Genomic DNA, 72089 nt, shown 5'->3' on the forward strand with positions numbered 1-72089 from the left:
GGATGGAAAATAAACATTACGGTGGGCCTTTTAAAAGTTTCAACCTGAGAATCATAAAAATTAGACGGATAGTGTTGATAAATTCCATACATCTCGGTGGCCACAGGAATCTCCGCCCATTACGGGAGACGAAATCGGTTTGCGTTACTCGTTATGCTCTAATCGCAGTGAGTAAACTCTGTTGGACCCATTGTAAATGCATAAGGTTTATCCATGCAGTCCATTTGTTTTTCCATATCATTTTAAGGGGTTTAATCCAAAATTTATACACATAAAAAACTCAAGTGTACCATGTCACGAGAAAAAGTGGAAGTAATGATTTCCACCATTGAAAACTTTCTACGACCCTAGTGATGTTTATTTATCATCTAACTTGTTCATAAGATCAGATAGACATAGGTGAAGGGAAAACACAAATATCAGCTTAATCTAAAACTTCGATTGCTCCCAAGAATTTTTCAACAATACATGTTCAATTCACACTGTTTCCGGTGGTGTGGTCCACTTGAGGTTTCTATATGCTCCATTTTTTCGTATAAAGCCGTGAAGTTATGTGGTAAAAGATATGGACGGAGTGGATACAATGCATGAATGGCGTTGGGGCCCACAGAGTTTACTCAATACGCAATCTGCTTCCGTGGGAGACGGCGGGGGTGGGCCCACAGACTTTACTCCGTATGCAATCTGCGTTCAAATTAGGGGTGCACATCGAACCGTTGGATCAGTCCGGTTTGGTCCGATTCTAGGATACTAAGGGTCTAGTTCCGGTTCCCAAATTTCTAAAACCGTTGATTATGGATCGGTTCTAGTTTAGGGCCCTGTAGAACCGAACCGAACCGAACCGTTGAACCAAACCGTAGATCCGAACTGTAGATCCGAACCGTGGATCCGAGCATTCGTTTAAAAATAAAAAATAAAAAACCCTAAAGTTCCTCTACATTTTAGCTTTCAAAAAGTGGTGAGATCTATCTCCTCTCTCTCCTCCCTTTGACTCTCTCTGTTCTAAGAAAACCCAAAATGAAGAAGAAGATATAGAAGAAAGAGAATCTCTTTCAATCAAAGCTCTCTCTCTCTCTCTCTCTCTCTCTCTCTCTCTCTCTCTCTCTCTCTCTCTCTCTCTCTCTCTCTCTCTCTCTCGTTGTATAGGAATTTTAGCATGTTGATGTTGTTCAATTGGGTCCCACTTTTTGGTTGATCGAGACCGTTGATCTTAAGGGATCCATCTTAGAATGGGGCTGACCGGAACTATTCACGATGAGGAGATTCTGTCCATTAACATTTGGACCATTATTTTGGGCCGTTGATTTTTTCTTTTTTTTCTTTACCGTCTAATTTTAGGGGAATGATTGAAGCGTTAGGAATTCTTAATTATGGGTAATGTTGGAGGAGTATTCCATTCACAACAGGGCTCGTAATATCAACGGTTTGGATCTTCAGACATGGACCCCACTTATATGAAATAGGTGCTGATGCATTAGGACTTCTAATTCCTTTTTTTAGTTGTTGTTTTGGTTATGTTATTTTTTACATTTTGGATCAACAACAAAATTAGCGCCCCTGCCTCTCGCCCTGCAAAAAAGAAAAACACCCTGGTTTTTAAAAGCCTAGAACCGTGGAACCGGTCCGGAACCAAACCGTTTTTCACGGTCTGGTTCTGGTTCGGTTCTATGGTGCTAACGGTCCGGTTCTGGTTCCAAAAATTGTGGAATCGTTAAGAACGATTCAGTTCCGATTTCACCCCAGAACCGGACCAAACCGACCTGTGTGCACCCTTAGTTCAAATAAATACAGGGACTGTGGTGAGCAAAAGTAATGATTATTTACTTTATTTTTTTGGGGTTTGATGTCGACAGGTACAATGGCATGAGGCCTCTACGCACGAAGATTAGGTACTACCCTTGCCTGTTCGAAGCTCAGGATAGGTGGAGGCTCCGAGCACCATTGAGGGGCCACTGTGATGTATTAAGTTTATCCACACCGTCCATCCATTTTTTGATATTATTTTAAATTATTAGCTGAAAAATAGATAATAAAAAAATCTCGAATGGACCACACGGTGGTGATTAAATTTATACCGTTGAAAACTTAATAGAGACTAGAGAAGATTTAGATCAAGATTATGTTTGTTTTTTCACTTCATCCCGGTTTATATGACCATATTAATGGGTTAGATGAAAAATAAACAACATCGTAAGCAGTAAAAAGATTTCAACGGTGGGCGTCCTTAACACCATTGCTTCCTATGGTGTGGTCGACTCGAGCTTATCCATTACTCTAGCATGATATGAAAAAAAAAAAGATAGTATGGATAAGATTCATAAATCACAGTGGACCATCAATGGCCCTTGGAGCCTCTGCCTGGAAGTACCTAATCCGCCCCGACCTGCACGTGGCAAATATTTGTAGGCCCCATCATGTGTAAGGGATTGTCCCGTTATCATGGGATAAGCTTAATTCCATACTATGTTTGTAATAGGGTGGTACATTGAATGAATATATCCACCTTCATTTGAAATTATTGAGAATAACACATGTTTTAAGTCCAAGCCGTTCATCCATTTTGTAACCTCATTTTATGACATGGGCCTAAAAATAAGGCAGATCCAAAACTTGTGTGGTCCCAAAGAAGTTTTCAACGGTAGGTATTCAATCCCCGTTGCTTTCTATGGTGGGATCCACTTGAGCTTTAGATCTGCCTGATTTTTTGGCCCATGCTCTAAAATGATCTCGAAAAATGGGTAGACGGTGTGGATATAGCCCACACATCATGGTATGACCTGCACAACTTGCTAACATTGAGTAGAATTGGCACAGGACATATGCAATTCCATCTAATCTAATTCCAAGCTTTTCCATTTTACCCAAACATTGTCCCCCTAAGTGTTTTACGCACGCCGACCATTCAATTTTACGGATCGTTTTAATACATGAGCCCAAAAATGGAGCAATAGAGCATATCCAAATCCCAAGTAGACTACACCACAAGAAACATTGGGAAAAAGATGGTTACTGTTGAATCCATTGGTTTATAGTGTGGGGTCTACTTGAGCTTTGGATCTATCTTAGTTTTTCTAGCTCCTTCCTAAAATGATTTGAAGAAAAAAAAACAAAGAAAAAAGAATGGTTTGGATATAAGACATATTTCATTGCGGGCCTCACATAATTTTACTGTTGTAGATGATAGGAGGGAGGAGACAATTTTCGAGTTGTTTTTAGCGGAGGAGACGTCCACGCATCCTGCAGCGAGGACCACAAGAATGATGGGGCCCACTGAAACATTGGCCGTGGGCGCTGATTGACCACTAAAACTGCCAGTAGCGAGGTGGGACGCGGATTGCGTCCTACCCCCGCCGGTCTCTAGCCCTGAACGGGCAGTTCTGTATGCTGGCCCACCGTGATGTATCTGTACATCCAATTCGTCCATCCCTTTTCTAATGTCATTTTAGGGCATGAACCAAAAAATAAAGTGGATCCAACGCTCAAGAGGACCATACCAAATAATAATCTTGGTTGCATTAAATGCAAAAAGTATTAAACGCCTGTTGCATTGAATGCAAGAGTGGTTTGGTCCATTTAAGCGTTGGATCTGCCTCATTTTTGTGATCATTCATTAGAATGACACGATTAAAGAGATGGACAGCTTGGATGTACAGATACATCACAGTGGGCCCACCCACAGAACTGCCCAACCGGGGCTTGAGACGGGCTGGGTAGGACGGGACGCGGATTTCCTGCGAAAGCCTTTCGCAGGGAGTTCTTGCGCTGAAACCCAGGTGGGACCCACTGTCATGTTTGTGAGAAATCCTCCACATCCATCCATTTTGTGCGTTACTTTTAGAGTATGAGGCCAAAAATGAACCATATCCAATGCTCAAGTGGGCCTAAAAAGTGATAATTGAATGTCTACAGTTGAAATATTTGTGGGGCTACAGAAGTTTTGAATCATACTAATATTTATGTTTTCAGTTCATCCCAGTAGGAATGATGTTATTAACGGTATGGATTGCATGTAAGCATCATTTTAGAACCTAGGTAGGTTTCAATGTTAGAAATTTTTCTAACCACCTTTTCCTTTAGTATGGTCTACTTAAGTCTTGGATCCTTCTCTGTTTTCATATACTCTCCTAAAATGAACTGAAAAAACGGATGGACGAAATGGATTCATGAAAAACATCACGGTGAACCCCAACTGAGTTTTCAGAGCAGGAACTTCCTGCCAAAGGCTTTCGCAGGAAATCCGCTTCCGATAGGACACAATCTACTAGACAGTGCTCTATGGCCGCACTAACATATATATATATATATATATATATATATATATATAGACACCATTCAAATTTTTTAAAAAAATTATTTTAGGACATGAGCTCAAAAATGTATTGTGGTTCACCGGATATTTGAATCTATCTCATTTTCTTAATCACGCCCAAAAATGAGCTGGAAATGTGGATTAACAAGGAGAATAAAACAAATACATCTTGATAGGCCCACAGTGCTTTTGTAGCGCTGACTAACAACGGTATGTATTCTATAAAAAGAAACAGATCCAATTCTCAGGTGGACCATACCATAAGAAACAGTGGTAATTGGTCATTAATGAACCATTAAATTTTTGGATCAAGCTGATATTTGTTTTTCCCTTTCATCAAGATTCATGTGACCTTATCAAATGTTTGGATGACAAATAAACATTAAAGAAATATTACTGTGGGCCATATGGAAATTTAATGATAGGTTGGTCAAAATCGAGGTGGGCCCACGGTAATGGCCACTGCACCGCCTTGGGTGAGGCCTGCGCTCCCTGTGATGGGCCAGGGCATTTTTATCAATTGAAAAAGTAAGAAACCCACGGGCCCACAATGAACCGTGGTTCATGTAACCAGGATCGAGGGACTGGATTAGAATCCTCTCCACCATGTCTTTGTGGCCCACCACGTTGCATGCCTAAAATTCAATCCATTCATCAAGTTTTATCTCTATTTTCATGCATTTACTCCTGTCGAGAACACACCTTTAATGCCATCGACCTCCATTTACTCCCATTTCCTCTCTTTAACCTTCATTTACTCCTATCAGCATGGCTTGTGCTTCCAATTGCAATCTTTATTTAAGATAGGTGTTCCATCTAGTTGACTGTTCATTTATAAATCATTTGCCTCGTGGGTAGAGAAATGGTTCGAGAAATTGTCCTTCAACATTTATGTTGGTGCTAATTCAATCAAACTAGGACACTCATGTGATCGAGAGTCTAAATTCATTGTTCATATGAGTGCCAGAGTTTGCTTGACTCAGAGGTTTTGATTGAATCGTTGGTATCTCCTGTACCAAAATGGATCAATTGAAGACTAGACTAAGATTATGTTATCCTCTCGATTATCGATTTGCGATCCGTTCAGGTAATTTGTGAAATGGTAGGGGTTAGCTCATCCAAATAAGTAGTTTTTTTTTTTTTTAATAATAATAATAATAGACATAAGTCTACGGCATTGAGGACTTTCTCTTTCATTAGTCTTTAGGTTTGTATGCCTTTCAGATGAATAAAAAAAACGTACAAATAAATAAAATAAAACTAAATAAATGTAAACTTTATTGATATTGAAATATATACATTGCAATCGATAAAATAATTATCAGCTAAATAAATAAACAAAAGCAAAACTAAACTAGGACAAATACATGATTCGCCTATTGAAACAGACGATCAAGGCATGTAGTCAGTAGGATGTGATCAAGTTGGTATGAATAATTGAATCAGAACTCAATTGAAAATGATTTTACAATTTAAGGTTAATGATATTTACTCATACTCTTAAGGTACTGTAGTGGGAGCCTCTATGCACTAGCTACCTATGCTAAACTAAACTAAGTAAAGATAAATGAAAGGTAGATAAATGTGTTTGGCATGGTGCCATGAGCTCTTCTTTGTGTGCTCCTTTTATAGCTTGTCGAGGTGGTAAAACTCCTCGATAAACTTCAATTTTACTTCTGAATCCTTCACGCTTACGTCACATTTCAGAATAGAAAAATCTCCTTAATTGCTTCGGAATTGGCTACTTGGATTGAGAAAAAGGACTCTAGCTAGATCTAAACTCGTTGGCTTATCAGATCTTCTTCCCATATCTAATCTACCACGAAAATGTTCATATCCTGCTAAAGACTAAGTTTGGAATTGCTAAAATTTCTTGTATGAAAACAACTAAACCAAGATCCGCGAACCTCAAGAGTTAAATCTGAACCAATCGCAGCGAATTAACATCTCCATTGATGGCCTACCTTGTTGACTTCAATATGTTGGACAGTCTATATCAAACTACCATGCATTAAACTATCCCATAGGTGATGGTTTGGAGCGACGTGAGGTTTGACGCCTGATACTAATCTATTATTGGATTAAGTTAGATCTAGTTTTCCAATTCTCTTAATTTCGATTAATGTACGAAGTGGGAAACCTAACCGAATTGATGTGTCTCTCTCCCGACTTAAGATTGAACAACAATTGGATTAGTTTGGACATAAGTTTAATCTCTTGGCATATAGAACATTTTCAATCGTTACTGCTTCTCTGAACATTTTTAAGAAGATCTCTCATTTTGAAAGGACTCTGAGAGACAGTATAACCGAGAATATCATCCCTAGATTTGCTATACATTTGTTATCCTGACGAGTTTATATACATATATATAAATGTGCCTGATATGTTGCCTCATAAATGAACACCTCGATTGAAATCATGTGACACGTGATGATTCATCCCCCAATGACATGTGTAAGGATTTGTGTCATGTGTAACACCGAAGGAGGATCAATTAAAGATCTCATCGAATGCGAGTATGTTTCTTGCATGTGCCAAACGTACACTGTCACCAAGAGGCAATTTTCTGGTGGACCACCTCAGGGCGCCGAAAATGGATATAGATACTTTATATGATATATTTGCATTTTCAATGGTGGATGTCACCATGGCTACTGTTTCTTATTATATGGTCCACTTGAGCTTTGGATATACTTCAATTTTGGGCTAACGCCTTAAAATGAGCTGGGAAAATGGATGGATGGCGTAGATAAAACATTTAGATCATGATGGGCCCACAAAATCGATGTGGTGTTGGGGTGACGACGCAATCCATTGAGATGCACTAGATTATTCCTGACTTCGTTGTAAGTGCGGAACATGTGACTTCCCTGTTCTTAATCGATCTGTACGTATGGGGCCCTGGGCATATGGCTAGTTTATCCAATCCATGGATCTGGTGGTCCCTACCACAAATGAATTATGCCGAAAAATTCTCTTCTTTTGGTCAAATCTAATCCTCCATTGTTGTCATGTAAATATCTGCCCAAGAAGAAATGCACCAAGAGTCCACATTCAACGGAGAAAATACAAAAGATTTGATGGTTAGGATATTACAATTTGAGATATTTTTCTGGTATAATCCAACCATGATGAAAGTCATCAGATTAACGGCTTAGATAAACCACCATGCACAAACATGGTGCAACAGATCTGGATAAATTCCCTATTTGTCGCAAACGAGAAAATCTTAAGCGTCAGATCGACATCTTATATATGATTCTAGACTGGTGTTATGTGTAGACCTTTCGAAAATACGCATGATGGGTCGTTTGAAAAATAAAGTGAATCTCTCGACCCCGTGGACCCTACCTCACCTTATCCTTTTGCAATCTCTCTCTCTCTCTCTCTCAAGATCTAGAGGCTTTGAAAAGTATACTTGATTTTCTATTCTCATAAGTGGGCCCATGGTAAGAAATCCAGATAATTGGTGGCATGCTGCAAGGAACGGGATGGACCATCCAATTGAAGATCACATACATCAATTTTAGGACCCTTTTCATTTAGGGCGTGTTTGGACAGGCGTCTTATGATGGAGTAGGATAGAGTAGGTGGGATAGGGTTCTCGAATCTCATCCCGTCCGTACGTAGGTTTGTTTGGGCGACGACAGATTGAAGACGGATGATAGAATTCGCTGAATTTGGGAGACTTTCTGCTGGATTGCGAAATGGACTATGTAAGTTTAATTTCTGGACTATGTACCTACATCCGTCCAGTGGCGCGATGAACGACATGGATGAGACAAATACATCACAGTAGGCCCCACTGTGGGCCCGTCCAGTGACAGTTACAACCGAATCTGCCCACCCTTGGCAGCCTTTGAATTCAATCCATGGGATTGCAATCCCATGCCGGTCCAAACACGCCCACTCGTTGCAATCCCAAGTTCAATTCACCCGGCCAAACATGCCACGTATTGGGCCATGGGACATACCAATCCCATGGGATTGGCACCAATCCACTGACGCAACCATTATTACCTTGAAACTGCCATCCACCCTAATACTGTCCAATCCCTTCCAATCCACCCGTCCAAACACGCCCTTAAGCATCGTCCATGCTTCATCTCTTCTTAACCATCTATTTGGTTAAGAAGGGCCAAGATTTTTCCATCAAGGAGACTTACTGGGCATTTTTCAGCTATGGTTTTGATGAGATGATGAATGGTTTGGATAAGAGAAATCTGAGCCCCAAATATCAGAAATCAAAACCCGTATGTACTTTGGAAGGCTAGGCTGAGAGTTTGTTATAATTCCCTCTTTGGACAAGTTGGGAAGGTTTAAGGAATCCAACCACACCTTTGCTTTTGAAAAGCATTAAGTGATGAGTTTTTAGTGGACCCCATGTGATTTGATGGGTTGAAATGATGATTTATATGATGTGGATCGTTATCTTTTCTTTATGCACAGTATACATGAATATTCAATTCAACAAGTGTGGTCTTTTCAGTACCATTGTGATGCACATGATATGGCAAGATAATATTTTATATTAGAATATTGTAAAAAATTTATATTGAAATATTGTAAAATTTTTATTAGATCCGCTGCTTACGATTGATTAGTGTGGTGTGATAATTTTGAAGGAGGAATATTTGTGATATGTTAAATTACTCCTACGTATAAAAAAATTATTTTCTTATCTATAGTTTTTAAAAGAGTATGTGTTCTAGATATGGAATGAAGATTACGTGGAGACACGTCTTCTAAGTAGAAGGCGGCATCTTTTGTAATCTTGTGTTTTGTGTTAGTGAATTTTAATTCTTTCAGGATTTTGGTACCTACCCTTTCTTTTCTTGTAAGTTTTATACAAGCTAGGGTCTCACAAGTGGAGAGAGATATTCTATTCTATTGTATTGTATTAATCTTTTAGGGTAATTCTTAGTGTAAGATTTTTTGTACGAGTAGAGAGAGGTAAATTTTGTATTTTTATTTATTTTATTTTATTATTTTTTATTGAAAAAGAAGGTTCTGTGTTGTTGTTTTATATAGAATAGGCATATTGTTAAATTATGCAAATCCATGTGCTTGTTATCTCTTGTTTTGGTTTGGCTCATTTGAATTTTTTGTTTACCTATATTTTTTTTATTTAAAAGCTTCACTTAATTATATTGATCACATACAAGTGTTTTTTCCACAACACTATAATGCAGAAAATTAAGGTTTATATTCTCTCGTCGGCAGTAGAAGTGAACGATATGTAATTTAAACCAAATGCGAATGACCTTCATGATTGACACATGAGATTAACTTTTATTTCATAATTTTTGATTTATTGAAATATGAGATGATTTCAAATATTGCAAAGGACTTTAATATGTGGTTGTTGTTGCATTTTCTTCTTAATATTTTATTTATAGGTGACCAATTAAAAAGTTGATATATCCCACAAGGCGTATTTTCAAAAAGTTGTTGTAATATATAACAAACCAATGTTTTGGCATATAACAAACCAATGGTATGTATTACCAAATCATGGTGGCATATGAGCTTTGTAGGACCATCATGATGAGTGTGTGCCATTCACTCCTTACATCATTTCCTTGAAATCGTATCAGCAAGTGAGCTAAAAGACATGCAATTTAAAAACGTTATGTGATTCACCATATGGTCGGGGTGAAAACACTCACACCTTCCTGCGGTTCACCATAATGTTTTCATGCCATCTAATGCATTCATAACATGTGTCCCACTGGAGTGGAAGTAAAGACCCAAATACTAACCCAAACAAAATTTCATTAGACCTTAAAAAAGGTTTTAATGGTAGATATGCACAACCCTAACCTTCTTATGTTGTACACCCTGATCCATAGCTCAAGTGGTAGTCTGAGTTAAAATACCCTCGTTTCAAAGGAAGTGGATTGCGCGGTGAGTAACTCAATAAGTTAAGCGTACTGAGTACACTCTGTGGGGCTCATTGTGATTTATATATTGTATCCACTCTTCCCATCCATTTTACTAGATAATTTTAGATCTTGAGCCCAAAAGTAAAGTGTATATAAAGCTCAAATAGACCACACCATGAGAATCAGTGTGAATTGCTGCTGATAAATTCTTGAGGGACACACAAGTTTTGGATCAAGCTTATATTTGTGTTTTCTCTTCATCCATGTTTTTTGGATCTTATGAACGGGTTGGATGACAAATAAACATCACTGTGGCACCTATCAAGGTTTCAACGTTGGAAATCATTATTCTCACTGTTTCCCATGACCTGGTCTACTTGAGGTTTGAATATGCTTCAATTTTGGTCTCAACCCCTTAAATAATTTGGAAAAATGGATGAACAGCATGGATAAACCAAATACATTCAAGGTGGGCCAACAGAGTTTACTCAGTATGATAAGAGCATACTGAGTTAACTCAGTACGAAGAGAGAGCATTGAGTAACTCAGTATGCAATCTGATTTCCATTTCAAGACTGAGGTCACGGTATTGATTCCCAAATGGGGGTGGCTAATGGTAGAGTGTGTACCTACAATGGGGTGTGTACTAACAAGCTAACCCCCAAAATAAAAACCTTCTTATGTTGTGGCTTGTTTGGTGGACGTCTGAAGATCTATCTTTTCCCTACGGTGGTCCACTTGAATTTTTTACTAGCTTATATTTTAATTTCTTTTTAATATAGACCGGCGAAAATGATAGATAAAATAACTATCTCATCTACACCGTTGGAAATCTTACTTAGCTTTTTCTTACATAGGTTCTACAGTAATTAATACTAGGTGGTCAGGAGTTCAGATTTTTCCTGCACGGTTCGACAATAATTGTAGTAAATTGGCAGCCTCTGTAGAATCTTATCAGGCTAGGAAAAAGGACTGTTTGACGGATGCAAAACTTTCATTGTCATTGAATTTAGTGCAATTCCATCATAATATTTGAAAACCATCGTGTCTCATTGCCAAAAATCCAATTCTAACGGCCAAAAGTCCATCCAAAGGCAATTATGACATCCAACATTAGGGCATCTGTGGCTAGAACTCGAGATGGACGGTTGGATTGTTTGGTGACTCGCATTTACCAATGTCCAAATGGCTTTATGTAACATCTGATATTAATATTTCAAAGAGAAAAACTTTGATACTCGGGTAGAGTGTGATGGGCGATACTAGGGGGCGTTTGGCGCATGGTATTAGATGGGCTTAGGTGGGATGGAATTGCATCAGGTCCTGTGCCCATTCCACTCCATGTTTGGGAAGAATGGAAAAGCTTGGAAGTAGATTAGACGGAATCGCGTTGGGTCCCATGTCAATTTCACTCAATGTTAGCAAGTTGTGTAGGTCTCACCATGATGTGTGGGCTATATCCACACCGTCCACCCATTTTTCAAGATCATTTTAGAGCATGGGCCAAAAATTAGTTAAATCTAAAGCTCAAGTGGACCCCACCATAGAAAGCAACGGGGATTGAATACCTAAAGTTGAAAACTTCTTTGGAGCCACATAAGTTTTGGATCTGCCTCATTTTTAGGCCCATGCATAAAATGAGGTTACAAAACAAATGAATGGTTTAGATATAACACGTGTGTTATTCTCAATAGTTTCAAATCATGGTTGGTATATCCATTCAATGTACCATCGTATTACAGACAAAGCATGGAATTAAGCTTATCCCATGGTTAAAGGGAACAATCCCTGCCATGGGTAATAATTATGTTTTTTGAATCCACCTAATCCTAGAGCTGGGCATCGGTCCGAATCGCCCTGGATTGGGTCCAACTCAACCAGATCTGAAAATTCAATGGCCTGACCCGAACTCGATCCGATCTGGAACCTAGTCCGGGTTATCTGACTTGGGCCGATCCGATACATGGTTAGCCTGACCCGAGTCCGACTCGGTCAGGGAGCCGAGTCGGATCGAGTTCGGTAGGATTCGGATGATAGGAATTTAATCCAACTGTTTCATGTAGTGTGGTCCACTTGAGCCTTTAATATATCTCATTTTTATGCTCAATGCCTAAAATGATATTTCAAAATGGATGAACCGCTTAGATAAAGCATATACATCAAGGTGGGCCCCACATGGCTCTAAAAAAACTATCCATTACCATATTCACGTTTTTACCGAACATATATATTAACGTGCACTACACGAAAGCACGATGAGTGGTGACTTTATTTATTTATTATTTTTTATACAGTGAGTGGGGACTCGCTGTAATGACCTTAGCAAGTTATGTGGGTCTCATCATGGGGTATGTGTTATATCTAAACCGTCCATCCATTTGGCAAGCTCGTTATAAGGCTTGAGATGAAAAATAAGACAGATCTAACCATCAAGTGGACCACACGAAATGTTTAATGGTGAAAATCATTCACTGCTACTACTTTTGGTGTGGTCCAAATGATCGTTGGATATTATTCATTTTTTAGATAATACTCTACGATGATCTCTAAAAACATATGAACGGTGTAGAGATAATAAATACATCACTGTGGGGTCCATATAACTTTAATCTCCTTTGAACCATTCGTACAACTCAGAGCTCGAGGAGTGTCAGTCTCGTCCTCGCACGGAAACGGATTGGCTACTCCCCCTGCCACGGTGCCACCAACCATTGGGCATTGGTCGGTGCTCTGTGGGCCCCACCATGATGTATATGTTTCATCCATGCATTCCATCTATTTTTATAGATCATTTTATGATATGAAAAAAAAAATAAAATGAGATATATCTCAATCTCAAGTGGATCACATTACAAGAAACAGTGTTGAATAAATGTTGACCATTAAAAATGTTTTGGGGGCTATAAAAGTTTTGGATCTAGCTGATATTTATTTTTTCCCTTCATCTAGATATTTATAACCTAATCAACAGATTAGATGTCAAATAAATAGTACAGTGGACCTTAGGAGGATTTTAATGGTGGATATCCAATCATTATTGTTTTCCTGTAGTGTGGTCCACCAAAGATTTATATACCTATCATTTTTTATTTTGTATTTTTATGAATCCATAAAATGATCTGTTAAAATGTATGAACAGAATGGATGAAACACAACATCATGGTGGGGCCCACAGAGCACCAACCAGGGGAGTAGCCAATCCTTCCCCTCGCACGGAACTAGCCAGCTAGCTTGAGGCTAGTGCAATAGCTGGCATGTGGTACTGATAGACCACGTGGTCCATGTCCGACTTATGAGAGGATGAGTTTCAGCCGGAACGGATTGGCTACTCCCTGTTTGGTGATCTGTGGCTCCACTGTGATGTAGGTATTTCATCGATGCCATTCATCCATTTTTATGGATAAATTTAAGACTTGATACAAATAAAAGTCTCAGGTGGACCACACCATAGGAAAACAATAATGATTGGATATCCTCTATTAAAATCCTCTTCAGGCTTCAGGTCGGGTCTGGTCGGTTCGAGCCGGATCTTTTCGATTTGGGTATCCGAGTCGGATTGGTCCAGACCGACCTCTATTCGGACCCGACCCGAAATACGATTGGATCTGGGTTGATAGACTCGATCAGGTCGATCTAAGCCATTGGTTCTGTTCGGAACGGTACCGAGTCGGGTCGGATTGGATCGAATCCACCGGATCGGGTCCAAAATGCCCACCTCTACCTAATCCTTTCCAATGCAATAGGCCAAACAGCTCCTCAGGAACTTAGAAATTGCTTGTGAGGTTTACACGTAATTCAAATGCAACTGTTGAAATTGGAAGCGGATTGGCTACTGTACCACACACCAGCTATATAGCTGCTATATGTATGTGTCGTGTGAAGACGAGCACCGACGCTCCTCGAGTTCCAAGTTGTACGAATGGTTCAAAGGAGATCAAAGTTACATGGGCCCATTGTGATGTATTTATTATATTTATCTATTTTTAGAGATCATTTTAGAGCATTATCCAAAGAGAAAAAAAAGAATTATATCCAAAGATCATCTGGACCACGTCAGAAATCGTAGCGGAGATAATGATTTTCATCGTTAAACAATTTATAAGGCCCACCATAACATTTATTTTCCATCCAATCTGTTTATAAGGTCACAAAGACCTTAATGAAGAGGAAAAACAAATTTCATATTGATTCAAAACTTGTGTGACCCCGTAAGGGTTTCAATGGCAGACGTTCAATCCCCTACTAGGTTTTGGGATGTGGTCTACTTGATAATTAAATCCATCTTTTTTTTTTTCATATAGATGGACAGTTTGGATACATACCTGGATCACACCCAGAGAACTTACGAACATCAGTACAACAGCTATATGTGAGGTACACCAGCCAATCCGCTTCCGTTGAAATTAGGCTGTCTTCCGCTTTCGAAGTGTGCTCGAGAAGGAGAGGAGTTCGTGGATGGCTCCTTAGCTAGTAACGTACAGAGGCCACGAGGTTCCATCGTTATATATGAGTTTTATTCACACCGTCCATGCATTTTTCCATATTATTTTACAGTACAACCCTCAAAATTAGGCAGATCGAAGGTTCAAGTGGACCACAAAGTGGGATTTAAATACTTACCGTTGAAAACTTTTTGGGGGGTCACAGAAGTTTTGGATCAACCTGATTTTGTGTTTTTCCTCCATTCACGCCTATGCGACCTTATGAGCAGGTTATATGGAAACTAACCATCACCATGGGCCCTAGGAATTTTCAACGGTGGCTGTCATTGTGACTGCTCCTTCCTGTGGTGTGGTCCACTTGAGCCTCAGATGTACAAATTTTTGGGCTTGTATCATAATATGATATCTAAAAATGGATGGACGGTGTGGATAAACGTCATACTTCACGGTGGCCCCTCAGAGCCCCTGTACGTTCCTGATCCGCGTGAGGAGAGGAACCGAAATCCAAGGAAGAGTTCGTATTCTCCGTTGTGAATCGTTGTAGTGTCCATCGCAGCTTTCCGGGTGCCAGGATGCTCCGACTTCTAATAATCCTAACCGTCCATTTAGCTGAAACTGTACTTAAGATATAACTTTAGGAAATTTATCTTGAAATGATTATATTACCATAACTATATGGTAATGAACTTAGAAGAAAACAAAAGAAACTTTTCATTTCCTCCCAATCAAATATAAAAATCAAAGGTGAGGATCATCTTAAAAAGAATTTATGGACGAATATGAACGGTTAAATCATGAGAACGACTTATCACGTGGGCCCAGTGAGCAGCGACACAGGTCCCGCTCTCTGTCGCGACGGAGGCAAAACGAACTAAAACCAGAAACGGAACATGGTGTAAACACTAGAAAGGAACCTTGACTTTCCCTGCAGTCTGCAGCACTTTCGTGGTTTTGCTTTGCCTCTCAGCCGCACAGAGCAGTATTCGAGTGCACATACTGTCCGTACAATTACATGCATCTAACTCAATCCACACCGTTCAAATTGTCCCTCGCAGGTATATTTATGGTCCATTTCAAAGGCTTCACCATAAATACATTCTTAACCATCCATTTCACATACATAATCAAAGGTTCAAATTTAGAAACAAAAATAATAAACATATTTTTTTATCTTTTATGATGGATGAAAAATATATTTCAAAATGTGAACAGTTTGGATTGAGTTATTTTTCTTCCAAATGGACATAAAATCTTTGCATGCGTATGATATATAGTCATCCGGCAGAGTACGTTATAACTCCATGGAAGATACCTCCCTCGCTCCCTCCCAGTTTGGGACAAGATTAGGTGTTACCCCGGTAACACCACCCTGACCGTGTGGGGCCTACATTGATGAATATTTTGTATATCCATACCGTCCATCCATTTTTCCAGTTCATTTTAGGCGTGATCCAAAAACTTAAGTAGACTCAAATCTCAGGTGTACTACACAACTGGAAACAGAAGTTAATGACCATTAAAAAATTTTGTGGGCTGCAAAAGTTTTTTATTAATCTGATCCTTCTAGCTTACCTTCAGACAGAAATTCTTGACCTTATCAACGGGTTGGATGGAAAATAAACATTACGGTGGGCTCTAGAAAATTTTAATGGTGGCCGTTCAATCATCGATGTTTCCTATAGTGTGGTCCAGCTGGGATTTGAATCTATTCAATTTTTCGGGTCATCTCGTAAATTGGATTGAAAAAATAGATGGACGGCGTGGATATAGAACAGATCATCAAGGTGAGCCCCACGGTAAGGGTAACACCTAATCCGCTCCCCTCTCAGTTGGGGGCCACCATCCAAGGGGTTTTAAAAAATCCCGAATATCTCTTTCAGTCGCCCCTTTTCAAACTCGTACTCTCCCTTCCGCTGCGATGGCGGATTCGTCTCGACCGTCGATTCTCGACCGCCATCTTTTCCTCTCCATCCGTCCGCCTTCCGGTCGACGCGATTGACTGAAGTCATCTCTCCATCTCTCCTTCGGATCTCTCACTCCTGCTTGAATTTCAGCTGATGAGACAGGGTTCTGCTGGCGGATGGCCGAGAACAGAAGTAATTTCCATCCTCCATTAGGTGAATTTCGTGTTTTCTTTGAATCTTTTGTTTGTTTGGAAGAATCTGGATTTGAATTCATCGAGGAAACCTCGTTTGGACGCTTGGAATTTGGGTTTCGTTGGAGCATTTGAATGGGTTTCATTTGGATTTGAATTCGTATATGAAACCGCGTTCCAACAAACTCCGTTTTCGTACTTTTAAAAATCAATTTTCATCTTGGATAACGGATATATTCACCCACTCCTATGGATTAGCAAACACCCATTTTCCATATTGTCACTGGAAAATAGTACACTTACAAGAGAAGTTCTCATACAACTTGTGTATGAGAAGTTCTTCCAACTAGTTTAGTTGTGTGTGGGGTCCACCTCATGATGGTTGCAATCTCTTCTGTTTCTGATCCAATCTCTTCTGTTGGTTGTTCGGTTGCTTCGCCCAAATGACATGGCAGACAAAAATACATTGGGGTGTGGAGGTACCTTGCCTTACATAAGATGGTCGAAGGATGCTATAGGGATGAATAGTGGATCGTGCAATCCTTTTTACATTAATCAAGCAGACACTTCAAATCTTATATCAACTGAGGGCCATCAAACAGATTATGGAGTCTCACAACCTGGTAATATGCTATGAATGATCCTTACCTACTTGTACTTTTATTCAAGCAATAATGTATTGGTTATTTATAAAGAAAATGTCATTTACTAAGATTTACAGCCTGCAATTCCTTTTTTTAAAAAAAAAAAAAAATTTATTTATACTTTTTTTTTCCCCCTACAATCTTCAAAATATATGAGGGGGCCTTATCTTTGCTGTTTTCCAGGTTTTTCTGAGTTCAAGAAACATCTCAATTCAGGGTTATGTTTCGGAGCTAGTTCTGGTCACCATGCTGGTTTCTTGATGCAGTCCGGAAGTCTTAGCTATAACGGAAATGTGAATAGCGTGTCCGAGCAGAAGATTTCCTTTAATGAGCCTAATGACACTGGTGTTATAACTAGAAAGTTGACAGGCTCTACATTAGGTCCTTATAATGTAGTCAGGGACAGCCTAGATGGTGGATATGGGACTTCTCCTAATGCACATCTGCAGGCATTTGCGATGGATGCTCATCAGGTGATTTTGTTTGTGTCATATTTTCTTCTCATTGAAAACTCTCTGATTTCCAATTTCAAGACATCCATGGAAAATTTTAAGTTCATATGTTCCTTTACTTTCAGTTTCATGGACCTTAATTGATGAATACTTGCCCATATTTCCTCATCTTCTTCATTTCAAGTTACTAACAGGTACATGTTTGAAAGCCCACATGTGAGTACAAGTCCGCAAATGCACACACAACCACATATGCCAGCATGGCACACAGGTGAAATATCCAAGCTATCCATCAGGTGGACCTCGCCATGGAAATGCTACTGCTAGAAGAGAAAAGGTGGTCCACTCAGTAGATGTGCCATGATATTAGAAACAAGCAGAATGGTTAGAAAACTTAGGGCAATATTTTCACAACCGTAAATTTATGCAGTTAATTGGGGTGGCCCACCTGACAGTGGACCAACCAGATTCTTGGGATGGGGAGCATGGTATTCAAAATCGGTTACATAATGGCTGTAACGGCCGTTACGTAACGGTAACAGTCATAACTGTTACGCGTTACGGGGTCGAAACGGCCGTTACAGAAAAACGGGTCGTAACTGCCCGTAACGGTCCAGGAAGAACATTTTTCAAAAAATAAAAAATGGCTGTAACGGCCGATACGGGGGCTGTAACGGCTGTTACGGTCCATATCATAACGGTAACAGTGGTGGCCGTTACAGCCACCGTTATCATTACGGAACACCTTGATGGGGAATGTACATAGTGGTGGCCTTATGATGGATGGCTTGGATATTTCACCCCTGCCATGCTGGCATATGTGGTGGCAGCATGCATTAACTTACTTCTTCATGCATGTGGGTTCAGCAAAGCTCCACAATATGTTATTTAGATAGTGAGCAAGATATTTGGGGCTTAAGTTTTTCAAAATTATCTTCCTGCAAATAGGTACTGCTGCATTGTACATAACTGACAATTAAGGGTTTTTTTTTTTTCTAATTATAAAATTCCAGCAGGACACATGGCTTTGATGTGGTGAACCACCATTCCTATGGGTGGACATTCTTGACTGCATAATTTGTAGTTTGAATTGCAGAATAGATGCACATGTATGATATATCCATATGCGGATGCATTATATGTACAAGAATACACATACACCTATGGATTAAAAAAGTATACTGTATACATACAACATGCATATGCATGCACACGTCTTGTACCTTCCTACGCACTCTCTACTTGTAGTAGCTATATAATGAGACTTTCTTATAGTCATCCTGTGCAAGAACTAAAGATTTAGCTCATATCATGCAGGTACCTCTGAAAGAGGTGAATGATAACCCTGTAGATAATTTTCCGATACACAATTACAAAGAAAATTATACAAATCACATAAATGAGGTGCCGCACATGCACAGATTTGATTTAGCGGCTCAATATGGGCCCCACATTAATGTTGCTGTAAATAACCAATCATTGGGATTTGAAAGTGAAGACTGCCCAACTTCAAAGAATGCTCTGGAGAGTAGCTTGCATGATGATGAAGTCAGGGAGCTGAAGAAACTTGACAGTTTTGGAAGATGGATGAATAAAGAAATTGGTGGGGACTGTAATGACCCACTGATGGCTTCAGAGTCCTGCAGTTACTGGAGTACCCTTGATACCAATAATGACAACAAAGAAGTCTCCAGCTTATTGCATCATATGCAGTTGGATGTCGGTTCAATGGGCCCTTCCCTTTCCCAAGATCAGCTATTTAGCATTCTTGATTTCTCACCAGATTGGGCTTATTCCGGCACTGAAACAAAGGTATGCACTCTGAATTGTTTCATGGAAACCCTACCAAAAAATAAAAAATAAAAAAAATTCTGAGCAAACATGTACATGGGCAATGCTTCAAGTCATTGATGAACTGAGAAACTGGTAGTTAAATTTAGGTATTTTTATTAAATGCCACCCAACTTTTGGTCTAATTAGATAGAACCACCCAAAAAAATTTTCATTAGATGTCGGCACCCCTAAATTTTCATTTAGGGGTCTCTTTATTTTACCACCTTATGTCATATCCAAGTCACTGCTGTTAGCCTATTCTGAAACGATGAAATACCCCTAAGAAGCGGTCATATCTTTGCATACATTGATGGAAAAATCGGTCCAGATCATTGTCTACCATCTTGGAATGGTCCATATCTCTGTTCACTACTTCACCTATTCTTGAATGGTCTATATCACCATCAACTGTCTTGGAATATTCCAAATCGCAGACCGCCTAGTGTTGGATGGATTAGATTGCTGTCCATGGTCTTGGAACAGTTTAGATCTTTGTCAATGGTACCACTTCTTAGGAATATTTTCATCATTTTCATAAGTAGGCCAATGGCCCTTTCTAGGATTTGATGGGAACTGGTAAAATAAAGAGACCCCTCAAAATATGGGTGCTGACATCTAAAGATTTTTTTTTTTTGGGTGGTTCTTTCTAATTAGGCCAAAAAATGGGTGGCATTTCATAAAACTCCCTTAAATTTATATTGAATCTTTATGCTGTTCACAATAAGTTAATGGTTGTTTTTATCAGGTTTTGATCTCAGGTACATTTTTGTCGGGCATCAAGCATCCTAGCAGCATCAAGTGGTGTTGTATGTTTGGTGAAGTAGAGGTTCCAGCTGAAGTTTTGATAACTAGTGTCCTTCGATGTCAAGCTCCTGTGCATGCCCCTGGACGGGTTCCGTTTTATATCACCTGCAGTGATAGGTTGGCCTGCAGTGAGGTCCGGGAGTTTGAATATCGTGAAAATCCTACGTTTTCTATAGCCACTAAAAGCAAACCTGAAGATGAAATGTGTCTTCAAATACGTCTTGCAAAGATGCTATTCCTTGGAGTGGAAAGGAAATGGTTGGATTGTTCTAAGGAGAAATGTGAGAAATGCAGCCTACATGATGATAGATCTTCAAAGAGAAATGATGATGAAAACGAGTGGGGCAGGATAGAGACGGCTTTGAAGGCCTTAGACAAAAATTGTGAGAATCCTAGAGATGCATTATTGCAGAAGTTTCTGAAAGACAGGTTGCATGAGTGGCTAGTTTGCAAAGCTCATGAAGAAGGGAAAGGACAAAATGTGTTAGATGATGAAGGCCAAGGAGTCATTCACTTGGCAGCTGCTCTTGGGTACGAATGGGCAATGTCTCCCATAGTTGCTGCTGGTGTCAGTCCCAGTTTCAGGGATGCTCGTGGCAGGACAGGGCTTCACTGGGCTGCATATTTTGGCAGGTTAGTATTTCCTTGTTTTAACATTTGTTTTTAGTGTCCACTTGTGGTAAGCAACCATTTCCTTTAGCACCACAGCAACGTGATTTAGGGTCAATTTGGATAAGAGATTTTTGTGGTAAATTAAATCAGAAGTGATATGATTACAATTCTCCTCTGTTTGGACTCCAATGACTTGGATTTCAGAAAAAAGGAATTCCAGAGATTTCGGAAAGGAAAATTTTAAGCATCACAGTTTTTTTTTTTTTTTTTTTAAACCATTAAATTCTCTTATCCAAACGGGCAACCAGATTGGATAAAGAGATTTCTGTAAGCAAATCAAATCATAAGTGATGTGATTACAATTCTCCTCCTTCTGGATTGCAACTGATATGCTGGATTCTAGGAAAAGGGAATCTGGGACATTTATTACATGGTGGAAAAAGAAATTGTAATCATTGCAGAATCTATTTCTTTTACTATGGAATTTCTCTTACCCAAACGGGTCATTACTCATTATCTTTCTTGCATTTTTATCAAATTTTGGACTCTCATGTTCTTCTGGGATTCACATCTAATAGGCACTATTGGAGGAAAGGGCCATGTCTGTCTCAAACAGTATTGGTGGTATCCAATGGCAAGATAACCCTTGTTTAGGACATCACAAGTTATGTTAGAGGCAGTTGCCTAGCCAGATAGCTAACCTATGACCATGGATGGTGAGAGACTACTGCTATAGAAAAATGTCATTTCTGGGAGTTTATCACTCCTTTAGGTCCTAGAAAAACATGTTTTCATCCCATTCTTACGGATTGAATGGGTCAGAATCAGATCAAGTGTTTGTCGAATGCCCATCCATGCATTTATTATTTGATGGAGAAACTGGAGATTCTTATTTCTTCAAATTATTTGTCTAAATTAGTGAATTTAATATACCAATAAGAAAATAGTGAATTTATTATAAAGTTGATCGAACGAACCAGTTGGCATTAGCGATCTTACACTATGGAGAATCCTCTCCCCTGCCATCTTTTTGTAAGAATTTGGAGAGTGGAATAATGGAGAATAGAATACAGGGAAGAGGACCAAAGAACCCCTCAAATACGATGCTATAATTGATCTCCATGTTTGCGAAAACCCCTAAATGCCCCTTGATGTCAAGCGATAAGGTTCCACTTAATAGTTTTATTTTTATTTTTATTATTGTTGTTTTCCATTGATGTCCCTCTACGATAATCCATACTAGAACCTTCTATTTGCTTACATGAGTGCGAGGGTATCCCTGAATGGCTCAAGCGATAAGGTTCCATTTTTATTATTTTTGTTTTCCATTGATGTCCCTCTATGATAACCCATACTAGAACCTTCTATTTGCTTACATGAGTGCGAGGGTATCCCTGAATGGCTCATGGTGATATTTCACCACTATTTAAAAAAAAAAAAAAAGAGTGATGGTGAATCATCCACCATACACATGACATGTGTGGATTGTGGAGTAATCTGAACCATCCAAATCTAGGGATCATTGTGGATGGATCATGGCTCAAAAGTCACTGTTTGGACAATCTTAGTAATCTGATTTCATCCATTGAATTTTAACTGTTGACCATATTATTTAAACATCCTTTTGATAACCTATCAATTGGATTGTTGGATTGTCCTAGTAGTGCAACTTTTGGGGTGTGATCCTTCCCAGATAGGCCTACTACTTGGACAATTTGGATTGATGTATATATTTTTCCATGTATGCAGTTGGTGCTTCACCACATTTTTAAGACGGTTATGAATTATCACCCAAATCTAGCATTTCCAGTATATTTTTAATTGTTTTGCTCTGCCTGTATGTGCCCCTACATGTGGTTGGACTTTCCAAATTGGTATGTGAGTGGAACACCCAAGCTTGAATCCTGTAGGGCCTGTGGCATAAATGATCTGACACAAAATGAGGCCAGTTAACTCATCATGCAGGCCACATGCATATGAAAAGAAATGGACAGATTGAAACTTGCCAGTGGTCATTCACGAACTCATGCGGCCTGCCTAATCAGTGGGCAGTTTGATCTTGGGTTAGGCATTCTAGTTGGTAGGCCCAGATGATGCATGGCTCAGATGTCTCATACACATGTAATATTGGCACATGTCACATTTAAAGGTGCATATGTACCGATGAGGACATCCGAGCAACATAACAGACAAGGGCTGAGCCGGTCTCCTTATGGCTAGACGACTATTACATGGGGTCTGCTTTGCCCAATTCAAATTCCTAGCCACGTTGAAGACCCTACGTGCATGTTCAAGAATCTTTGAGAACTCCACACTGGGAAGATGCACGTGGGCTGTATATAGGAGCTTGATGGACACATGTATTATAGGGGTATTGTCACTATTTTAAGCAACCCTGTTTGGGTAGGCTAATGTTAAGGGGACATAAACCTTGTTTTGAAGGTTATATTCTATTGTATTATACAGATTCAAAAGTGAAGGGTCTGCTCTAGTCCTCTCCCTTGGGGGCTAGTCACATACCTTGATGAGCTGCATAAACTTATATTTCAGTGCCTTTATTTTTATTTTTATTTTTATTTAAACTTCTTTTTTCTGCCGTTGCATTCTTCTGGTCTAAAATGCTAAAAATATTATTAATGCTTATTGGTCAGAGAGGAAACAGTTGTGACACTTGTTAGACTGGGCGCTGCTCCTGGTGCTGTTGAGGATCCAACATCAAAATTTCCTGAAGGACGGACAGCTGCTGATTTAGCATCTAGTAGAGGCCATAAAGGGATTGCTGGGTATTTGGCCAAAGCAGATTTGATCAGTCAACTTTCCTCATTGGAACTCAAAGAAAGTGTCATGGACACCGTCTCTGCGACTCTTGCTGGAGATAAGGCCGTGAAGACTGTACAGGAGCAAAGCATCAACCCTATAGTTGGAGAGAATGAGGACTTGCTATCTCTGAGGGGGCCTCTTGCTGCTGTGAGGAGTTCTGCTCAAGCTGCTGCTCGAATTCAAGCTGCGTTCCATGTTCACTCATACCGCCAAAGGCAGTTAACTAAGAGCAGCGATGAAGATTCTGAAATTTCAAGTGAACTAATGGTACTTGCTTCTCTGAACAAGGCCCAAAAGGTGGATCACTTCAGCGATTCCATGCATGGCGCAGCTGTAGGACTCCAACAGAAATATCGTGGTTGGAAGGGAAGAAAGGAGTTTTTAAAGATACGCAACCATATTGTGAAAATTCAGGTACGTGTTTGTTTTTGGTGTTTTATTGTTAAGCACTGAGTAATATACCTTGAACCCTGTTCCATGGCTGATCAAGATTGTTCTCGAGAAATTATTTCTTGAATTCTGAATTCGTGAAAACCTTGTCTTCAGCTCACTGATCTGAAAATGGAAAGAGTTGTTTGTGTTATTGCCTTAGTTGCAGGACTTCCGTCAGAACAATGTGCTAGTTTCAATGAATTGGTGACACTAGCTTGTGGTGGCTGCTTGACAATGGCAATCACACTTGTTGCCAGCCACACGCTTATGATTCCTACCTGTATGCCCTTGCATGGTTTATTCATCTGCTTAATGTGTCTGTGCCCAAGACTGTCTATTTTTCCACTTAAAAAGGTGTTTTTTTTTTTTTTTTTAAATTTTTTAATTATAAATTTATTCTACATGCAGATATGGTAATGAAACTGCTAGGTGCTAGTATAGGAGACATGGTACTTACAATCAGTGTTCAAATTATCGGCGATATTATCGAAATATCGCCGATAATATCGGTGTCGCCAGTGCAACGACACCGAAACCCCAATATTTCGTGTCGCTTCCAGGTACCGCCGAAATCTCGCCGATATTATCAGTATTTTCGATATCACGCCGATATGTTACTGTTCCCACCAACCACGGGTGGGAACTGTAGCCAACAACCCACTTTTATCGATAAAAGGGGTGGCTGTCGGCGAGAAAATCACAAAAAAAGATTAAAAAAAATACCCGTTTTTGCGCCCGGATTTGGAGGAAGACGCGAATTCAGCTACTGTTGAGTGCAAATCGGCATTTCCGGTAAGATCAACCTCGAAAATTTCTTCTTCTTTTTTTTCCGTCCAAAAATCTTCTGCAGCTTCTTGATTCCACTAGCGGGCGGAGATCTTGTTCGAAATTAGAGGGTTCTTTTGATTTGGGATGAGGGAGAAGGATTTTCGGGCTGAAAATCCGGAGAAATTGGTGGGAACAGATAAAATTTTGAAAATTTTCGAACAGGAGAGGGATTTTGGGGGTTTTTATCGCAATTTGGGGATCGGGGCGTGAATGGGGATTGCGTACTTGGTTACTCAATATGGACTTATTGTACCAAGTACACTGTGTTGGGCCCACAGAGAATGTATCTTGTATATCCATGCGGTCCATCCGTTTTTCCATATTATTTTAGGGGTTGAGACCAAAATTTAAGTGTACCAAAAGATCAAGTGGACCACACCATTGGAAACAGTTTGAATAATAACTTCCACCGTTAAAACTTTTCTAGGGCCCACAGTGATGTTTATTTCTCATCCAAGCTGTTCATAAGATCACACAAACATGGATGAAGGGAAAAAACAAATAGAAGTTTGATCTAAAACTTCTGTGGCCCCTAAGATATTTTCAACGGTAAATGTTCAATTCATACTGTTTCTTATCGTGTGGTCTACTTGAGGTTTGGATATGCTTGGTTTTTAAGTTAAAAATATAAAATTACTTGTTAAAATGGATGGATGGAGTGGATGGAATACATAAATCACGGTGGACCCCACAGGTGAGCCTGTACGGTGCAGATGGTCTTCAAAAGACACCCCACCACGGCTATGAGGGTGCAGGTCGGTGCTCGTGGCCCACCATGATGTATCTGTTGTATCCATGCTTTCCATTAATTTTGAAATATTATTTTAGAGCTTTATGCAAAAAATGAGTTAGATCTAAAACTCAGGTGGACCACACCACGGGAAAACAGTAGTGATTGGATATCCACCATTTAAATCCTCTTAAGGCCCACTGTACTGTTTATTTGACATCCAATCTGTTAATTAGCTCATAAAGACTCAGATGAAGGGAAAAAACAAAGATCAGGTTTTTCCAAAACCTGTATGGCCCCTAGAAAGATTTTAATGGTCAAAGTTCATTCAACACTGTTTCTTGTAATGTGGTCCAATTGAGATTGGGATATATCTCTCTTTTTTTTTTTTTTTTTTTTTTTTTTTTTTGTATTATAAAATTATCTACAAAAATAGATGGACGGCATGGATGAAACACATACCTCGTGGTGGGGCCCACAGTGCACGGCAGGGGAGTAGCCAAATCCGTTTCTGCCGTGTGCGTGGATCAGGGACGCGGATTTCCTACGGAAGCCTTTCCTCCTGTTCCAGCGCTGTAAGCTCAGGTGGGCCCCACTGTGATGGTTGTGAGAAATCCTCTCCGTCCATTCTTTTTGTGATTTTATTTTAGGACTAGTTTGAAAAAATGAATGGTATCCAAAGCTCAAGTGAGCCGTACTAAAGGAAAAATGTAGTTTGGAAAATTCCTACCGTTTAAACCTTCTTGGGTTCAACAATGATGTTTAGATGCCATCCATACCGTTAATAACATCATTACTATTGGGATGAACTGAAAACAAATATATTGGCATGAATCAAAACTTCTGTGCCCCACGAATATTTCAACTGTGGATGTTTAATTATCACGTTTGAGGCTCACTTGAGCTTTAGATATCGTTCATTTTTGGCATCATGTCCTAAAATGAACTCACAAAACGGATGGATGGGGAGGATTTTTCACAAACATCACAGTGGGCCCCAGCAGTGGGGACAGTGATCCACCGTTCAAAACTTCTTAGGGGCACAGAAGTTTCCGATCAAGCTTATATTTTTGTTTTCACGTCATCTATCTCTATGTTTACTCATGAAGAGGCTGGATCTAAAAAATACATAATGGTGGGCCTTATATATGTTTCAACGGTGGGTGTGACTAATCCCACAGTTTTCTGCGGTGGGTCCACTTGAACTTCAGATCTATCCACTCTGTGTAACGGTGGGCCAATTGTGAAAGGAGTAATGGACAAGATCATCAATAATGTTAATGGTTCGCTTGGATACACCATTTGGACAGCTTGGATCATTCCATTAATGTCATTTTGGGATTAGGGTCGTTACCACCGTCGATGAATCAACCCCAATTTAGAGAATGTGGTGAACTACCACCATACTCTTGCCGAATTGATATTTGAATAGGTCATGGCATTTTTCCTGTGGTGATGGGTCATCCACATTCCAACATACATGTTGCATAGATTCTGTCCCAATGGTGGTCCCCATTGTTGATCGACCATTGACTGAAATAAGACTACGTTTGATCTTAACCATCTGATTTTGCTGATTGAATATCTGACTGATAACAGATGCATTTTTGAACTGTCCATTTTGTAACCATCAATCAAAAGTTAGAATCGTTTAATCTTTATGATATTTGGGCTATGCTCCATCCACCACGGGCCTAACAAATTGGATGGTCTGGATAACATTCAGAAATGCCACATCTTTGGAAATGAGTCACCCCATTCGAAAACTATCACTCTGCTGATATGTGGCCCCACCTGTGGGCTTTTAAATTTATATGTTTCATTTTTTTATCCAATACTCTATAATTAAATACAAAAATAGATGAACGGCATGGATATAGAATAAATACATCAAGTTGGGCCCCACAATCAAGACCGCACTGTCGTGGATGAGGTTGGGGCCGCACATGCACATGCATTCATAAAGTAAAATCCAACCTGTCCATCCTATGAAACTGTGAATTTTACTCCAAATTTCTAAAAATCAAGATTATCAATTAATTAAATGGGCTACACCAGAGGGAACAAATTGGGAGATAACATCCACCCTTTAATTACATGGACCCATCATGTTGTATGTATAAATCACAATAGGCCACATAAAGTTGATCTCAACTGCCACGGGATCCGGACAATGATTATGAGCTACCTCGTCACTTTATGTGGGGATGAAACATGGCCAGAAATGTGTATTTTTTTCAATTCATTTACTTTTGCACGTCTTAATTGTTGGAAGCTTGCATTTGTATTATATAAATTAATTTTGGTTACTATTTGAGTGATTTCTTATGACAAAGCATACTTTTTGGCCCCCATTAAATGGAAACTTCTAATTTAATGCATTCTTTTTGCAAAATTTTCATTCCTGAATATGTAAATATGTGTATATAGGCATGTCCTGAAGTTTCACTGAAAAATTCCATCATTTTCCCCATATTTCCCCATATTTCCCTGCATTTCTGGTTGTCGGCGATATTATCGGCGATAACGATATTATATCTTTATCTCCGGCCAGCGAAACTTGTAGCGATACCGACAACTCGAACACTGCTTACAATGCAATCCCAGCTTGTACAAACCTATCCATGGAATTAAAACATTATAAGCTAAACTTGTCTTATAGTCTCTTTGTGCATGAAACGAAGTAGCTCCTAATGGCTTATGGTATCATTATTACACCACCAAAGAAATGAGATTTCTATGCAAGGCATGACTGCGAAATGAGGAATAAGCTGAGGGACAAGAAAGACTCCACTGCTACCATGCAGATATAAGCAAGGTATTCAATAATGGTAATGGTCACCACCATTACGGTCCTGTAATGGTCAAATTTGTTTTTTTTTTTGGAAGGAAATGTATCAGCTCCATATCAACCCATTATGGGTCCATAATGCCATTACGGGCCATTTCCTTTTTTCTCTCTCTTTTTTTTTTTTTTTGTTTTTGTTTTTCAGAACAACATTATGACCCCATATCGTATAAGGTTGCATTGTTACCAGTGTTTGAAGTATTGGTATCGCTACAAGTTTTGGTGGCCAGGGGTATGGAAACAATATCGATATCGCCGATAATATCGTTGATAACCGGAAATGCGGGGAAACATGTGAAAAACGGTAAAATTTTCAGCAAAACTTCAAGAGATGTTAAAATGTACATATTTGCATATTCAGAAATAAAAAAGATTGTAAAAAAAATGCATACATAACAAGTTTCCATTTAATGAGGCCTTAAAAGCATGTGCTGTCAGTCCAACCATCCCATCCGGCCTATTAAACCATCCAACCTTCCATCCAAGCTTCCATCGATATTGCAAAATATCAACAATACATGATATTTCACTAAGAAATCATCAACAATTGGAAATGAAACGGAAGATTGTGGTCCCAATATCACGCATGTTGCGATATCAATAATATCGAGATATTATTAATATTATCAATGACGAATTGAACACTACATACAACCATGTGCCCATGAAAAAAAATTGAAAAAAATATTCTAATAAACAAAATTCTGATGATATCAATACGTTGGCGATATTATTGAAATATTGTTGATACACTTATGATACAAGCATTACCTAGAATTTACATAGTAAAATATATTGGTGATACATTGGCGATATTGATGCATTGGCAATACAAGCGACACCTAGAATTTACATAGTTGAAAATATTGACGATTACATTAGCGATACTGATACGTTGGCGATACTTAGCGATACATTGCTAATACCTGGAATTTCTGATACTACCAACGTTATCGGTATCGCTACCAGTGTTATAGGTATTGCTGAGCTGAAAATAAAGATAATGTCGGAGATATTTCGATAATATCAGAGATAATTCGAACATTGACTGTTACCATTACATAACAACTGTTGTAGTCATTATGTATCTGTTTGTAATGGGGACATCATATTGCGGACACCATTATGCAATATCAGAGGAGGATTTGAGCCCTAGTGTCCCTGTGGCTAGATAAGTACCCATTCGAGTCCCAAGGAGGAGCCGAAGACTCCACATAGCATGTGGGTTGTGTGGAAGATGTTTTTGGACCGTTGGATCGCGAGGACTTCACAATCGGACTGTTGGATGCGACTTGATCGTGACCCTCCATGTTTGTGGACGCTTTCAGTGTTTATTAGATAGGCTTAGTTTCTTAGGATTATAGTGAATCTTATTTTTGAGCACTTAATTTACTTATTGAGACTTTATTTACATGTTTTATTGATTTTATGTTTTTAATAAGGGGTATTTGTAATTTACAAAGTAAGGAGTTAAAAGCAAACTGATTTTTTATTAATGATCTTTTGGTAAAAGATCAACTTTTAGACTCTAAAGGCTTGCACGTCCAACCCTAGCCTTTTATTTATTTATGTGATGTTAATAATAATAAAAAAAAACTAGAAGTTATCCTCTCTTTCTCTTGTGTTTATGAAGAATGTGGTGTGAAACCCTATTCAGTGTGAATCCGTATAAAAACTACCTTGGTGTGAAGCCTTATGCATCCATATCTTCTCAAGCTCCAAAGGTATTTTCTCTCATCTCCTCTCTTTTCCTGTTAAATCTTCTTTTCCTTTATCTTTTTTCATTTTCTTCTTAAGCCCAAACCATCCCAACCTATACCCGAACAAAAAGTCCAGCTTTACGTGTGAATCCGTACATTCGTATAACTGTATGGACAGTCCGTACGGACTGTTTTGTGGACCTCACTTCAGCCCTTTTCATACATCATTATTCTTTTTTCTTCAACCAAACCCTACTCTAGATTCCCCTTTCAAATAAACCCTACTTTTAGATTTTCCCAATTTCCAAACCTAACCCTAACCCTAATTTCCCTAAACCTAGAATCATTTAGAATCCGTTTAGGGGGTGTTTGGCACATGGAATTGGATGGTATTAAGTGGGATAGAATTGTTTTTTGGTAATAAATGCACTTGTCGGTGGATTGTCTCTTAATGTCATGGGAGTGAGCCTATTCACTTTGGTGTTTGGATCATGTAAGATGTATGGCTTAAATACGTGTTTTGATTCATGTAGTATTTGGTTGTACATGGAAAACAACTAACAATCTCGAAAACTGTGAGAAGTAAGATAGGGCCCACCATGATGTTGGTGAGTAATCCACCTCGTCCATCCATTTTGTGAGATCATTTTAGGACATGCTACCAAAAGTCAAGCAGATCCAAAACTCAAGTGGGCCATACGAGAGGAAAGAGTGGGGAAATAATTTCCTACCGTTGAAACCTTCCCGAGCTCCACCTTGATGTTTATATGTTATCCCAACTGTTTATAAGTTCATTCCTGCCAGGATGAACTAACAACATAGAAAACTTTATTGTGATACAAAACTTTTGTAGCCATATGAATGTTTCAATGGTGGTCACTCAATCCCCATAGTTTTCTCTTGTGTGGCCCACTTGAGTTTTAAATCTATCTCATTTTTGGTCGCATACACTAAAATGATCTTGTGGGCCCCACCTCCCTTCCCAGCGTAAGAACTTCCTAGCTCACGCTTTTAGGAGGAAATCCCATGGCTTCCGCAAATCTTGGTTGAGTTGCAGAAAGCCCTCCCTAACCTTCCCTACTCCATGCGCAAGATCCAATGTTGGAAACATATGATGAACCAAACAAGGATGATTTTTCAAACCAAGGGATTTAAAGTTCCATCCCACTTAATACCATCTAATTCCATGCACCAAACACCCCCTTAGGATTCAGCTGATTCCCTTAAAAATAGTTCTACCATCATGTTTTGGATGGAATTTCTTAATTTCATTGGGCCTATTTTGAATTAACATCTTACTAGTTCCTTCGTACGAGCATGTGGTAGCCTAGGATTACATGTAATTGCTTATTTGATTAATTGTTTGGTTTATGATGAGGTTGCTGAAATTTCATCCTTTTGTTGCTCATGTTTTAAACTGAAAATCTGATTTCATCTATCATCAGAGGTTAGAAAATCATCCTGCATCAGTTTGTGAATACCATGGATATAAGAACCTATATAGGAGGCCCATCCATGTCATCAAGTAACCACACATAAGGGGGAAATTAAGAGGTTTTAGCAACTGCACTGCTAAATAATAATGAAGCACACAGAGTGGCAAATAACAGATGGAGCTTGTTATCATGGATTAAGTTATTGAAGATTTCAAACAAACCTTTGAAACTTCCTGTTATACAATAAAGACCCACAACTCCTATTAACAAGCCAAAATCTTCCCCTACACAATTACTTAGAAAATTTTTATCTCAAGCATCTGCTGCAAGTATTCCTCCATCGCATCTCTTATTTTATTGGCTGCTCTACTGGGAAGAAGTATACTTTTTCACGGTTAGCACAGGCCAGTAAAAGCTTATGACTGAACGGGATGGATCAACCCCTCCCCAGTGAAGATGGATGATGGAAGCCAACAGATATCGTCGGCGTACCGACCATCCTAGGCATTGTAGGCTAAAAATGATGTCATTGTTTCTTCTTTCAGTGAAGTTTTGATATTGTTCACTGCATTGTTTTAAATATCGACAATATTGGCCGATATATCCTACGATATATCTTGTATCCCACCTATGCGATACGAAATGCACCGGTAGTGCCGATATATCCCACCTATTTGATCTGGTGAGCATTTTTTTATTTTTGATCGTTTTTTTATTTTTTCTTTTTTTTTTTTGTTTGCTATAAATCACTTTAGATCAGTGTCAAATGGTTACAAATCTATGATTCTTTATGTTTTCAATGAAAAATCATGGATTTGGAGCTTCGATTTTGAGATTTGAGGGAGATGGGGTAAGTCGTGGAAAATTATGAAAATTCAAAATTTCTCAATTTCTCACAAATCAGTTGCTAATCTTTGTATCCAAACACAAAATCAAACATATATGTAACCTAATCTAGTGATTCTTCTTTTGCTTTTGAATGTATTGCTTGTGTTTCCATACATGTCTTCTTACATTTATAAATTATATGAATAGACTTTAAATATACTTGCATCAGTTTAGTTGGACAGTGCATGTATTAGGACCCCATACAAAGGAAACCTCTATTATGTGCACTTTTTTTTTTTTGGTAATGTTTTGATTTGTAAGTGTGTATTGATGTCTTTTTCAAGAATCCTTGAAGTTTCCATGAAAAAATCGACCAATTTCTCAATGTTCCCATGTTTCCCAACAACAACGATTCATTAGCGATACAACTAATATATCCCATGTGATAACCGATTTGTATCCGTATCCTAAGGGTGTTATACATTACGCGATAGCGATATTTAAAACATTGGTTCACTGTATTACTATGTAACATTAGCAGTATAAAACTTGTGTTTTCTTTCAAAAGCAAATGATTTAAGCAAGTCTTCTGATTCCAACTGACTTGTGTGGTGATCAATTGGAACTGTCAGTATCAGATGTCAGCATCCAAAGCCTCTTGCTTTTGGTGCTTCCTTTTCTGAGATTTAGTTCAAATCCATGCTATATATTTTATTGGGTAAGATCATCTGACTGGGGATTTTATTTTTATTTTTATTTCCGTAGCCGGGCTGTCTTCAGAAGGGTAGATGCAGCCTGCAGGCATAATTTAAATACTCAAATGCTCGACTCAACTCAACATCCATCCGGGTCATAGGTTGACTCAAAGACTCCATTCAACATACGATATTCAGCTATTAAACTTGGGTTAATATTTCACAAATAATAGATGCCTAAAACAGTACCATTATAATTTTTTTTTTTTTAAAAGGTGAACAAAATCACCACAATTGCATTAGCAGATATGTTTGGGTGTGCAACGGGGGTGCTGTCGGCCACTTTTGTGGGTCTCCCTCTCTGCGTTTGAAAACTAGCCAAATATCTTTGGGATAAAGTGGTGGAGAGGTTTGAAAGGAGGCTCGCCAGATGGAAGTCTCGATATCTTTTACTTGGAGGGCACACTACTCTTTGTAAAGCAGCTCTTTCAAATCTTCCCTCATACTTTACGTTACTTTTCAAATGTCTGGCAGTGTTTTAAATAGTGGTAGTGTGTGCGTAGCATTCAGCCCTTTGTAGCGTGTGGTGCAAGTAGTGTAAGCTACACGATACTTCTATTTTTTTGTTTAAAAATAGAAAAAATATGATAAATAGTAAGAAAACACACACACACACACACATATGCCTAAAAGATGATTCATTTTTTTCAAGTATGTTCAAATTAGTTATCAATCATCATTTATTATTAATGTCTAATAGATAATGTCCAATTGAAACCAGATACAAACCAAATCAAATTATTATTGCATCAACAACTTTTTAAGTAAGCTATAATTAATAATGTCTAATTGAAACCACTACTCACAAGTATGAAAAGAAATTAAAATCCACGGGTTGAGAGTATTAAGCACAAAATACAAAATATAATTACCTTTAAAAAATAGAAAATATAATTACCATTTATTAAAAAAAGGCATAGCATATGCTATATATGCTACACACACACTACATGCGCTACACATGTTTTGCGTACGCTACATATGCTACGACCCCTATAGTGTACGCAACAAGGGATTTACACTAGGTACGGGCACTATTCAAAACACATTGTCCGGTGACGATCTTCCAAAGGCTTGAAGAACTAAGACACGATTTTTTACAGCAAGGGGCAAAAGACAAAAAGAAGTTCCATTTAATGGGGTGGAAAGAAGTTTGCCGGTCTTACGCAGAAGGCGGCGCTTGTATTAAAGATCTCAATTCTATGAATTTGGCTTTCCTTGGAAAATGGCTTTGGAGGTTTGGGGAGGAAGATGGGGTGCTTTGGAAGCAAGTCATCAAATGCAATTATGGATGCTCGTAGGACAATAGGTGGACAAGGGACTCCTCTATTTATAGAGTGTCAGCTTTGTGGAAAGGGGTATCTTCAGTGAAGTCGAAGTTCCTAGGTGTTGGGTTCTCACTAGGAAATGGTGTGAAAATTCAATTTTGGGAAGAAATTTGGGTGCGTTCCCCTTGAAAGTGGATTTTCCACAAATCTTCTGTCTCACTCCGAACCCTTCTATGCCATTGGCCAGTTGCTTTTAGACCATTGGGAATGTGGTGGTTTGGGAGTCTCCTTGCAGACGCTTTCTCTGAGATGAGGAAATTGAAGAATTTGCAGCCCTTTTAGATTGTATTCATCTTTGTTTTCCAGACCCCGCATCCATGGATAGAATGGTTTGGAGACTAGATAAATCAGGCTCCTCTGTCAGATCTTTCTACTCAAGATTATGTGAGAAAGGTAGGTGTGATGAGGAGGTGAAGTACACTGAGTATGTTTGGCACTATGAAGTTCCTCCAAAGATAGCCGCTTTCGGATGGTTGGTTGGAAGAAGGAAGGTCTTGACCATAGATAACCTTTGGAAAAGAGGAACGATACTCCCTAACATTTGTGTATGTTACAAAAATGATGAGGAATTGGTCGATAATCTTTTTGTGCATTGCCCCCTTATAGGTTCAATTTGGGCGGATTTTCCAGCTCGTTTCAAAATTACATGGATATTTCCGAGATCGGCGGGTGACCTCTTACATGCTTGGCGAATGTCTTTTGCTTGGAGAATGTCTCTACTAGTAATTTGGTGGACTGTTTGAGAAGAAAGAAATGCTAGAAGCTTTAGAAATGAGAGCAAAAGAGTGGAGAGTATTTCCCAAAGGGCTAGATTGTTAATTGTTGAGTGGGCTGTAGATGTTCCAAAGCTTATGGATTGTAATCTTGTATTTCTTGGGATGTAGCCGAGTCGCCGCCTCAGCAGCTCTGCGTTTTAGTTGTCTTTCTTTCTTTCTTTCTTTTAATAAAATTATCCATTCTCTCTCTCTCTCTCTCTCTCTCTCTCTCTCTCTCTCTCATAAAAGGAAAAAAAAAACCCACAAGTGCATGGCTTGCTGGTAGATGTTGTGAGGTTCTCCCTTGCTTGGGGTTGGTTGTTTGATTCCCATCAATTGCATATATCTTTTATAAATAATTCACTCAGCGAGTGACTTGGTTTGAGTCTTGCCGAGTCGTGTCAAGTCGATCGAGTAGGCGAGCCAACTTGATGAGTCATCCCTAGTCCGAACTGAGTTGAGCTCGCCTATGAATTTCACGGTGACTTGGCTGGATTTCTCGTTGAGTTGACTTGACCGAGTTTCAAGTTGATTCACCAGGTTTTAGAGCTATGGATGCATTTGCTTTACGTGCACCTTTTTTTAATCTCATCTTGTCTGTGCTTGACTCAATTATCGTTCTCATTTTTCTCTGGTAAGCCACCTAATAGAGAACGCAAACATCTAAGAATCCAACAAGGCATCTTTTCTTCGTACACTCTAGCCTTAATTGATTCTCATGTATTAGTTTTAAACATTCCATGCATTTATTATATCGTTGGACATAGATTTCTTTCTACTCCTATGCTTGAGCTTGATAAAAGCTCGTCCTCCATCTTCTTTAATAACCAGTTTATGATCTTGAAGAATGAAGAAATTATTTGTAGAGCTTTGCTAAGCGTACGCAAGAGTGCAATAAAGCTCGTGTACATGCCACACGTGCCAGCACAGCACATAGGTGCAAGATCCAGTCCATCCATAAGGTTAGTCTGACCTTCTACATGTCTTCCCAAAAATAAATCTGGTCCACTCAGCATTTGGGCCCAATATTGGAAACAGGTAGATGGGTTTGAAAACTTTCAGCCAAGTTTTTCAGAGCCATACTTTTTTTTTTTTGCAAACTGTGGCTCACCTGACCAATGGATCAACCTGATTCTTGGGCTATGGCATCAATACAGTGGTGCCTTTCTGATGAATTGGATGTTGTACCTATCGTTCCTTGCTTGCACATGTTTGGCATGTACATGAGTTTTATAGCACACATATGTGGGCTTAGCAAAGCTCTTATTTCTATTATCTATGGTGTGGTTGCTTGCCTTACTAAAATGGGAAACCCTTCCCTTCTATTTGTTTCTTGTACATGCCTTAAGCATCAAATCTGAGCAAAATGCTCCAGTATGGCTGCATTTCATTCAATCCGCTGACCATTATTTCTCAGGCACACGTCGGGGAGCATCAAGTTCGCAAGCAATACAAAAAGGTCGTCTGGTCTGTTAGTATTGTTGAAAAGGCTATATTACGTTGGAGGCGGAAAAGAACCGGACTGCAAGGCTTCCGAGCCAGTGGGTCGATTGGAAATGCGGAACTGGAGATTGGGGAGGAGGCTGATGAATACGAGTATCTGCATGTTAGCCGTGGGCAGAAATTGGCTGGTGTAGAGAAAGCTCTGGCAAGAGTCCAATCCATGGTTCACTACCGAGAAGCACGTGATCAGTACATGAGACTCGTGGCGGCGGATCCCCAAAAATCAAAGGTGATTCTGCACCTCTCATTCATTTGTGTCAGAGTAATGTGGCCATTTTGCTATATTCAAGCATGATAGCTCTTGCATGGCCTACTTTTGCTAATCATGCATGACTGCCCCTTAACTGCTACCTGTGGCTGATGTTGAGATCTTGTGCATTTTTCTGACGGGTATGATTTAGCTGGTGCTCTCACCACCAATTAGTCTTGTTTTAGTTGGTTAGCTTACTCACCAGAAAAGGGAAATGCGACAGAGGATCCAGACTGCTCATCGAGCATGGCCCTCCATGGATTTAGCCACATAGTCCAACAAGTCAGAACGGTTGGATGATCGGTCGTAAGTCGTAACTAACATCCTTCTACTGGACTTCTGTGGGGAGTAAGGATGGCTAAAAGATCCAATCAATGGTTTCCATTCAACGGACACAAACACTCCGTTTAAGGCCGTTGCCTGTCCAAGGTGGGGCCCACTGGATGAGTCATCCAGATTGCCTTCGGGCACACCACATGCCCACATGGGGTTGGGTGATATTCCACGTGTGATACCACCCTTCATAGGGGTGCAACTCAGGAGGGTCAGTTGAGGGTCAACCCAAACCCAACCCGACCTCAAGAGAACCAGACTGACCCGACCCAACCTGACCCAGACACATGTAATTACTCCCAACCTGACCTAACCAGACCCGAATTTGATCAACCTGAACCCAACTTGATTTCAAAATCAGGTAGGGTTGGTGTTTTCCAACCATAACCCAAGGACCTTGACAACCCAACCGAAATTGGGTCGGGTCAAGCCCGAACCCAAGTTGCATCTTTAAGCATTCATCATTCCTTATTATTCCTTCAGTCATCTTTATGTCCCTGGTAAGACTGAATGATAACACAATCGCCTGTTTCCTATAGATGGGAGATGAAGAAGATGCATCGAGCGATGGTTTCGACTTTAGTAGAAGGTGAAGCAGACAAGAGTGTACTTTTGCCTATAACAAACTGAACTGTAACTGTCCAATTATACCAATCCTGGATTCAGCGATCAACGCCTTGGGCCTCAACAAAGCTAATCGGATTCCACCATACCTGTAAGTATATCTTACATGATGAACGGCGTAGATTCAAGGGTTTCCTTTTTATTTATTTGTCAAATATGAAAAGATAAAAGGGCAAATTTATACATGTATGATATCAATAGGGCTGCCAATTTTCCTTGTAAAACACTAAATATTATAATCATCAAGGTGTTAGTGGTCCAACTTTCAATTGCAGCCATCTCTTCCTTTTTTGTGTGTGGGTGTGTGTTCTCAATGTAGGGGCATTTTCACATCAGACTCGAGTATGGTGGCTTGTGAGATGCAGGGGCACACTCGGGGTGGACGGCCCGTGTGAGGCGGGTGGCTTATGTGAGGTGGTACTTATGTGATGTGGGGCCCATAAGGGAGGTTTGGCTGTGATCCTAACCCATGGCATGTGGGGCCTGGGCTATGAGATAAATGGATTAATTTGCCATGCTCTATCAATTCGAGCTTTTAGAGCAAGTTGTTAATTGTCCTGCATCAGTTCTTCACCCTATGCTTCATAGATACAGTCATAAGGTAGCCATCCATGAGTCAGAGTCTGACTCATTGGAGTTGGCCTGCCTTGGTATCAATGGCTGCAGAGAACTTGGAAATTTTAAGTTGATTTTACTTGCCGACCTAATGAGGAAGGGTTTAGGCTTGTGCGATTGGGTTTTAATTTTTAATTTTTTTTTCACTTTGGTCCATTTCTCCGGATATGAATGTTATCAATCGAACTTGTGGAAGCGGAGAAGGGAGGTGGCCCGCAGGTTAGTAAGGTGAAATCATACTCTCCGGTTGGGCTATGTGGATCCGATTCAGATCCACTTCAGGGAGTGGGGCCCACCATAGATGGGATGTGGACGGTTCTCTTTTCTGTTCAAGTCAGCTTTTGAAAAATGGAATGAATGTAAACCTTGGGTTACTATTGGGTGATGGTTCACCACCGTTTTTTAATCTCTCTGTGCACTTGACTTGGGATAGTTGTGTGGCAATCTAGGCCTCCATATTGTCGACCACGACGTCAAATGATAGAGACCATCGACCCATTGGATTAAGACCATCCATTTGATCATCACCAATTGGATTGTCAGATCACTTTGATCAGTGTCATTTTTGAGACATGCACCATCCACAGGTGCCCTGCAATTTGTTGGATGGTCTGGATAGCCGTAGAAAATATGCCATGTTTGAGGAAGAGTCCCAGCTCACACCCAGATTGTGGGTAACTACAACTGGACTCTGGTCCTGTAAACCACTAATCATTTTATTCTTTTAGGTTTCCATACGTATGTCTTGCCTATGGTTTATTCATGGTGGGACCCGTCTATTGGATGGTTTTGATCACACAGCCAGAAGCCCAAATGCGCCCTATCAATGTTGAACCGCCTCACATGTGCCACATCCTACTTATGTCAAATGACACGTTGTTCATCTTCCATCATACCCCACACGTGCAACTATGCCACATCACATGTGCCATGTGTAAAGAGCTCTCAATGCTGTAATGCGACACATGTCATTGTTCGTCTTCTCTTGCATCTCACATGTGCTATCGTGATGCATATACTACTGTTTATCTTACTTGTGCCCCACATGTGCCAATGTGTTATACTTGCCAATGTGCTAGACATGCCATTGTCCATCTTCAATCCTCCAAATATGATATATGCTATTTTCCATATTCAATTCTCCAAATATTGCATGTGCCAACGGTGTCAATTTGCACAATTGACATGTCATTTAATTCCCATATGTCAAATGTGCTCATGCGTATCTTATGCCACGTGTCACGGTATAACTTCAAGCAACCTCTCAAGTATCACGCATGCTGTAATTTAGCCACGTATATGCCACATGTGGTACTTTTCATCTCTAAGCATCCTACATCGCCACATGTGCCACAAGTGCTAATCTAGCACATTCTAGTGACTACTGAAAGTTTTTTTTTTTTTTTTTTTCCGTCAATTAACAAATTTTAAAATAGATGCCAAATTTTTACAAAAATCTTGTTGAAAAAAAAAGGAAAATAATATTTTCTTTCCCATAGTTTTCAGGAAATAAGGTTTCTTGAAAAACATTATTTTCTTTACCACGCTTTTTATGAATCTAAACATGCCATAAGTAGTAGATATTACCTGTGGCAGTTTGTGCTAGCGGAAGCCGCCATGGTCTTGACAATACTCTGGACTCATGGTCTTGACAATACTCTGGACTTGGACAATCGTGCGACAGCCGCGAGACGATCGTGGTGTGAGGTTAGTAGGACGTGATAAAAAATGTATCAAGTAAGGACTCAGTAATACGGAGATCCAACAACGAGTTCATGGATGTTTAAACTATCTCATGTGCATATTGCGACGATGTGCTGGACAGTAATGAAACTAAGTTAAAAATTAATGGCTTTAGACTTACTACAATATGGAGGGACCAAAGCAGAATAAATTAAGTTAAGAAGCTAAACTAATATATGTTCATAGAGAACGAAAGGGATAAACAACTTAGAGCTTGAAAGATAATTAATTAATTTGTGTTGGCGAGGGCCCTCAGCTCTTCTTTGATTGTTGCTTTTGTAGGCTTCTGGTCGTGCAAAAGACTACTAATGCAGGAATCTTCCTATTACATAACAGCAGTATCCTTCTCGGATTTGAAATCTTTGTTGTGTTATGTTATTATAGACAATCTGCTTCTATTTTCGGATGGCTTTCTACTGTTCGCTCCGATTTTCTCATGACTTTCAAGAAGATCTCGACGTTTATGAGGGAGTTTTCTTTCAAGTTGAAATTTAGAATGGCCATGCCGTGCGTATGTTGGATACGAAAAATCTAGTTGTGATAGGTCTTAAGAGAAACTTCATCCACACATTAAAGTTTGTGTGTGCCTTGCATCTTTTGGTCATGTGTCACCTGGGCTATTTTTTTTTTGTCATGGCCATAAGCATGACTCTAAGCATTGGACTCTTTTAGCAGGATATATGTCTTTGGCAAATAAGCGCGTGTAATCTCTCTTGCTGAGTACGATTATCTCCTGTCTTTTGTACGTGTGCCAACATGTGCGGATTTCTCATTGGCTGATCTATATCGCGCCAATTCAAGTATAAATAATTGTGTATATGGTCGATAAATGATCTTTTCTCTCAACAGGAGGTATTATAGATTTATCTTCAGTATCAATTCGAGCCCTTTCAGTGATGGGACCCACCACTCATGCCGAAAATCAACGGGAGCGGATTAGATACTGAACACTTCACTGAAGCTACATGGTGAAACATGATTGGTTGGAGCCTCTCCCCTTAGGATAAATCAATAAATGCTCCTTCCTTGTTACCTATGTGAGGGTATTTTAGTAATTTGCAGAGGATGAGATTTTTAATCCAGTAGATATGTAGAATGATTCGAACCATCCATTTATAAATGGTCCATATAAAATGATGTTCGCACACCGCTTATCAGATTCTATGTACCCTAAGTGGGCTTGATGAATGAATGGCCTCTCTTTCAACTAGGAAAATGAGAGAACCAAAACAGTTGTACGTCGGACTTAAGTAGAAAATTACTAAATAGTTGGCAATCAAATGAAGGGATACGATGGATGCGGATTTTCTACCTTTCGTGAGAAGTTCATGTGTTGAAAACCTAGGTGGGGCCCACTATGATATTTGTGAGAAATCTACCCCGTCCATCCGTTTTGTGAGCTCATTTTAGGACTTGAGACAAAAGGTGAGCAATATCCAAGACTCAAGTTGGCCGCACTAAAGGAGGTGGGCAGGAAAATTCTTACCATTGAAACCTCCCTGGGTTTGACAGTGTTGTTTAAATGCCATTCATACCGTTCATAACGTCATTCCTAGGGCTGTACACGAACTGAGCTAGCCCGGTTAACTCGCTCGACTCGGCCCGACCCGGAATTGAGTTCGGTCTGGGACGGGTCATTTTCTTCAACTCGAAACTAAGTTCGAGCCGAGTTCGAACAGGTCCCAGTTCGGCTCTACTCGGTCCGAAACCCAACTTGACCTGGCCCAACTCGGCCATATATATAATCCTTACCTTAACCATTTGAGACAGAGAAGTGAGAACGCCGCCCGACCCATGAACTTGCTGTAAGGTCCGAAATTGGCCCGAACTCGCCCGATTGTTAATTGGGCCGAGTTCGGGCTAGACATGTTGGCCCGGTGACCGGGTTGGGCCGGGTTGAGCATAGTTCAACTCGATTCGGCCCGATGTACACCCCTAGTCATTCCTACTGGGATGAGCTGATAACACAAATATTACCCGGATTTAAAACTTCGGTGGCCCCATGAATATTTCAAGTGGATGTTTAATTCTCACGTTTTCGGCTCACTTGAATATTGGATCTGGCTCATTTTTCGTCCCATGTCCCAAAATGAGCTCAAAAAACGGATGGGCTAGGTGGATTTCTCATAAACATCACCATGGGCCCCACCCAGGTTTCTAGTGCAGGAACTTCCTATGAAAGACTTTTATAAGAAATCTGTGTCCGAATATGATTGAGTGACAATGAGATAGGAGACACAATCTGTGTACTCCCAAGTGGGCCTGCCGAATGATGATTCCTTTTTCTTGCACAGAAACATAAAGATGATCTGATTCAGTGAATTCTGATAAGCAATGTTTCCATATCAATTTATATGAATCATTTATAAATGGGTGGTTCAGATCATTCTACATATCTACTCCTAATACAATATAAAATTTAAGAAATTAAAATTCCCATTACTAAAATACCCTCACACGAGTATTAAAAATAGAAAGATGTCTAACGGATCTCCAACTAAAAGAGCATTCATTGCAACTAAGAGACGGTTGGTATCCAACCAATCATGTTTCGCTACATCAGGCTCACCATTAGAGGTGGGCATTTTTGACCCGATCCGGTGGATCCGACCCAATCAGATCCGATCCGACTCGTTCCGAACCGAACCGACAGCTTGGATTGGGTAGGATCGGGTAAGATCATTTAGATCCGACTAGTTTTCGGATTGAGATCGGATAGTGGTTAATCCGAACCGTTTCGATCCGAAAACCCGATCCGAATAGATCCGGACCGTTCCGATCCGGTCAGATCCGGAGTAAAAATTAATATTTTTACTTTTTCTTATGGTGTAGTCCACTTGAGCTTTGAATATTCATTAATTTTGGGTTCAACAGCTAAAATAATTTAAAAAAACAAATGGAGGGCGTGGATACACCACATGCATTCACGGTGGGGTTCACTCACATATGAGAATGAGTTACTTGCACGGCACATCAACAGGCGGGCAACGGCTGTATTCTGTGTATTACTTGCTTTGCACATCAACATGGTAGGTTGTGAGAGTTTGTATTAAAGTGGCTTAACCAAGTTACTTGGGCCCCACCATGATGTATGTTTTGTATCCAACCTTCCATCCATTTGGAGAGATCATTTCAGGGCAATATCCAAAGAATGAATGAAATCCAAAGCTCCAGTGGACCCCAACATAGAAAGTTCTATGGACAGTGACGCCCACCATTAAAAACTTTTAAAGGCTACAAAAGTTTTAGATTAACCTGGTATTTGTGTTTTCCCTTATTTCTTTATTTTTCAACTTTTGAACAGGTTGGATTTCAAATAAACATTACGATGGGCCGTAAGATAGTTTCAACGGTGGGAATCATTCTCCCCACTTTTTTCTGTGATGTGGTCTACTATAGATTTCGATCTACATCATTATTTGACTCATGCCCTAAAATGATATCTCAAAATTGATGGACGGTGTGGATATAACACATACAAAGTAGTGGGGCCCACAGAACTTGGTGATGTTACTTCAGTAGCCTGCCCGATAGGACAACACATGCAGCAGGCGTTGATATAAATTTTTTATAATCATGTGGACCCCACCTTGATGTATATATGTTATCCAAGCCGTTCATCCATTTTGACATATCAATTTAGGCGTTGAACAAAAAATTATGATACATTGAAGATTGAAGTGGACCACACCATATGAAATGATCCGAATAGTGTCCAACCCGATCCGACTTAGTTTCCCTCACCGAGTCAGACTCGGATCGGGTCAAATAAATCAAGCATCGGATCAGTCCGAGTCAAGTGACATGGACTCGGTCTCGGATCGGATCGATTTCGGGTCAGCCTATTAGAATTTTGAATCTGACCGGGTTAGGCCGAATCTGGTCCGGCCCGTACCGATGCCCAGCTCTACTCACCATCTAATCCACCCCCAAAATAAACTGCTCTCCTTCCAGTAATTGGGTGAATAATGGACGCGGAGTTCCTGACGAAAGCCCTTAGCAGGAAGTTCCTGCACAAGATTCTGGGTGGGGTCCACTGTTATGTTTGTGAGAAATCCAATCCATCCATTTGTTTTTAGAACTCATTTTAGTACATATGACCAAAAATGATGAGTATCAAAAACTCAAATGTGCCATACGAGATGAAACAATGGGAAAAGGAATGCCTACCGTTGAAAACTTCCTAGGCTCTACCTTACGTTTATATTCCATCCAAACCGTTTATAATGTAATTTTCACCGAGATGAAGTGAAAGTGCAGGGGATTTAAACTGATACAAAACTCTTGTGGCCATATAAATGTTTCAAGGTCACTAAGGGTGTGTTTGGGCGGTGGGATTAGAGGGGATTAAGTGGGATATGGGATTCAAAAAACATAATTATTACCATGGCAGGGATTGTCCCCTGTTGCCATGGGATAAGATTAAGGCTTGTTTGGGAGCGTGGATTTGGAACCCCCTGGATTCGCAACCCCCAGGATTGGAAACCCCCTGGATTGGCAATCCTCTCGGTGTGTTTGGCACCCTGGAGTGTGAATCAACTTTAATTCAAAAATACCTATACATGGTATATTTACGGGGGTTTGAATTTAATTACTAAATCAACTTTAATATTCCCAATTAGTGAGATATATAATTTTTGACACTATGGTTGTGATAAGCCCGCTAAAATATATGCTTTGCCTAAAAATGATGAAATTCCAAGTCTCAGATGGACCGCAAGCACAAGATCATGTCCGAGTGACTAACCAACGATTTTTAACCGTTGATTAATATGGACAATGTTTGGATGGTGCTGGACAATATTTGGACGGTGCTGATCTACATGAACAATGTTTGGACGGTGCTGATCATCGTTAGTGGGCCATGTGCCCAGTAGAATGATAGTGTACAGTGACATACATTTATACCTGCAACTATTGAAATGATTTTAGGTGTAATCCAAGCTCTCACCTTGGATTACAAACCCCCTCAAAGAGGGGATTGGGAACCCCCTGGATTGGCAATCCCCAGTTGCTTTATGCTGCCAAACAACCAAGGGCATTTGAAACCCCCTCTAATCCCCTCCAATCCCCTCCAATCCAAGGTGCCAAACGACCCCTAATGCAATGCTTTGCTGGTAATACGGTGGTATATTGAATGGATATACCCACCATCATTTGAAATTATTGAGAATAACATACATGTGTTATATCTAAACCGTTCATTTGTTTTGTAACCTCATTTTATGGCATGGGCCTAAAAATGAGGTAGATCCAAAACTTATGTGGCCCCAAAGAAGTTTTTAACGGTAAGTATTCAATCCCCATTGCTTTCTATGGTGGGGTCCACTTGAGCTTTAGATTTACCTGATTTTTTGGCCCGATGCTCTAAAATAATCTCGAAAAATGGGTGAACAGGGTGGATATAGCCCACACATCATGGAGGGACCTACACAACTTGCGAACATTGAGTGAAATTGGCACCAAACCCAATGCAATTCCATCTAATCTAATTCCAAACTTTCCATTCTTCCCCAACATGGAGTGGAATTGACACAGGACCGGATGAATCCCATCCCACCCAATCCCTTCTAATCCCACTGCCCAAACAGGCCCTAAATCTCTGCTGTTTCCTCTCGTGTGGCAAGTTTTGGCTACATTTTATTTTTGGTCTCACGTCTAAAAATGAGCTAGAAAAACGGACGCTGGCTTTCTCAAAAACATTGCAGTGGGCCCACACAGCAGGGCTTTAGCAGGAAATCCGCGTCCGTGCGGGTTAGATACTGACAAGGTCAGTAGCCAAATCGCTATGAAGTGACGCCACCAAGATCTGTGGACCCCACCATGATGCATGTGTTGTATCCATACCGTCCATCCATTTGGAGATATAGTTTTATGACGTGAGAAAAAATAATGAGGTAGATCTAAAGTTCAAGTGGACTCCACCATGGAAAACAGTGAGGACAGTGACTTCCACCGTTCAAAACTTCTTAGGGGCCACAGAAGTTTCCGATCAGGCTTATATTTTTGTTTTCACTTCATCTATCTCTATGTCAACTTATGAATATGTTGGATCTAAAAAATAAATCATGTGAGTCCTATAAATGTTTCAACGGTGGGTGTGACTGATCCCACGTTTTCCTGTAGTGAGTCCACTTAACTTTATATCTATCTCATTCTTTTTATCATCCCATAAAACGATATCTACGAATGGTTGGACGGTATGGATACAACACATGCTCATGGTGGGGTCCACAAAGCTTGGTGACGTCACTCCAGTAGATTTGGCTACTGACCTTGTCAGTATCTAATCCGCGCCCGAATAATTGGTCCGCGGTTCTTGGACCGAAGCTGGAATAATAATTGAGAGGCAAGATGGTGCGTCCAACAAAAAAAATCTCACGCAAGAAACAAGACGAATTCGGCACTGATAACAAGGTATTATTTAAATTGAAAATAAATGATCTTCAGCTGCAACACCAAACGCATGTATATCTATCCATATCTGTTCATATGAGCATCTTGCTTTTTCTTTTTCTTTTTTTTCAAAGAGTGGGGCATTAAAAAAAAAAAAAAAAGACCACGTGATACTCGGCTGCAGGATTTAAACGGTGCATGTACTTTTTAAGTTCGTACAAGTGGAACACATGGTTGAGATTATCTAAAACATTTAGGGCCCGTTTGGCCAGTCGGATTGGAAGGGACGGGATGGTATTGGAAGGGATTGGAAGTTAAATACCGTTGTAGGCTTCCATGGTTGGACCGTGGTCTAATAGTTTCCTTGTTAAGACGATCCTATCCTTTTGATCTGAAACATTCAGGTGCAGATTTGACGGTCAGGATTATTTCACCCCACTTGGACTTATCAAATCAAATGTGACAATAAAAATTAATACAGGGTGAGCTAATCCATAAGTTAATTATCTAGGGAAATGGTTCCATGCGGTTGAGCTCAAGGGAACTTCCGATGAGGTGGAGCTGTGTGGGACCCATTGTGATGCGTGTCAAACATCTACCCCATCAGTCAGATGCACCATTCCATGGTGGGCCTCGGGATTAAAAATCAAGTCAATCAATGACATTTACGGGCCACACTATGTACAAAAGTTGAGAGGGGTTAACCTCCCATTAAAACATTTATAATCATTTGTTAGGCCCACGGAGGTGTGGTTCATAAATACAGACCATCCATTATATGTGTCCCACTTGGATGAGGGGTTAGACCAAGTTTCAGATGCATCCAAATTTTAGGTGGGCCCTACCAAGTACTTTTATATGTTTTAGTCATGTCTTCACATGATTTTAAATGGTATGGCCCACATGAGTTCTGTATACGGATAATTTTTGGGATATCCCATAATCTAAAGAGAACCCATCAAATGTATAGTGTTGATGTTTGACACGCATTACAGTGGGCCCACACAACTCAATCTCATGGGAAGTTCCCATGAGCTCGGCCGCGTAGAACCATTTTCCAATTATCTATTCAAATTCTTTCCGGCGATTCCTTATCTATTTTTAAAATATTATATTATATTTTTAAAATATTTAAATTTAATACTATTTTAAAATTATAGAGTTAGCTTTTCATCAAGTCCGAAAATAAATATATAAATATAACATTTGAAGGACAAATAATTCACGTGCATGAATTGTATGACACATACACAACATAATAAGCCCTCCACGAGCTTAACCGCGAGTGTCCTACTAAGAAGCTGTGGGGCCCACTGTAGATGTATGTGTCTTATCCACACCGTCCATCCATTTTTCCAGCTCATTTTACAGCACGAGCCTAAAATTGAAACATATCCATAGCTCGAAGTGGTCTGCACCACAAAATACAGTAGGATGATGATATTCACTGTTGAAACCTTCATGGGCCCACAGTGATGTTTATTTATCATCCAACCAATCTTTTTATAAGATCACACGTATATGGACGAGGGAAATATATAAATATCAGCTTTTACTGTATCATTATTTATTAATTACAATAGTAATTTTTAGAGGTGTACAGAAGTTGAGTCGAGTCGGGATGCTTGACTCAGCTCGGCCACTAGCTGACCCCAGCTTGGTCTTTGGGCCTGGCTGGTTAGCTCAGCTTGGTTCGATCAGAAGCTCGGGCTAATTTGAGTTGAGTTGGAGTGAAGATTGAGTTGAGTTCACTTGTCCAACATTTTTATAAACATATAGATTGCTCATTCAAAATTTCACTATATGTAAAACAGCAACAACAGTCTAACAGGTACTTCATCAAACACTTGTTGGCAACATAAAAAAGAGAAAAGAAAAAAGGGTGTTTCTTATACACACCTTCCTTGCACTAGCTGACACTTTGTTGTTGAGTTATTTTATCAAACACTTGGTTAGCAACATCAATATCAAAGTAATTGAGTCACTGAATTGGTTCGATCGTAGTCCGATTCAAGTTGGGATTCGATTTGAGTCAGTTGAGCTCGGCTAAGTTCAAATTCAGTACAAAATTTTTTAAAGCTAAAAAAATCAGCTCGACTTGGCTCAAACTCAGTTGTCGAGTTGAGTGTGCTAACTGAGCTAACTCGGTTATTGTACGGCCCTAGTAATTTTCAGTTGTAGGATGTACGTCCACTCGTTTTTGGGTTTATTCCTTGCTCCGAAAAGGGCTGACCATTGGCAGGTGCCAAAACTAAGTGGGGACGGTTTGTGATTTATCCACTCTATCTATTCATTTTGCCAGATAATTTTAGGGCATGATCTAAAAAATAACTTAGATCCAAAGATCAAGTGAACCACACCACAGGAAACAATGGAATAGTGATGTCCACACTTGAATCCTTAGTGGGCCTATCATGATGCTTATTTGAGATCCAACCTGTTGGTAAGATCACGCAGACATAGATGAAGTGAAAACACAAATATCAGCTTTATCCAAAACTTCTGTAAACACTTTCGATGGTGCATGTTTAATCCCCATTCCTTTCTATGCTGTGGTCCACTTGAACTTTAGATCTGCTTCATTTTTGAACTAATAGCATAAAATGATCTGAAAAATCAAATAGACGGCATGGATCTAACACATACATTTTTCTAAGGCCCATAGATTTTAGTATGGTAGCACCGTTTCCAGGTTGAATTTTCGAGGGGGAATTCTGCCCTTTCTCAAGCATATAAAACAATGATTACTCGGATTCATGAAATTCTCCGCTTTGTTGCCGCTCACATTAGGTTTAGATTTGCGGCAGACAAACGTACACACAAGCTCCTGTGCCCCACCAAAAGGGTTGATCCTCACCGTGATGTTTTTTCAAGATCTGATCCAACCATCAGATGCTTCCTATTGAATTTTGCCTAGTAAAAAAAAAACAGGCTGATCTATGATTTAAAAGTGCCACACCAATAAAAACAATTAGAAAATGGACACTGGACACTCATCCTTGATAACATACAGGGAGAACTATACTCTGCATGTGGATTTTGAATAGTTTAGCCCCTTAATCTACCCTGGATGAAGGGGCATGAAAAAAATTGGGCCATTTTGAACATTAGGTGAAGAAATCAAGGGCTAGCAATCTTTATCCACTGTTTCTCTTGATGTGGCCCACCTTAATAATGAATCCGTCTATGTTTGGGCCTTTATACGAATGTGATACATCTGATGGTTAAAGTAAATTTCAGCGTCATATAATAGTGGGGCCTACCCCATGGGCCCTATTTGACTTCCAAGCGCGCGAGGTGCGCGTGTCTGTCTCCGTATATGTATATAGGATGTGCGGGCGAGGATTAGCTGCTGACAGGTTGAGTAGCGAGACTCGCTACTGAAGTGACGTCACCAAGTTCCGTGGGCCCCACCATGATGTATGTTTTGTATCCACGCCGTCCATCTATTTGGAGAGATCATTTTAGGACAATATCCAAAGAATGAGTTAAATCCAAAGCTCCAGTGGGCCCCAGTACAGAAAAAAGTGGGTATAGTGACGCCCACCGTTAAAAACTTCTAAAGGCCACAAAAGTTTTAGATCAAGCTGATATTTGTTTTTTCCCTTATTTCATGTCTTTTTAAACTTTTGAACAGGTTGGATTTCAAATAAACATCATGGTGGGCCTTAGAATAGTTTCAACGGTGGAAATCATTCTACCCACTTTTTTCTGTGGTTGGGTCCACTACAGATTTTTATCTGCATCATTCTTTGTCTCATGCACTAAAATTATATCTCAAAATGGATGGACGGTGTGGATACAATACATACATCATAGTGGGGCCCACAGAAAATGGTGACGTCACTCGGAGTCTCCCTACTCAACATAGCTAATCCTGTCAACGCATAGTCGCATACGTAGGAATGTTTGTCGGAGCGTACGCATATCTATACGATGCGGCAGTCTCTACGCACTAGATCGTGTCTAGCTCAGGTGGGCCCTACTGTAATCTTTTCGAAAATCCATTCGTATTATCAAGTGCCTAACCACATTTTATGCTTTGGACCCCTAAACGAGGCAGATTCGTAGGTAGGCCACACCAAGAGAAAGAGTTGAAAGGAGACACCAACCCTTGATTTTTAAGAGGGCCCACCGTGATGTTTATGTACAATCTATTGGCTGACCTGTGATTTATTAGATGGGTTACACACGAAAAGAAATAATTGGGAGAGGGAGGTTTACCGTTGATGGTCCACCGTTGATTTTTACTATGCTCATCACAATGATCATACAAAATCCGTTTTAACCATCAGCTGTCACATGAAAGTTTAGGTCTAGGGCCTAAAATTTAGGTCCATCATGATTTATGTTGGGCACCAAGAGAAACAACTTAGAGGGAGATCTCCTTCCACACTATTTTCACTTATTATAGTTCTCCTAAAATATGGATGTGACTTATTTTCAGGCCCCGCCTAATGTGAGATGGTGCATTTGATTATGGTCGGAGTGATTTGTGATGGATGTGACTGATTTTTAAGACACGAGCCTAGATGAGAGATGATGCATATGATGGTTGTTGGAGTGGATTTTATGTACACGTCACATTAGGATTATATATGTGTGTGTCACATCAAGTTGCATAACGCTCAAGTTGCTAAAGTCATTGAAGACACTTTTACTTTTTCTTGGAGAGTAAGGCAGTATACCAAATCTATCATCACTCACCTCACTAGCTTATGTTTCTTTGATTACATTATCTCAGGGCGTCATTGGCATCTTATCATCAACCTTAGCAGATTGCATCATCTTGAATTGGTTGCTCAACTTTATTTTGATATTGAGATTGCTGCCATATCCTTGGTAATTACTTAACTTTAGGTGTGCGGGGTACTTTGTTGTGAGTTCCCCTTCTATTATATAGTTTTGGGTGTTTATCTCTGATTTTGATCTTCCTCCTAACTCGGGATGTAAGGCCTTTCTTAGTGTTTTCTTCTCCAAAATATTGGACCTTTTGCTTTTTCTTTCTTGCTTTCCCAATATTTTAGGAGAAAGCTTTGCCTTATTATTATTATTTTTTCTTGGTTTTTTTAAAAAAAAAAAAAAAAAAAGCTTTTCATCCCTAAGTAGTGATAAATTCTAAAGTTACCTTCCAAAAAAAACAGTTCCAATGGTGGTTATCATAGGGCTTACCTAATGACTGAATTGACTATTTTTAGTGCACCCATGGCCACACCAAGTGAAATAGTTCGGAGGAGCATCTCATTGCATACTTATTTTCACTTATTGTGGTTTACCTCAATCATGGATATGAGTAATTTTTAGGCCCTGACTAAAATGTGAGATTGCTGCATCTATGGTCGTATTCGATTGCACTGTGTGAGTGTGTATGTGTGCACATCAAGTCACAGTGGTGGGCCAATCTAATGATTGGATTGCCTGGCTAGGTTCAGTGCTTCCACAGGTCATGGTAAAAACAAGTTGGAGGGGGCATCTCCATGCACACTATTGTAACTTACTGTACTTTAGCTCAATACGAATATGACTTATTCGTTGGAGGATCCTTCTTCTTGCTCAGGTGGTGGACTCTCAGGAGTTTCAACACCCGATCAAGGGTTCAGCATCCATATGAGTTGAAATTCAACTAGCATGAGTGTGTAGGGGTCTGTGTGTGTGTTTTTTAAAAAAATGTGTGGGGGGCCGTGTGCGTGTGTTAATAAATTATTTTTTTTTAAAGACTATCTCTTAGGCCTCCTATATATGGAAAAGGCGACCCCATATGGGAACTTCCTGTGAGGTCAAGCTGCGTGGGTCCCACCGTGATGCGTGTGGAACATCTACCCCATCAATGAGACCCACAGCTACACCACGTGCAAAAGTTGAGAGAGGCTACCTTTCAATAAAACATTCATAATCATTTTTTGGGCCCACCGAGGTGTGGTTCACAAATTCAGCCATCCATTATGTGTGTACCAGTTGGATGAGGGGTTAGACCAAGTTTTAGATGCATCCAAATTTTAGGTGGGCCCCACTAAGTGCTTTTACATGTTTTAGTCATGTCTTCACATGATTTTCGATGGTATGGCCCACCTGAGTTCTATATACGGCTGATTTTTGGCGTATCCCATTATTTAAAGGGGACACATCAAATGCATGGTGTTGATGTTCGACACACATCACGGTGGGGCCCACACAGCTCAACCTAATGGGAAGTTCCCATGAGCTCGACCACATGGAGCCTTTTCCGGTGTATATATATGGGAAGGTCGGGCTGTGTGGGCCCCACCATGATGTGTGCTGAATATCTATCTCATTAGTCAGATGCACCATTCCATGGTGGGCCATGGGCTTAAAAATCAAGTCAATCCATGACTTGGGTGGGCCACACCACATACAACAGTTGAGAGGGGTTATCCTTTCATTAAAACATTCATAATCAGTTAATGGGCCAACGGAGATGTGGTTGCAACCCATCCATTGTGTGTGTCGTACTGGGATGAGGGGTGAGACCACACTAGGAAACAGCGGGGATGGAATACCAACCATTAAAAACTTATTAAGGTCCATGGTAACAAGAAAAAAAATAAAAATAAACAATTCCCATTCAACTAGTTGATTAAGTAAAAAGCACCTACTGAAAGGACCATATAAATATCAGCTCGTTCCAAACCTTTTGTATCCCATAAGGAGTTTTTAATATTCAATCACCACCGTTTCCTTTGTTGTGGTCCACCTGATATTTGGATATGCTTCATTTCTAGGATCATGCACTAAAATGAGCTGTCAAAACCTAGACAGGGTGAATTTAAGTTACATGCATCAAGGTGGGGCCCACAGTCAGGGACCCATCCATCTAGGTGGACCCGGGAATTCACCGAAGCCGCGCACGTATCATATGATACTAGCCGTTGGTTGGGTTTTTTTTTTTTGAAAGCTACAATTTGTTATCTCCAAGAGTTCTCAAATCAATGGCTAGGATCGTTCGATCAATGCGTTGGCTACACACCTTTTATTCTAGAAGGCAAGGAAATAACCAAGAGACCAATCAGGGCCAAGAAACCACGTACTGGGCCTGTCAAGCTTGAAAGCGAACACGCACCGTCCATGGGCTTGACCATGCAAAAAATCAGATACCAGCCAAACACGTGGCACAAAGCGGGAGAGATGACGGACATCATTCTAAAAATAGCAATCCTCACTAGCATGGTGGGCGTCATTATGTCAAACAGAACGGACGGATAAAACAAATTCATTTCTCGACAGATGAAAAGAGCCGATCCTCCAGGCGTGCGACAAATCAGCACGTGATGATGGCAGGGCTCCTCGCGCGCGTAGGCTTTTGCAGACCTAAGTCGCAAGCACGTGTTTCGTCCTCACGCATGAGAATCAGGGAAGCCATTTGGGCTCCTCAAACTGGCCACGCAGCTCATCCGCATCAGCAACATCCAACGAGATGGGCCCCATCTCCGCCTCCCCATAAGGATGCCACGCTGGCACCCCATTCTCGTACGCCGTCCACGTCAGCCTCTCCAACCCACTCCCGTCCAGCCGCGACACGTAGATGTCTCCGTACGGCTGGAACTGATTCGGCATTGAAATCGGCTCCGCAGACAACCCGGCCAAGTTGCCCGCGAAGACCAGCCACGTGGAGTCCGCACTGAATGCCACGTGGTTGAATCTCTCCCCGTTCACCTCATCAGAACCCTCTGGGCCCGCCACGTGGACGCGACGTAATTCCGTCCCATCCGGACGGATTAGATAGATGCTGAAACCGACAGGGCTCCGGGGGTTGTGTCTGTTGGATGAGAACGCGATGAGTTTCCCATCCGGCGACCAGCTCGGCATCGTATCGATCCACGGTCCATCAGTCAGCTGACGGATCCCGCCGTTGAATTCCCCATCAACTACGTCCATGATATAGAGGTTCCTGTGGCCATTCCTTCCTGATCTAAATACGATGTGCTTCCCGTCCGGCGAGACGGATGGGAACGCGTTGTTTCCAGTCTCTTCTCGTGTCAGGATCTTCACATCGGCTGCGATCTCGTCATGATCATCGTCCAGATGGGCAGGATCAAAGGAGATTCGTGCGATCTGGACCGTTGATCTGTTGCCCTGGAAGATCATCCCCAGAGATGTGTAGATTACGCCCTTCTCGGTCGGGCTCCATGCCGTGGCGAATGCGATCCGGTTCTTCATAACGGTCCAACGCTTCGAACCGTCTGATCTCACGATCATCACGCCCGAATAACGATCAAGTCCGATATCGAAATCCGGGTTGTAGACGATGAGCTTTCCATCGGGAGTGAAAGAAGCCATATTTCCGTTCAAGCGTAGCAGCCTCAGATCTTTAACGGGAGAAATCACCGGTTCGAGATGCGGAATCGTCAACTCGCCCGAGTCAGACTTGCCTCGGAACCGGTGGTAGCCCAAAAACCCCGATTCGGGAGAAAAGAACGGATTGTAATGGTCGAACTCGGGGTTCAGCAACTCACTGACTCGGTGGAACGACTCGGTCTCCAGATCGAAGATCTCGACGTGCCGGGACTCCGTCCCCGGCCGCCGTGTCGCCACGGCAATCCTTTTACCGTCGTTCGATGCCGCCGGAGTGAAGGCGTGGAGTCCCGGCGGCGTGATCCGTCGCGGCTCGACGGGTTCGCCGGAGAGATTTTCCGGCAGATCCGCTCGGAAGACACTCCACCACCCGTCCTCAGATTTCCGGTGGAAGAAGACCGTCGAGTCGCCGGACCACGTGGGCCACCCTCCGCGCTTGCAGATCACGGTCCGTTTCTCCGGATCGGACGGCCGGAAGACAACGATGTCCGTGTCGGGGTCCTGGACGCTCCCGCCCCACTGCCGGTGTCCGTACGACGCGACGGCGACGAACTTTCCGGTACGGGAGACCGACGGACTGTAGTCGGCGGCTCCGTACGGCGTGAGGCGAGTGATATTCCCGTCCTCGATCCCGGCCGTGTAAACAGCCGTCCGGATGCTCAGCAGCTTATCGATTTTCTCGTGAGCTGACACGAAGTACAGCCGTCCATCTTTGATGACCGGACGGTCGAGAAAGTGGCTCTCGGGAACGGTCGGGATTTGCGAAGGTATACGATTTTCGGGCTGCGTGAGGTAAATCCGGGGTTCGCCGGTTCGCTCTGAGACGAAAACGACCGTTTCAGGCTCGTCGAGGAACTGGCCGTTAAAATTAACAGACTTGCCGTCTGTGAGACGTCGTTCCGTTAACTCATGAACGGCGTCGAGGTTTGACGGGAGAGTGACGGAGAAGATATCGAAGCCGAAGAAACAGCGTCCGACGGTGGAGAAGAGCACGGTTCCTTGCAAAGCCATTTTTCGCGTCGGAAAGAAGTGTCTGATGGTAACGCCTTTTTAAAGGAGGCGTAGAAGCTTGTAGACGAGCCGACTTTCGACTCATTTCCACGATAAAGTACGGCGCTTTATTCCACGTGGAGTTATTTAATACTCTGGTGTGATACTTCAGACTCATGCTCCTGGAAATTATATACGTGGCATACTCCAACTTAAATTAAACGGATAAATTGTGTAATCAACTGTTTCTAAGTAATTTTTCAGTGCCTGCCTATCATCCATCAGTCTGGCGAGTATCAAATTTTTTACTGTTGGATGGACGAGGATTGCAGCCTACCACCGTGATGTAATTGTTTTATCCAGGCGGTTCCTCTCTTTTCTAAGATAATTTTAAGATATGATCCCAAAAATGAGGCAGGTCCACAGCTCCAATGGACCACAAAGTGGGGATTGAACGTCCACCGTTAAAAAGTTCTTGGGAGCTGGAGAAGTTTCTGATCAAGCTTATATTTGTGTTTTCACTTCATCCACGAATACATGAACTTATTAATAAGTTGGACGGTAAAAAAACATCACAATGGCCCTTAGAAAGGTTTCAACGGTGGGTGTCATTATCACTGCAGCTTCCTTTGGTGTGGTCCACTGGAGCTGTGGTGCTGCCTCATTTTTAGAATGATAAATTAAAATGGTATGATAAAAGCGATGAGCGGCATGGATAATGCGGCGGTAGGACGCAATCGGCGTCCCTGTTGGATGTGGTTCTCCCGTTTTTATTGTGTAGAACTGGGACTGATGTTTCAGTAATTGGTGCCGTTGATTTGACGGACCGTATACCACTAGTCAACTAATATCAGAAATTGAAACTGTCTATTTGTTTTGGTTGAATGTGAACTGTTGCTCTATTTTATTTTATAGGAATTATTCAATATAGCCGCCTTGGTTGGATGTGAATAGCACTTCTGTATTTTATTTTCTAGGAATTTTTCTATATGGTTGTCTGTTGATATAATTTTTCGACAGATTCTTTACGATATTTCTCTTTGAACCTGCATAGATAGAGGTGAAAGACAAAGGAGACCCTGGTTCATTCAGGTCACTCCCCGATGCCCAAGTCAAGCTCATGGTCTTGGAAGTAGGATCTCCGAAAAGATATCAGTCAGGTGTTTAAAGTTCTTTGTGAACGTCCCTTTGATGGTAGGAGAAACTTGTCCCTTTATAGGAAAGAAAGGATCTTGTTATGGAGGAGGGGTCTCCCCTAATATCTTGGATATTTGATGCGATTCAGGATCTCCCGAGATCACAGAATCCCGAGATCGTCGAGATTTGCTTTTATCTCTTGAAGGTCTTGAGGAAGAAATCCTTGATCCTCGAAGAGGACTTTTTAAGCCCATAGTTCGGCTTTAGGTCAGGTCTCAAAGTGGTCACAGAGTTGGAGCCAAGCCGAAAGGCACTGCCCTAATTGATAGATCGGTATTTATCTTTTGTTTGTCAAGTAACCTAGAAGGACAATGTTTCTTTCGTCCGGATTCTGAGACTTCTTGACCTTGCTAGGGGCGTCGTTCAAATTATGACAATCTATTATCGGGCTATGGTTGTTCTGTGATCGTCTTGGATTTGATCTATGGTCGATCTATAACTGAGCTATGAGCAGTCTGTGATCGTCCTTTGACTGATCTATAATCGATCTATGATCGATCTGTGACTGAACTATGACCAGTCTGTAATTAATTTGTGACTGAACTTTGGTCGATCCGTAATCGACATGCGGCTGGTTTATAGGCAATTCGTAACCGTCCTTTAGCCGACCTATGAATTAGGTCGGTCTCTTAACCATTTATGTGAGCTGAGAAGTTCTTCGGGTGTCCTTACATTTACATTATCCTTTTTGAAGGTCGGCCTGCTTTTGGACGTAAAAGCTTTATCAGGCTCGGGTTTTCGTAGGTTCAGGCTGGTTCAGTAGAGTGGTCCATTTCATAAGCCGAATTTTGAACTTATAGATTTTTCCCCAACATGTAACATAGTCCAACTTAAATTAAACAGATAATTTGTGTAATCAACTGTCTTTAAGAAAATTTTCAGTGCCTGCCTATCATCCATCAATCTGCCAAGTGTGTGTGTGTGTGTGTGTGTATATATATATATATATATATATATATATATATATATATATATATATATATATAGGGTGGGGGAGCAGTTGGACTGTACGGCAAAAGTGAATTAGCTGGTGTACCACACACCAGCTATATAGGTGGTGTAGATACGTGTCCTTGCGGAGATGAGGGCCGAAGCTCCTCGAGCTCCGAGTTGTACGAACGGTTCAAAGGACATCAAAGTTACATGGCCCCATAATGATGTATTTATTATATCCACACAGATTCATCCATTTTTCGAGGATAATAATTTTTACGGTTCAAAAATTCATGGGGTCCATAATAACATCTATTTTCCATCCAATCTGTTAATAAGGTAAAAAATACATAGATGAAGAGGAAAAACAGATTTCATATTGATCGAAGCTTCGGTGACCCCAAAAGGGTTTTAATGGTAGACAGTTAATCCCCTACTGCTTTTTGTAGTGTGGTCCATTTGATCTTTATATCTGTCTTAATTTTTGGCTCAAGCCTTAAGATGAGCTAGCTAAATGGATGAACGGTTTGGATATAACACATACATCATGATGGGACCCACAGAACTTGCTGACGTCAATACACCAGCTATATAGCTGGTGTGTGGTACACCAGCCAACCCGCTTCCGTGTACAACTGGGACCGATGTTTCATTGATCCGTGCCGTTGATTTGATGGACCGTACATCACTAGTAAACTAATATCAGAAATAGAAACTTTCCATTTGTTTTGGTTGAATGTGAACCGGCCGTTGCTATATTTTATTTTCAAGGAATTATTCCATATAGCGGCCTTGGTTGAATGTCTACGAATTTTTCCATATGGTTGTCTTTTCACCGATGGTACAAAAACATCATGCTTTCGAACTATTTCTTAAAACCTGTTTATCACCTCATTGGGTGAGGGGTCTACATGGATTGCATCCAAGTCTACACACTGATCTGTGCGCCTATCATGATTTATGTATTTTATGGACATTGTCCATCCATTTTTCTAGCCGTGTGATCCGAAAATGAGGCAAATCCAAATCTCTGTGATCGAAAATGAGGCAAATCTAAATTTCTCGTGGACAACACCACAACCAACAGTGGTGATTAAACGACCGCCCACCGTTGAAAACTTCCTGAAGCCACCAAAGTTTTGTGTCGAGCTAATATTTAGGTTTTCCTTCAGCCAAGTTTGTTAAACAAACAGGCATTACAGTGAGCCTTAGCTCATGTCCTAAAATAATGATCCAAAATGATGGATTTAGATATGCCTCATTTTCTATGGTGTGGTCCACTTGATATTTAGATACGTCTCATTTTTTAGCTCATGTCCAAAAATAATAATCCAAAATGATGGAGGGTGTGGATAAGATATATATTTGGGATTATATACATGCATATAATTTCCCACTTACTAAGGGTCAAATGCTGCATCCTAAAACTCTCCATGCCCTGCATCTATTTTTCAAATTTAAAAAAAATGGGGTGACAAAGGTTTTGTGAGAAATTCATCTATTTTTTAGAACATGGCATACACACACACACACGCACACGCACACCTAAGTGGACAACATAAGTAAGAAAGACCGGTGATGGAATGCCATTCATTGAAATATTGGTGGGGACACATCTTGTTTATTAGAAATCCACACCATCCATCTATTTCTCTACTTCAATTTTGGGCAGATGTGAAGCTCAGGTGAGTGACGCAACAGGAAAACAGTGAGAAAGTATGCTCACCATTGAAATATCTTAGGCCATCATGTGCCCAATTTAAGTCTGGGATCTGCCTCGTTTTTGGACGCACGCTTTTAAATGAGCGGGTAAAACAGATAAACAGAGAAGATTTCTCATGAACACAAGGTGGGCTGATGTAAGCGGAAGTGAGGGTTGCACAAAAACAATGATCAAGACAGGCGTTGGACATTTAAGTGCAGGGGAGAGGGTTGCCTGACCGTAGTGTAGCCCACCATAATGTTTGAGACAAATATACCCGTCCTATTTTGAGGCTCATTTTAGGACACGGCCCAAAAAATGAAGCAGATACCAATCTCAAGTGGGCCACATGACCATGAAAGATTTAGGATTGAACGCCCATCATTGAAACATTGGTAGGGCCACAGATTATTTGTAACAAATCCGCTAGTCCATCTGTTTTTTGAGCTCATTTTAGGGCATTGGGTTAAAAATGAGTTAGTTCTTGGCTCAAAAATAAGGCAATTCAAAGCTCAACACATGACATGAAATAGTGGGAAAGAACACTATGCCCTTAAATGAGTTAAAAAAAAACAGATGGATGGAGTGGATTTCTCATAAACACCAATGTGTGTCCAACGTTCCATTGGAGTGAAGATTCTTGAGAGGCTACCAACGGAGCAAGAGTAAGGACCCAAGGCAATTCGAAGTTATTAATGGGGTTGTTGGAGAAATAAGTCCAGGAAGGTGGAGCACGCCTTGATGTTTGTGAAAATTCTAGATCCTCTGTTAGATTTGTCATCTTATTTTAAGGCATGGGCACAAAAAAACAAAAGAGGCAGATACAAAGCTGCAAGAGCCACATGAACAAGAAAGACAGGATATTGAACATTGAGCTTGGAATCGTTCGTGGTGCCACATATTGTCTGTGACAAATCTACCTTTTCCATCTATTAAACCAACTCATTTTAGAGCATGGAAGAAAAATGAGGAAGATTCGAAGCTCAAGTGGCCACACGACAAGAAACAGTGAGAAAGAATGCCTACCGTTGAAATATCATGGTCCTCGTGACACCTACTTTGAGGTTTAGATCTACCTCATTTTTGGGATTTTAACCTTAAATGAGATGGAAAGACAGATGAACGGAGTGGATTTCACATAAACATGAAGGTGCGCTCCACGTATGGTCAGCGTAACGGTTGGTACCGCAATGAATCCAAGGCATTGAGGAGATTGCAAGTGCGGTAAATCGAGTACAGTTTTGTCAATAAGAAAATACAGAAACTGATCCATACAAATAACTGATAGCAGGCGGTTTAGTGTCAACAGTTAAAACTGTAGGTGGGTTTTGGGAAATAGTTTAAAAGTGGGAGACCTTCGGCCATAGCCAAAAAAGACAAGCGGCCATATGAAAAAATTCCTATTCTCGAACTGCCCCTGTTTGCTAAGTACCGATAGATTTTCTTTTATTATTTTCTTTTATTACACACGTACACAGTCTCACACCGTAGTGGAATTTCACCACCTATGGGTACCGATAGATTTCATTGTTCTAATTTGGAAAGTTTTAGAAATCATGACCATCTACATTAATTTAGATGTCATACGTCAAATTGGACGGTATATGATAGAGATATAAGGAATGGGTCGTCACCTACTCAGCCACTCGTAGAATATTTGTAATAATCAGCACGTGTGATTTTTCCTCTGAAGATGAGTTGTGCCTTACCTTTCACAAAAAAGGACTTCTTAGTATACTAGTACAATCAAATAAAAAGAAATACTTACAATCGGTTATGAAAGAGTGACAGCAAGAATGTGTCTTCTAAAAGAATTACTTGTATTGGATAAGGATCAAGTCAAATGTATAAGCACAAACTTGAATTACAATTAAGAAATTACTATTATTAAATTATCACTACTCTTAAGATAAAGTGAGCAAAGATAAATTGATATATTTGTTGGATTTAATCGTGTGTTTTTTCATCTTAGTGATTCTTCTGCTATTTATAAATCTTATGTTTCATTTTTGATTTATTCCTCATACGTTTCTCTTCTTTAATTCAACGGTTATGCTAGTTGAAGCGTCACCATCTAAATCCTTTCCTTGATGACTTTCTTTCATGATTGTTTCTCTTCTCTCGATCGTGTTCTGCATCTAAGCCCCTCAGTCACATCTTGCCTCTCAGCCACTCTCCGAGTCTCTCGACCATAATCTGCTTCTAGTTTCTTGACCACGCCGTCCACTCTCCAAATTCCTTAGCCGCATCCCAAGTATCTCAACTGCACTCAAATATCCTTAAAGATTTTCCTCATGCTATACCTTTCTCTACAATGACATGTGATCATTCTAAATTAGTTATTCCAATAATTATCAGAAATAGGATACAACATTCTCCCCACGTCGCCTCGACTTCAGTTGAAAAGGTGAGGTCGACATTGATTTGCCATTTGTCACAATAAATGTGACTATTAGGCCATTTAATATCGATGTCATCCATCTTAGTTGAAACCGGCCATCTTGGTTGAAAAATGTTAAATTCGGTTATATCGAATTCGGACATCTTGGTTGAAAAACATCAAAGTCGACTATCTTGGTCGAATTTAACTATCTTAATCGAAAAATACCAAAGTCGGTCATCTTAGTTGAACTCAACCATCTGGGTCGGAAAAATAGAAAAAACAGAAGTCGGCCATCTTGGTCGAACTTGGCCGTCTAGGTCAAAAAACACAAAAGTTGACCATCTTGGTCGAACTTGGCCATCTTGATCGAAAAACACCAAAATCGATCATCTTATCTGAAAAGCACCAATCAGCCACACCAATAGATATTGTTAGTCAATCCATTCCAGATAAGGGTTATATTAGACCAAAGTAGTAGTTTAGTCGAGAATTTGACCTGCAGCCTCTTAGACCAACTTACATATGGTCTCAATGTTGTTGTCAGCCATTAGAGGTGGCTATGGACCAGTTGGGTACCGCCCCTCATTATAATGTAAGTTTTTGGGCAACGGTTGCCCCCTAAAGTATCCCTTGATTATTGGCTTCATTGTCAAAATTCATATTTTCACGTTCAAGATGCTTGAAATCCACAGGTGGTGCAAAATTTCTCAAATCTTGAATCAGAATAGGCAAGATGTGTATTTTTCCATGGAGGAGGTGCTTATGGCATGGATGTATCGGAGGAACCGATGCCAGATTCCCAATTGAACTAGTGTCAACTTGTTGCCAAGGCATAACAGACATCCTTTCGGCAAACATACCCATCAAATGTTCATGCTCTCGATGTGACTAATCATCCATATATTAAAAGTTTTTGTCTGAGCTAGCGGTTGTTCAGCCTGATACGTAACAATTCCGCAATTTGCTGAATTTTCTTCTGCATATCGACCATCTTTGCTAAATAGATTATATCTGTAACTTAAAATTCCTAGCTACGGTTTTATCCGTAGTTGATCCTTGTTGTAACAACAACTACAGATTAGATTCGTAGTGAAGGTAGAATCGGCTATAGATTGTATTCGTAGCTAAAGCCCTAGATCTTAGCCAAAGTAGTATTTGATTCGAAGACAACCTTAAAAACAGATACGGATTATATCCGTAGCTATTCTATTTAAAAATAAAAAAATTATGGAAAACCAAAGAAATCTCCCGTTGCTACAAATAAAGTACAAGCATACACAACTGTAGCTTGGACAACAAGTAAATTCTCACAAAAAAATGACAACCAAGCATGACCCTAGCAAAAGTTCTGGAATTTTTTTTTTTTAATAATACGAGTTTTGGTGAGAGGCTCCAAATGCCTAAGTTTTGAAGAAGGTTTTTCAGTGGGAGACTTCAGTGGGATGTCATCTTTTGACTCCTTTGATGTGACGGATGGTGCCTCAGGTAAGTTCAAAATCTCTAGTCAAAACACTAAATATGAGATTAAAAAAAAAATAAAATCAGAAGTTCATGATCTTTAGTTAGAGAAGAAGTAATCCATTTAGAACTTGCATCTGTAACTACTCACCATTTCATCCGCAATCAAATAGATTTTTTGGATAAACATCAGATAAGAAACCAGTAATAGATTTGACAGATAAGAAGCCTCTTGAGTATCCTAGTACATGAGTTAACTGTATTGTCACCCATCCATGCACTGCAAGAGAACAATTCAAACTAAATGATTGAACTCTCCACATGATGGTTGCAGAAAGAGAATAACCAAAAGAAAAGATTAATCAAACAGTCTTTTTCATTTTGGACTCGAATTAATAGTTGGCATTCCACTTGCGACTGACACAAGTGATCACCAGTAGTCCGAGAAGCCATGGAGATGAAATTAACGACACTGATTGCCGAAGGCTTATATCTTCAGAGAGGATTCCTTTAATAAGGAATACTCATTCATAAACAACTGAGAATTACAGTAACTCTGTAGCAATGAGTTACTAGACATCTCAATAGCATAAAGCACCAAGTCATTATATACATAGTTCTGTATTTCTTTTCTTTTTCTTTTTCTTTTTTTCATTCCTATTCTCAGCATCAATTTCGCAAGAGAGACAATGCGAGTTCCGGGAGATAGATTTATGGATCCACAACAATGATACTGAATCAGCTAGATCTTCCAAATCTGCAAGATGTAGCAAGTTTTTTGTGAAAGGAAAGAATTGATAAACTAAAATTTAGAGAGATGTAAGTGACGATTTCTTCCCTTCTCTGTATGTATTACCTCTTGATATGGCCAAAGAAATCCTTAACTAATGTACTTCGAAGCAATTCAGTGCGCAATATTAGTAAAATGATTATAAAAAATCTTTAAATTACTGACCTTTCTATGTAAGAAACCCGAGTTGTAATAGTACCTAATCAGTCCATACAAAAACAGTGTCTTGTGAAGATGTGCATTTTCAGATACTGATGGATTATATAAAGGACTAAATGTTACAAAGAATTTTATCCTATATAAAACTGTTAGTATTTTTTTTTTTTTACACATGCACACACACCCCACACACTCACGCCATAGTGAGATTTCACCACCTATGGATACTCGAACCCTTGACTGGGTTTTGAAACTCCTGAGAGTCTACCACCCGAGCAAGGGTAAGGATCCAAGCTGTTAGTATTTCATTTACAATGAATGTGGATCAAATTACAATAGAAATTGGGCCAATGAAACCTATACAAGCCTTCCTCAACTTACACAAAATGAATGAATTTCACAATCCAATTGAATGGATACTGCTACAAGATAACTTACATGTATCAACAAACTCAGACTTAAGGAAAATATATCATCCAAGTCAAATGACTGATGTTGCATTTCCCTCTGCAAATCCATCTTCAACTGCTGTTGCTTTTTCACTCTGCAAATCCATCTTCCCCCCTACAACACAAGCAATCTGGCATTGGAAAGGTGTATAGAGAGCCATTAGGTTTTTGCAGTTCAGTGCCCTTTTCATCACTCTGGTGAAGCATTTCTTCCATATGGTGCTTGAAACTATCCCATCTGCTAGAAGAAATTGTGATAGCACAGTGAGATTACAGTTCCCATGTACCTTTCAAATGCGAAAAGAATATTTGCATATGATCAAAACTTATCAAAACAAGAAAGTAGAGAAATTCATAGTCAAAACTACAATTCCATGTTTCTAGTAGCCATCTTATGCATTGTACTTTAACTCAGAAACCACTTGATGCAATCCCTATTTGTTCTCAGGATGTCAATAACAGTCCATCTTACTGCAGAGTGTGGAGAATGATGTAATCAATCATGACATGGTTCATATATACATATTAGGCTGATGTAGGGAAGGCAAGAGAGACTTTCAACTAAATTTGGGAAATCAAGTTGCTGATATAGGAAACTATCTAAGAAAGTGAAGAGTGAAAAATTTACAGATTCTCCCAAGTTAAACCATCTTTTGTTAATTTTAGACAAATTTCTATAGGATTGTGGGCAACAAATGAAGATATGAATGGTATACTCAGTCCCTTAAGGTTCTAAATAATGGTTAGCCATTTTTATTTTTTTTTGAGAGTCGTTTCTTTTAACTATTTTTGGCCAATCCAATTCATGTATATATAGGTTGCGTTTACAATTTTGTAAGATGGCTTGGTTCCCATTTACTGTTGGTGTTGAAGAGAGATTTGCAAGGAGCCGAACCTAAGGGAGAACCCAAGTACTGCAGAGGCTGTCGTGCTAATATCATGTTAAAAGGCCCAACTTTTTAACCATCGACCAAATTGGCAATTGAGACCAAGGACCCAAGTTGTCGAATAATGTCCAGCAATCTAATATTTAGATAATTAGAATAATTTTTTGGTTCATGATACATCTAAACTGTTACCCATAATTTGTACAGTTTATTTTGAATTACTTGTACACCACAAATACAATTTCTAAGTTCATGTATATCATCTATCAGTCCAAAATTACTCTGAAATTCAGTAGGCATACCTTGAATTTAAATATGCCAAACACCTAGGCCAAATTCCTCATGAGATCTATTTGTTAGCATGCCTGTGCTTATGTCTATGAGGTGCTTGGTTTGCATGAGCATTCCGGGTAGATTTAGTTTTTCACCCTTGGGAATAGTCTCATATCGGATAGGAGAGAAGAAAAAATCATCTTAATAAGGTGTTGAGTATCTTAATATTTGCTTGAATAGACAGAAGAGTACCGAGATTCGCGTGTTCCAATGCAAAGTATTGGAACACATGCACACGTGCACAAGCTCGGGTTTGGGCTCGGTCACGATGTTGAACTCAAGCTCGGTGTGAGGGCATGGGCATGTAAGGTATTGTGGTTGTAGAGGCGTTAATGGCACACTTTGTACTTAACACTTGTGCATCCTGTCGTGGATGGGTTACATCCTCGTGACCTTACACGAGCCGGCGTGAGGCAGGAGCGAGTCATAGTACAACAGTGGCTAAGAGAAATGGGTTAGGTGGTTGGGTTCGGATTGTTGTGGATAAGAGGTCTGAGAGAGACCACTCTCCCTTATATAGGAGCTAAACTAGCCGTTTAATAGGCCTGATGTAACTGCTCATGCAGTAATTAACCAGACCATGCAGAAATTGCCGCATGTAACTAGCCCAACAGTCATAAACAGCTAGCCATTGTGTTTAAGCGGCTAACATGTAGCTAGTCTCCCACATGCAAAATGGTTAGAAACTGCCAAACAATGGCTAGTTTCTCACTAAAAATTAGAAACGGTCCATTGCAATAATGATCCTGTACCAAAACGTTTAGCCACCCTTACCTATATAAACCCGACTTGGTTAGTTCATTTCATCACAACAAACCATTCGACTCATTCTCTCCTATGAACCAGTAAGCTCCAAGTGTTCTCTGATCAAGCCAGTAGGCTCAATACGAACCTAAGCCAGAAAGTCCACAAGAACTAGACTAGTGTAGTGGTCTGATCCAGTAAACCTAATCTTCTACTTTTTATCTCTCTTTCCATTTGAAATTTATTTATTTTTGTTTTCATCCACTGGAAAAATTGTGTTTATAGAGTTCCACAAGTGATTCCTTCGTGCTTATTGAATGTAGAACCACACACAGGCTCATCGTATCCTACAAGTTATTTGCCTACAACCTTTCAGTTGTTTGTAAGACTCTTATCAGGTGGGCCACATGTGATAATTGGTTTAGATCTAACCTTTGGATTATTCAAATCAGGCGATTCAGTGAGCCCCACTACAGTTGTGATCATTGTAAATAAATTTGGGGCGGGACACTTGAACCGTGGTCCTTATATACAATTATTAAGCCGTATATGGAAACCTATGGTGTGAAGACCCTAGTGGAGAGAAGTGTGATAGGTAAGCTTTTCTAGCTCTCTTATATATATATATATATATATATATATATATATATAGAGAGAGAGAGAGAGAGAGAGAGAGAGAGAGAGAGAGAGAGAGAGACGCATGCTCACCTACGCACGTGCGCACCTTTGCACACGTGTCATGGGTGTCAAATCTGAACGGTCCATAAGATGCGGAATCCCATGAAGCCTTAGGGGGTGAATTTTCACCCTAATCTAAGATTCTGGTGGGCCATAGAAAAGAGAAATTCAAATCAAGGAAAGAAACTGTTTGCATTTTTCACGGCCCACCAAAGTTTTGGATCAAAGTAAAATTTCGTACCAGGGGGTTTCATGAGGTTCTGCTTCATGTGGACCGTTCAGATTTTCGAGACTCATCAGATATGATGAGTTCTCAAAAAAGTTCGTATTTAGTACGTACGAACCGGTTCGCAGGTGAGCGTTTCCGTGTGTGTGTATACACACACACACACACACACACACACACACACACACACACACAGAGTCATGCTCCCCTGCGCACCTACGCACGTGCGCACCTTTGCACACGTGTCATGGGTGTCTAATCTGAACGGTCCATGTGATGCGGAATCCCATGAAACCCCATGTGACAAATTTTCACCCTAATCTAAAATTCTGGTGGGCCATAGCAAAGATAAATGCAAATCAAGGGAGGAAACTGTTTTCATTTTTCATGGCCCATCAAAGTTTTAGATCAAAGTAAAACTTGGTCCTAGGGGGTTTCACGAGGTGCTTCTTCACATGAACGGTTCAGATTTTGGATCCACATCACGTATGATGGTTTCTCAAAAAAGTTCATATGCAGTACATACGAATTGGTTTGCAGGTGAACGTTTCCGTGTGTGTGTGTGTGTGTGTGTGTGTATAAACCCTAATCCCATTGAAGGTTCTTTACACTTTAAGGTTATGGCATTGAATCTTCATTATTGATGCATAAATGATCTGTCAATCTCATTATACAGGTGTAACATAGTCTCAATTATTTTAAGAATGAGTGAATAACGCTTTAAAGCAACATGATCATAGGTGCTTCATTCTATTCTTAATAGCATATTTTTTATTTACTATTTCGGTTCCAAGCTGTTGATGTAAATATCCGGTTCATCCTCTTTGACCTTCGTATACCTGCACAGAGAGAGAGGACAAAGGAGACCCTGGCTTGAGCAGGGGACCCTCCGATGCCAAAGTCAGGCCTGGATTCTGGGTCTAAGTATATTGATGAGTTTTTAGAGAGAATTCTTTTCGTACCTCTCAAGGTGACAGGGGTCCCTCTTTTATAGCTGCGGGGGCATTTAATCGTACGAGGATTCTCTTCCTGATATTGTGCGCGGGATCTTCTCCTGGGATCACGGAGATAGGATCGTGCCCCTCTCGGGCCTTCATCCGATCCCGTGAGCTTCGGGGTCGGAAACCTTATCCCAAGATATCCGGGACGAGGCTTGATCTTGCGATGGTCGATCTGGTAAGGAGGTCCGCCCGACGCATGCCCGGAATGCTGATGAGTCGTCCGAACCGACTTAACCTTTGTCTCGGTTCAACGCATGCCCGGAATGCTGATGAGTCGTCCGAACCGACTTAACCTTTGTCTCGGTTCAACGCATACCCGGAATGCTGATGAGTCGTCCGATCCGACTCAACCTTTGTCTCGGTTCGACGCATGCCCGGAATGCAGATGAGTCGTCCGATCCGACTCAACCTTTGTCTCGGTTTAGCGAATCATGCCTCGGATTTGGCGCATCCTTTGATGATCCGAGGCATTAAGTCCGAGTCTGCGGACTTGTACTTTTTGTCCCCAACAAGTAGCCCCCCTACTCCGTGTGTTTCATATGACACTTAGGAGTAGTGAGTTTTGAGTCGGTCCACAACCCAGTCCGAGACAGTAGGTAGTCATTTAATGCGTTCCGTGTCGCCTTTGACGGGAGGCGGTTCGGTTCCTGACATCGCATCCGCCGTCAAATCGCACATCCCGCCAATGAGGGTTGGACACGTAGCAAGGGCATTATTGTTGTCAGTCGACGAGCGCCACGTGTCGAGCGGGGGAATCGATGCAGGCGTCGAATCATTTCCCCATTAATTACTTCCGCCGTATGGCCATCTTATAAATTAGTGGGGGTCCCGCATTTTGAACTTCTATTGCCATTCCTGCTTTTCATTCCCTTAGGAGCCTTCTCAGTCTTTCATCTTCTTCCTTTCCTTTCTCTTAACCGTCAGCGCTTCCTTCCGCCATTTCCGTTCTCCTTTCTCCCTCCGGTGAGTTTCTCCTTCCTCTTTATTAGATAATAATGGCGGATAGGGGTTCTCGAAGTCCCCAGGGGGGAGCTTTCGGAGACGAAGGCGAAGCGCAACGTTTTTGGACTGTTGCGGAATCGCCTTCCTTACTGACGGAGATAGCAGTGGATGCCAACGCTGCTTTTCTATCTGAGAGAGTCACTGAAGCTCCGGCGGAGCGCCCTGCTTCCGTAGCTCCTTCTCGTGGTGGGTCGTCTTTATTAACCCGCCCGGGAAGGCCTAACTTTCCAAGGGGCATGGAGGAAGATGAGGAGGAAGAAGATGAAATGTTGATTGCCGAGGGAACCTCTGATCCAGTTCCTGTGGATGAATCGGCGCATGCCGAGTCAGAAGGAGAAGGATCGGGGGAAGATTTAAGCGGTCCGGTTCCCTCAGTTTTAACTGAGGCGGACTTAGACAGAATCCGAATCAGGTATCACATCCCCGAGTCGGTCATCACCTACCTCCCCCGTCCGAATGACTTGCCGGATCACTTTCTTGCTGGGGCGGTCGCGATTTACCAAGTGTCAATGCAATGCGGCTTGCGTCTGCCCCTTCAGGCCATCGTCCGGGGAGTTTTGTCTCGCATTCAGATTGCCCGGGGCAGATAGTCCCGAATGGGTGGAGGAACTTATTCGGATGTGCGGTGTTATGGGCCGAGATGGAACAACCACCGCTTACAGTCGACGAATTTCTCCACCTGTACCAAGTGCGAGTGAATCCGAACTACCCTGGCTTCTACGTCTTCCCTGCTTGGCGAGGCGGAGGCGGGTCCCTTATAACCGACCCTCCCACTTCCAACAAACATTGGAGAGAGCGTTGGTTTTGGGCATGTGGTCGCTGGGAGATGGATGAGTCCGGGTCTTGCGAGGCTCGTATTCCTCGGACATTTCAGAGGGCAGGTGACTTGGGTCTTCTCTCTCTCGCCCTTTTTCATTTTTGCAATATTCGAGTCCGACGGGCTTGTGTCCGCGAGACATTCCAAGAAGCGACGGCTCGGCTCCGGTGCCTCGGCTCGGATCAAAGAGTTGAGGACGTTGGATCGGCGGATAGGTCTTGGAAGGTGCTTTTACAGCCAGAACGCCTTCACCTTGCAGTCTAGACTCGGAAGTCACGGTAATTGAAAATGTATCTTCCGAAATTTTTCGAATTTTCCCCGACTTACTTCTTTTTTTTTTTTTTGTTTTTTTATAGATTTGCCCGAGGCCCGTCCCAATCTCAGGATTGTTCACGAACCGGCTCCCTCAGAAATGACCGGAGCTCGTCCTCCCCTTAGGGCGGCACGAAGTTGAAGGCTCCGCCGCGGTCAGTTCTTCTGCCGGAGCCTCGGCCGCCGAAGAGGCAAAGGGTCGTGCGGAAGGAGAAAGAGCCGCGAGTTCTTCCGCCCCTTCCGTCGTCGTAATTCCCGACCCGGAAGAAAGGGCGGAGGAGACGGCGGCCGCTGCCTCGGAACCTCGAGCGGCACCCGACTCGGTACACATTGAGACGGATGTTCCGAGACAGGAGGAAGAGACCAGGGCCGCGTCTTCCAGAGGGGAAGGTGAGACGAGGACCGCATCCTCCAGAGGGGAGGAGACGAACCAGGAAGGGCCGTCTTTCCTCCAGCAGGTGGTATCGGGGATGGTTCCCTGGGCCTTAGCCCACGGGGAAGAAAGAGAGTTCGTGAGGCTCTACAACGATCCGTCATCGCAAACCGTCGGCCATGCGGCAAGGGTGCTTTTTGAACTCGCTCCCTGCTTGATTAAGGCCAGCAAGGAGCTATCCTCGACTCATCGGCTGCAGACTCTTTTGTCGGAAGCCGAAAGGCGACGGGAGGAGGCCGAAATCTGGGTCGGCGTCCTGACAGGCGAGGCGGCCCTTGCCCG

The 72089-nt window shown here is 40.8% G+C and overlaps 2 protein-coding genes across 3 annotated transcripts; one reads left to right on the top strand and one right to left on the bottom strand.

Annotated features, from left to right (window-relative positions):
• The first annotated feature begins 16512 nt into the window (after positions 1–16512).
• LOC131230676 (calmodulin-binding transcription activator 2-like) lies at positions 16513–38527 on the top strand. Of its 2 annotated transcripts, none has more exons than XM_058226580.1 (8): positions 16513–16756; positions 17190–17357; positions 17562–17851; positions 19148–19642; positions 20409–21100; positions 23731–24313; positions 36957–37271; positions 38165–38527. In XM_058226580.1, exons 1-8 carry the CDS (start codon positions 16720–16722, stop codon positions 38216–38218), a joined length of 2634 nt encoding a protein of 877 aa, XP_058082563.1. In that variant the 5' UTR covers positions 16513–16719; the 3' UTR covers positions 38219–38527. The 2 variants fall into 2 exon arrangements, with proteins under 2 accessions (XP_058082563.1, XP_058082564.1); XM_058226581.1 differs by having other exon boundaries at positions 16513–16735.
• Positions 38528–54316: 15789 nt separating this feature from the next.
• LOC131231263 (uncharacterized) lies at positions 54317–56367 on the bottom strand. Its single transcript, XM_058227402.1, has one exon. It carries the CDS (start codon positions 56322–56324, stop codon positions 54369–54371), a length of 1956 nt encoding a protein of 651 aa, XP_058083385.1. The 5' UTR covers positions 56325–56367; the 3' UTR covers positions 54317–54368.
• Positions 56368–72089: the final 15722 nt, after the last annotated feature.

The sequence above is a fragment of the Magnolia sinica genome, chromosome 17 (genome assembly GCF_029962835.1).
Source record: "Magnolia sinica isolate HGM2019 chromosome 17, MsV1, whole genome shotgun sequence".
Taxonomy (NCBI): Eukaryota; Viridiplantae; Streptophyta; class Magnoliopsida; order Magnoliales; family Magnoliaceae; genus Magnolia; species Magnolia sinica.

Excerpts from the sequence above, each read along its gene's own strand:
- LOC131230676 (XM_058226580.1), top strand. The coding sequence starts at position 16,720 with ATGGCCGAGAACAGAAGTAATTTCCATCCTCCATTAG. Across the intron at positions 21,101-23,730 it reads TGGGCTGCATATTTTGGCAG|AGAGGAAACAGTTGTGACAC; the intron begins GTTAGTATTTCC and ends CTTATTGGTCAG. Across the intron at positions 37,272-38,164 it reads CGGATCCCCAAAAATCAAAG|ATGGGAGATGAAGAAGATGC; the intron begins GTGATTCTGCAC and ends TGTTTCCTATAG.
- LOC131231263 (XM_058227402.1), bottom strand. The coding sequence starts at position 56,324 with ATGGCTTTGCAAGGAACCGTGCTCTTCTCCACCGTCGGACGCTGTTTC.